This window comes from Ceratotherium simum, chromosome 3 (genome assembly GCF_057802395.1).
Source record: "Ceratotherium simum simum isolate JZ-2026a chromosome 3, ASM5780239v1, whole genome shotgun sequence".
Classification (NCBI taxonomy): Eukaryota; Metazoa; Chordata; class Mammalia; order Perissodactyla; family Rhinocerotidae; genus Ceratotherium; species Ceratotherium simum.
This window is the reverse complement of record NC_141902.1, coordinates 30,392,661-30,464,749: the sequence shown is the minus strand read 5'-3', so window position 1 is coordinate 30,464,749 and position 72,089 is coordinate 30,392,661. Positions and strand designations below refer to the sequence as shown.

The window sequence follows — 72,089 nt, the reverse complement described above, 5'->3', positions numbered from 1 at the left end:
TTCCATTAATGTAGTATATTACCTTTATTGATTTGCAAATCATCACATTGTACACCTTAAACTTACAAATATTATATATCAATAATATCTCAACAAAGCAGAAAAACATATATATATAATGAATTTTCTCAATTTTAAGATTCTCTGTCTTTACTGAGGGTTGTTGAAAAGAGGAAAGATTTATAAATGTAATCATTTAACCAGTTAAACTTGGAAACCTTATTTGCTACAGAGGATTGCAGTTGTTCACTTAAGTTATAATAAAATATGTTTGTTATTACAAGTACAATTTGTTCATTAAAGCTATAAAACTACTCCTTACTCCTGTGTTAAGTGACCCATCACTGTTAAGTTTGTTAGACTTTCTTGCTAGTCAAAAATCTTCAGCCCCTGAATCTTCTATTCTGTTTGCAGCCCCAAAACTACAAGTAAATTCAATTCAAACATCAAAAAGTTATTTTCTTTCAGAATGTGGTGTCTGCAAATCAAATAGAAACTTCCAACAGAGGGTAATCAAACATACTACTTAAGCACTGAATCACAGGTGTACCAAAAAGCTAAAACCCTTTCTTTGGGGTTTTCAAAGAGAGCTACCTGTCTCTGTAGCGAGTCTCTAATTTGGGATAGAGCCCAATTGTTTGTTTGTTGCTGAGGAAGATCGACCCTAGGCCAACATCTGTTGCCAATCTTCCTCATTTTTTGCTGGAGGAAGATTTGCCTTGAGCTAACATATGTGCCAGTCTTCCTCCACTTTGTATGTGGGTTTCTGCCACAGTGTGGCTGACGAGTGGCATAGGTCTGCTTCCAGGACCTGTGAACCCAGACAAGCTAAAGCAGAGCGTGCAGAACTTTAACCACTCAGCCATGGGGCTGGCCCCCGTTCTTTTTATTTTCTCCTGTAAATTTGCTGGAAAAATTAATGAGAAAATAAAAAGGAGATTCACGCAATTACTGGGTAAGGATCCAAGGTCATACGATGTTGTGAAAGCTGTACTTTCCACTCATGAACTTTTATCAGACGCTCAGTGTCTAAAAGTAGTTTTAGGAATTGAGACGAGGAAATAGAAGCAATAAGGCATAACAAATTCTGAGGAGCAAGACCAACTCACAAGCAATGACCACACTTAACCATAGCTGGCCAGTTATGAAACAAATCACAGGAATGTTGAAAATAGACAAGGTGTACCATCACCCCACTCTAAGTTAACAAAGATTCCCTAAGCTCTACCTCAATAAAAACCTCCACTGAAATTTGTTCAGGGAGTCACTACTATAGTAGTCATGAATAAAGCCTTTGCCTCTAACTAGTCTCAATTTCCCTTTTCTTGGTTTTGGCAAAATAAATAAATAAATAAACAAACAAACAAATAAATAAATGAATAAAAATTAAGAAACTGGAAAAAGTATTGAATGGAACCATTTTATTAAATCCCATCCAGCAACAGACTGAAAAATCAAAGATCGGTAATTTGGAGGAAAAGTGGAGAAAAGGAGTAAGTCTGTTAAAGCCAAAAGTCCATAATCTAACTCTGTCCCATTTGGGGAAAACAAAGTCTCTGAATTTTGCTGATTGGTTGGCAGTATCCAGGTCAATGGGTTAGGTAAGCACTAACCCATTGGCCTAGCTGTTGGTGGTCTACTTCAGGTGAGGTGTCAACGGCTAGGTTGTGTCACTCATTCAGGTCTACACAGGTGTCTGCAGGGATAGTTGGCCAAGATGATTTTCAAAAAATTAAAATCATGATGCTCATAAAAAGTCATTAATTAATGAGGGAATAGTAAGATGTTAAAACCAGTTCAAATGGGTATTTGACTTACAGAGGTTTATGTTGTCTATTGGAAAAAATGTATTTGCACTGCCATGAACATAAATCATTTCCATTGCTCTGAACAGTAAACATGTGCGTTATTATAAGTTTTCTACAAGTTAACTTCTATCTCTATAGGGTTGTAAAATAGCCCAGTTGAAGACAAAGGCCCACATTCTTAAAGAAACACATAATCCCAGAGGATCCCCTAGAAAATGCCAGTATTCCATTGAAACGGCACAGAATAATCTCTATTCTCATTTCCAAGTCATTTTCAATTTTTCCTCACAGAAACTATTTCCCTGTTACTGAGACCAAGATTGATTAGATTGAGGTAGAGTAGCTGATCTTTCCTCCAGTGCAGTCAAATGATGTTGAAAGGAGAGGAAAATTCTCCTCTGGGGCATCTATTGGCCAAATCTAACTGCCTCACTGCCAAGAAATTGGTCTTCAAGAATGTTGAAAGTGCTGTCCCAAGGTGATTTGATTTGAGTGCATTATGCATGAAATAAAGTTACACTCAGTTGAGTCCTGAGGATGACCCAATGTGAATCAAGTTTCTCTACTTGACCCTGATATCATAGAGACAAACAGACATGTTGTCAAAGTGTTTTGCAGTGCCTTCACCTCAAACATTCTTGCTGTACAAGCAGAAGTTGATTTTGAAGTGGGAAGGAGGAGGTGATCTAGAAAGAGCTATCCCATGGGCTGCCCAGTGGCATAGCCGTTAGGTGCGCGCACTTTGCTGTGGTGCCCCGGGGTTTGGATCCCGAGCATGCACCAACGTACCGCTTGTCAAGCCATGCTATGGTGGTGTCCCATTTAAAGTAGAGGAAGATGGGCACGGATGTTAGCCTAGGGCCAGTCTTCCTCAGCAAAAAGAGGAGGATTGGCAGATGTTAGCTCAGGGCTGATCTTCCTCACACACACACACACAAAAAGAAAGAGCTATTCCTATAAAGAATTGCCAAGTCACAAATTCTTGGAAGATGGAACTGTTTTGCTCCATACATGGATATAATTATTAAACAATGCTCTCACATAATATTGCCAGATTATCAAGAAAAAATAATCAAATTAAAAGTCATACACAAGCTGTGTGTATACAGAGAGTAAAAGAATCCTATCAGAAAAACTGTAGAACAAACTATAAAAATTTAATATGGGAAGAGAGAAGTTTCTTTATTTTTTTCTCTCTTGCTCTTTATCTTCCTAGAAAAAATAACTGAATTGTCTGTCTTTGGAGCTTGGTATAGCTATAAGAATAACTGTCTATAATTACAATTTTCTCCCCTCTTCCTTTCCCACTAGCCTAGCAAATCATAAGTAATGAATATCTTATTTGAGGGTTATCTCTTCCCATTAATAACTAGTGACCTATAGAAAGTTAAAACCCAGTAGTAGTGCAGCCGGTATGTATGGTTCATATAGATAAAATGCAGAAATAAGCTAAAAAGCCAGAGAATATAGAGACATCTAAATATATTGAAAATATAGACAGTAATAACAGACATGAGGGAAAACAGTAAGAGTAAAACTAAATTACCAAATAAGTCATCACTTGACCTCTAACCAGACAAGATTGACTTAACAACGTAAACTAACAGATAAAATCTTTCTCATTTTAGCTTTAAAATCAACAGAAATCTTCTTCTGGCAAAGGCAATTGGATAAATACCATGGCTATTGATGGAAGGTGGTAAGAATGGAGATGAAAAATGGTGTTTTGATTATATTTTTTTTCCTTTCTGGATGAGGAGTATACCTTAACAGAAAAACATTAACTTCTCTTTGAAAGATAATTATATGAATGTAATGTAGCTAGACAGAATGTTTATGTTCATTTGTAAAAAGGTTTGTTTTTAAAAAAGGCTGGATGCTTTTTGTCATTTTAGGATAATTGATGGATTTTTAGTATACTAGATTTTAAAGGTCTTAAAACTAACTGAATTGTGTTATCACAAATTGAGTTATTCCTTAAAAGCATTAGCTTGAGGGTTTCAGGTTTGTTGCATTAAAAAAAAAAAAACCTAAAAACTTATTGAGTGGTGACTAACTTCAATAACAGATAGAAGAACACTTTTATCTCAATGACAAGACTTGAGTTGATTCTTTAGGGAGAGAGATTAAATAAAAATAAGAGACAAAGACTAAACTGCAGACAAATGTTAGAAGAAAGTGTCTAGCCTCCTTTGAATTTTGATTTGAGGCTAGTGCCCCTATGGTTTCTGATTTGAGAAAGTAAAATAAATAGCCACCCACTCTCTTATTTTCTAAAGTAAAGATGAATTATAAAATTCACATGAAAAATGTTAAAAGTTTGCCCATTTGGGGACTTTTTATACTAAGTATTTTAGTTTATAACACTAGGAAAAATATGGTATAAATTTTTATATTCTCAGTTTGGGACTTTCCTAAATAAAATATTTTAAAGCAGTCATTAGTAAATTTAAGGATTTTTATGTGGGAATATCCTTCTCAAATAAAGAAATCTACTATAATATTAGTAAATAGTATTATTGACACTGCAACAAGGGAGAACACAAACAATTTCAAAATAGGACTTAATTAGGGGAAATGAGAACCTGGATTTTATGGCTTTATGGCTTTATGGCTCACAAGTTCGTAAAACAGGCTATCAGAAACAGGGAAAATTTTTGGATTGGTTGATGTCTTAAGGCAAGAGTTGATGCAGGCAAGGTGAGGTTTTGGGCAAAGAAGGAAGTGTTATGTGAATCACAAGAAGTTCCCTGGTTGTAGTTACACAACTGATGGTGATGGTTGGTTCTAATTCTCAGTGTTGCATAACTGATAACTATGTTCTGGCCAAACAGAGGGTCAGGAAAAAAGTAGCCTCACTCCTGATCCACATTATTGTCAGGATCTCTAGATGGCATTGTTTTCATAGAATTAACAGTTTGAAGTCCAATTAGGGACTAATCTCCATGTTCCTTTTGTCAAATGATGGGTTCTTGGATCATGTGATAGGACAGTAGCTGTATAACAGCATTTAAAACTTTGGAAATTACTTGCAGTTACAATGCACAGAAATTCAAGAGCAGAATAATAATTAAACATTGCAGAATGCTTCAGAGACATCATTTAAAATTACCAAACTCAGGATAAAATAACATGTCCTTGAATCAATTTACTTACCTTGGCAAAAGGGTAAAACATTTTTTTTTTTTTTTTTAGTTTAGGATCAATTGTTCCATCTGGCTCATATATTTATCTGAGTGCAACAAAACATCTTGGCAATAGCACAGGCATAACTTCTTGGTTAGCTAATAGAAAGTCTAAAGCTATTTGGTTGTCCATTACCACACAGGCTAAATGGCAGTTTAGACCTGCCCATTTAGCCTCAAGAGCTGTCAGAATAATTTATAACTTTGGCTAAGGTTAATACAAATTTCCGACCATGTTTTCCAATTAATAATCTCTCTATAGGAATCTCCACTTGGATGGTGCCATAAAAAGTAAATCAGAGAGGATTGCTGGGAAGATGGTGGTGAAGGAGGACTCTGAACTCACCTCCTCCCACAGACACAACAAATTTTGAACTACCCTTGGAACAATTACCTCTGAGAGAGAAGAGGAAACTGGATAAAAAGAACCCCCACAACAAGGGGCAGTGCTGACTGAGGTGGAAGGGGCAGAAATTCCTTTCTGGAGAGGAAAAATCCACATTCTAGGGGTAGCGCTTCACAGCCAGGAGCAATCTTAAGGTATGAAGCTTTCCCTGGAGTAGTGGGGGATCTGAGTGGGAGAGCTTTGCCACAATAAGCAGCCTTGGAACCCATCACAACTGAGATGAGTGTCATAATGGCTTTGCTGGCTATTAACAACAATGGGGAATACCTGCAGAAAAGACATCAAACATAAGAGAAAGAAAAAGTCTGTTCTTAAAGGACCCACAAACAAATTCACCCATTTTGGAAAGCAACCTAAAATCACCAGAAAGAAAGGTGCACAGTCCTTTGGTGAAAACAGACTCACGTGATAGACTCTGGGTGCCTCTCTCACCTCCTCAGGGACTGAGACATTGGCACAATTATTATTGTGACCTTGTACGGTCATGCTGACACAGATGCTGGCAGATGCCATTGGAGTTCTTCCCCTGGTCTGTTAGTTCTTGCCTTTAATCAGGGCAGGCAGCCCACCTTCAGGACCAGCTGCACTCAACAGCAAGCCATCAGGCAACTTGTGATCCTGCATAGGCTGAGTGTGTGGGACCTCTGCAGTGGGGCAAGTGGGTCTGCCTCTGGGGACAGGGCATGGCATGCACAAGGGGCAGGCCTGCATCGGTCAAGTTTGTGGGGCCTCTGCCGCACAGTGAGTGCGTCCACGTCAGTGGTTGGGGCGTGCACACATGGGGCAAGACTGTGTTGACGTGGTGTGTGGGCCTACAGGTGGTGGGGCTTGTGAGCTGCAGCAGACTTGTTCTTCTCAAACAGGCACATAGGGGATCAGACCCATCTTCCAAAGTGTGAAACAATTGTGTGCTGCCATGCCTGGTGCCACCACCTTCCAGCTAGATAACTGAGAGAACTGAAACAGCCTTGCAAGCCAGAGGCTTACAGCCATTGTAAGCCCCTGAGCCTAGCAATGAACAATGCTGGGGGCCTACTCACTTAACAGAAAAACTGTAGCAGGAAAGTTCTATTAGACCTTGCAGCCAATTGTGCTGGGGCTCCCCAAGCCTGAAAAAGTGACTGAAGGGACCATAGCATCTGCACACAGCTGAGCATTACAACCAGCTGGACAGCCTAGCCTCGCTGTGCACTTGCAGCAAGAGCAACCTTGTCACAACAGAAGGACACGCATAGCCCACACAACAGACACTCCTGGAACTTTGGAACTGGTGACAAGAGGGAAACCCACTGCTGTGCTTCATAAGGCATCTCTTACATAAGGTCACTTTTCCAAGATAAGGAGATGTAGCTGATCTACCTAATACACAGATATAATCACAGAGAAAGAGACAAAATGAGGAGACAAAGGAATATGTCCCAAGTGAACAGGACAAATCCTCAGTAAAAGAACTAAATGAAACAGAGGTAAAAAACTACCTGATAAAGAGTACAAAGTAATAGTCAAAAGGATGCTCACTGATCTTGGGAGAAAAATGGATGAATTCAGTGAGAACTTCAACAAAGAATTGGAAAATATAAAAAAGAACTACTCAGAACTGAATAACACAATACTGGAAATGAAAAGTTCACTAGAGGGTATCAATAGCAGAGTAGATTATACAGAAGAATGGAGCAGTGAGCTGGATGAAAGACTAGAGGAAATGACCCCAGCTGAACAGAAAAAAGAAAAAAGAATTAAAAAGAACAAGGACAGTCTAAGGGACATCTGGGACAACATAAAGTGCACTAACATCAATTTTATATGTGTCTCAGAAGGAGAAGAGAGAGACAAAGGGGCAGAGAATCTATTTGAAGAAATAATAGCTGAAAACTTTCCTAACCTGAGGAAGGAAACAGACATCCAGGTATAGGAAGTACAGACAGCACCAAACAAGAAAAGCCCAAAGAGGCTCACACCAAGACACATTGTAAATAAAATGTTAAGAATTAAAGATAAAGAGAGAATCCTAAAAGCTGCAAGAGAAAGGCAACAAGTTATACACTAAGGAAACTCCATAATGCTATCAGTTGACTTCTCAGCAGAAACATTATAGGCCAGAAGGGAGTGGCACGATATATTTAAAGTGCTCAAAGGAAAAAACCAACAGCCAAGAATACTCTATGTGGCAATATTATCATTCAGAATGGAAGGAGAGATAAAGAGTTTTCCAGAGAAGCAAAAGCTGAAGGAGTTTATCACCAATAAACCAGCCATACAAGAAACACTAAAGGGACTTATTTAAGTGGAAAAGAAAAGACTACGAATAGGAATAAGATAATTATGAAAACAAAACAAAACAATAAAATTACTGGTAAAGGCAAATATGCAATAAAGGTAGCAGATCAACCAACTATGAAGCTAACATGAAGGTCAAAAGACAAAAGTACTAAAATTATCTATTTCCGTGATAAGAGGGTAATGGATACCTGCACAAAAAAGAAGATAAATATGATATCAAAAACATAAAATGTGGGAGAAGGTGGGTAAAGTAGTAGAGATTTTAGCAAGAGGTCAAATTTAAGAGACTGTCAACTTAACATAGATTGTTATACATAGGTTATTATATATGAACCTCATGGTAATCACAAACCAGAAACCTATAATAAATTCACAAAAGAGCAAGGAGCCCAAACATGATACTAAGGAAAGCCATCAAACCACCAGGGAAGAGAGCATGAGAAGAAGAAAGGAACAGAGAAGAACTACTAAAACACTCGGAAAAAAATGTAACAAAATGGCAATAAGTGCATACTTATCAATAGTTACTTTAAATATCAATGGAGTAAAATCTCCAATCAAAAGACATAGGGTGGCTGATTGAATAAGAAAACAAGACATATATATGCTGCATACAAGAGCCACACTTCAGACCTAAAGACACTCACAAACTGAAATTGAAGTGATGGAAAAGATAATCCATGCAAATGGCAATGAAAAGAAAGCTGGGGCAGCGATAATTATATCTGACAAAATAGACTTTAAAACAAAAACTGTAACAAGAGAGAAAGAAGGGCACTACATAATGATAAAGGGAACAATCCAACCAGAGGATACAACACTTGTAAATATCTATGCAACCAACATAGGAGCACCTAATATATAAAGCAATTATTAACAGACATAAAAAGAGAAATAGACAGTAACAAGATAATAGTAGGGACTTTAACACTCAATTTACACTAATGGGTGGATCATCCAAACAGAAGACCAGTAAGGAAACATTGGCCTTAAGTGAACATTAGACCAGATGGACTTAGTAGACATATACAGAACATTCTATCCAAATATTGCAAAATACAAATTCTTTTCGAATACACATGGAACATTCTCCAGGATATATCACATATTAGGTCACAAAACAATTCTCAATAAATATAAGAAGATTGAAATAATACCAAGAGTCTTTTTTGACCACAATGGTATGAAACTGGAAATGAACTACAAGAAGAAAATCAGAAAAGCCACAAAGATGTGGAGATTAAACAAAATGCTATTGAACAATGATTGGGCCAATGAAGAAATCAAATAATAAATAAAAAAATACCTGGAGAAAAAAGAAAATGAAAATATGACATGCCAAAATTTATGGGATACAGCAAAAGTGATTCTAAGAGGGAAGTTTATATCAATACAGGCCTATCTCAACAAATAAGAAAAATCTCAAATAAACAATCTAACAGTGCACCTAAAGGAACTGCAAAAATAAGAACAAACAAAGCCCCAAATCAGTAGAAGGAAGAAAGCAATAAAAATCACACCAAAATTAAATGAAATAGAGACTAAAAAAAAATAGAAAAAATTCCATCAAACTAACAGTTGGTTCTTTGAAAAGATAAACAAAATTAATAAACCTTTAGCTACACCCAACAATAGAAAAAGAGAAGAACAAAGCTGGAGGTATCATACTCTCTGACTTCAAAATATACTACAAAGCTATATTAATCAAAATAGCATGGTACTGGCACAAAACCAGACACACAGATCAATGGAACAGAATCAAAAGCCCAGAGATAAACCCACACATCTATGGACAGCTAATTTTTGACAAGGGAGCCAAGAGCATACAATGGAGAAAAGAAAGTCTCTTCAATAAATGATGTTGGGAAAACTGGACAGCCACGTGCAAAAGAATGAAAGAAGACCATTATCTTACATTATGTACAAAAATTAACTCAAAATGGATGAAAAACTTTAATGTAAGATCCAAAACGATAAAACTTCTAGAAGAAAACATAGGCAGTATGCTCTTCAACATTGGTCTTAGCAGCATATTTTCAAATACTATAGCTGACCAGGCAAGGGAAACAACAGAAAAAATAAACACAGGGGCTACATCAAACTAAAAAGCTTCTGCACAGCAAAGGAAACCATCAACAAAACGAAAAGACAACCTAAAAATTGGGAGAAGATATTTGCAAAACATGTATTTGTAAGGGTTTAACATCCAAAATATAGAAAGAACTCATATATTTCAGCAACAAACAAGCTACCCAATTAAAACATGGGCCAATGATGATATACGGATGGCCAACAAGCACATGAAATGATGTTCAACATTACTAATTATTAGGGAAATGCAAATCAAAACTACTCTGAGATATCACTTCACGCCCCTCAAAATGGCTATAATTAGCAAGACAAGAAATAACAAGTGTTGGAGAGGACGTGGAGAAAAGGGAATTCTCATACACTGTTGGTGAGAATGCAAACTGTGCAGCGACCACAGAAAACAGTAAGGAGATTCCTCAAAAAATTAAGAATAGAACTACCAGATGATCCAGCTATTCCACTGCTGTGTATTTATCCAAAGAACACGAAAACACAAATATGTAAAGATGTATGCACCCCTATGTTCATTGTGGTGTTATTCACCACAGCCAAGACTTGGAAACTACGTAAGTGCCCTTCAAGGGATAAATGGATAAAGAAGATGTGGTATATATACACAATGGAATACTACTCAGCCATAAAAAGGGATGCAATCTGGCCATTTGTGACAATATGGATGGACCTTGAGGGTATTACGCTAAGCAAAATAAGTCAGAGGGAGAAAGTCAAATACCACATGATCTCACTAATAAGTAGAAGATAAAAACAACAATACACAATCACATAGAGACAGAGAGCGGATTGGTGGGTACTAGAGGGGAAGGGAGGGGGGGCAAAAGGGGTGATTAGGCACACATGTATGTTGATGAATTGTAATTAGTCTTTGGGTGGTGAACATGATGTAATCTACACAGAAATCAAAATATAATGATGTACACCTGAAATTTGTATAATGTTATAAACCAATGTTACCGCAATAAATAAAAAAGAATTACATAAATTTTAAAAAAGGTTAAAAAACACAAAACTTCTATTTACCAAGAAACCACTTGTGCCAAGTATAAGTACTTGAATAACAGCCGTTCCTGAAATCTGAAAATTCTCTTCATGACTTCTTTCATGATATGTTTCTTTAGCTGGCATCTAATTATATGAATTTACTCCAAAGGCCATTTTAAAGAATGGGAACTTTAAGAGAAGTATAATTCAAGATTTTTTTTCCCCAAAGTGTTTTCATGAGCAGTAAAATTGAAAATACATTATTCATGGTTTTAGCATTCTTTAACACCAAGTGGATCACAGAACTATTGCTGTTTATTTAAGAGAGAATAGAAGAACTTCAACTTCTGTGGGCTTCATCCCACAGAGATAAAGGACTCATATATACCCAAGAAATTTTGAAGAAGAAAAGAGAAGACAGGCATTAAACGTTTGGATTCATTACTGAAACAATTTGTGGAGATTTTATAGCTTAACCAACTATACAATCTTAGAAAAGTTAAGATATGTAAGAGATGATTATTAAAAACAATCTTTGAAGATTAAACATACCTTTTTAAGAGTAAAATTAGGAAATTTATTTTAGAGTTTAAATATCAAGTGCTATAATTTCACACATATTACCTTCTCATCCTAATATTCTTGTAGGAAAAACCTCACAAAGTAATAAAGACACTGGCAGTACTTCTCTTATGAAGCATCATATGTCATCAAATCTAAAAAACAATCAGTTGTATGACATAGCACTATTTTATACATGCCTAAGAAAGTAAAGTCTTTCTGCCAATGAAATATGACACATCATCAATTATAGATATTGGTCTAATTTTCAGAGATATTAAAAGGTGAAAAATGTGCTTTTTAGTCTCAAAGAAATAAGTTATTCCCGAGTTTCCAATAAGTCTGTAGGATCCTGTGTAGTGCTCTTTCACATCCGTGTTGTCTGATGACCCAAATGTTCACAAATGTATCGTCCATTTCTTCTCCTCTTATGCTTAACAAGCATAATTACACAGAAATCTATGCATTTATTCCAAAGGGATGTTTGATTTAAGTTTCTGGTAACTCTAACACTGATAACAAGTGACATTGTTTAAGCATTTAAATCCTAATTAAAAAATATGAGCTGCAGAATGTTAAAATAGCAGTGTGGATAGGTAAAGATGAACAAAGCCATTTTAATGTGGCAAAAGGGAAAGCTAAATAAAATGGAAGTTGAGAACACAAATACTGGTGTTCTGTAGTTGCACCATTCCTAAGTATAAGGAGAGACCCCTGACATCACTGAGGTGGGAATTCAGATCTCAAGTCATCTCTTTCTATGGTTCAGAGGAAGCATAGTCCTCTTGTGATGTCATCCTATATACTCTAAATGCTCGAAGGGAATTGTTTTACATTCAGTTCGTTCCAAAATCATCTTACGTTTCAACCTCCTAGACTTAATAGAAGCAATGTGGAAAAATACATCCTGTATAATTTCTTTCACAGCTGTAAGACTGTGACATTGAGACATCGTCCATCGGCAACCAGGACTTTTCACTGTGGAAGATGGAGCATGCATGCGGATTTTCCAAGTAAAGTAATAAGGGATTCATCTGATACATCACTGATTATTTCTCTTAATTGGTTACCAGCAACAGGTTTTTTATAAGTAGAGAAGAAGTTTTAGAAGATAATATACCTTCTGAGGACACAGCTTGTTGATACTCTCCACTAGGGAGCAGAATGCTGCTAACACTTTCTTAGAATCACAAAGATTGCTCTACTATTCACATTTTCTACTACTACTCAGTGGCAGAGATGTCTCAGGTATAAAGCCATTTTCTTGTAGAGAATGTGCAGGAGACACTACCTCATTCTGCAGCCTAGTTGATCTCTGGTGATCTTTCAAGTAGGTTTGTTACAGACTCTCTTCCTAGAATGTCTACATCACTGGTTAGTTCAAGACTATCAATAACTACAGAATGATACCACCTATTTTTCATATTCCCTTGTGGTATCAGGTTCCCTATCATCATTTTCTAGTTTAAATCTCATTATTGTTGGTTTGAGTACATCATCTTCCCTTGTCCTTTCCTCCATCCTTTTTTCTCCCTCCCTCCCTCTCTCCCTCTCCCTCTTTCTCTCTTTCTTCCCCTCTCTCTATTTTCTCTCTCTCCCTTTCCTCCCTCCTTACTTTCTTCCTTCTTCTCTTCCTTTTGTCCTTCTTCCCTTTTCCTCTACAGGCCACCTTCTTAGCCTTCTTAGAGGAGTTTCTTGTAGTTCTGGAAACATTCACATATTGAAACTTGCTGAGAATTTTCATCCTTAATCATTTGAGGCTGTGTTTACATTAAAATTTTATTATGAACATCCTCAGAACTTCCCATTGGCAAACTCAGTTTTTTTATTGAATTTTTCTCTGAGCCACTGAAAGGATTTGCTCTAAAATTGCCTTTTTTTTTAACTACTTTTTTCGAGGTATGATTCACATGCAAAAGCTGTATATATTAAAGGTATACAACTTGACAAATTTGGGGCAGCTGTACACCTGTGAAAACAATTTTTCTCCTCAAAGTACCTTATATAGGTTGAATCACATAAAATTTGGCCTTTTGTGACTGACATTATACTTAGCATAATGTCTTCAAGGTTCATCCATGTTGTAGCATGTGTCAGAATTTCCTTCCTTTTTTTTTTGGTGAGGAAGATTTGCCCTGAGCTAACATCTGTGCCAGTCTTCCTCTGTTTTGTATGTGGGTCGCCACCACAGCATGGCAGCTGACGAGTGGTATAGGTCCTCACCCAGGATCTGAACCTGCAAACCAGTGCCGCCAAAGTGGAGCATGCCGAACTTAACCCCTAGGTCACAGGTCTGACCCCTTTTCTTCTTTTTTAAGGATGAATACTATTCCATTGTTTGTGTATACAGCATTCCGTTTATTCATTCATCTGTTGAGGGACACTTGTGTCACTTCCACCTTTTATCTATCGTGGATAATGCTGCTATGAACACGGATGTACAAAATTCTGTTTGATTTCCTGCATTCAGTTCATTTGGGTATACACTCAGAAGTAGAATTGCTGGATCATATGGTAATTCTATGCTTAATGTTTTTGAGGAACTGCCATACCATTTTCCATAGTGGCTGTACCACTAACATATCTACTGGTAATGCGTAAGTGCTCCATTCTCTCCACATCCTCTCTACTTTTTACCGTCTGGTTTTTTTTTTTCTTTTTAATATCCAGTCTAATGGGTGTGAAATCATATCTCATTGTAGCTTTGATTTGCATTTCCCTAATAATTAGTGATGTTGAGCATCTTTTCTTGTGCTTATTGGCCATTTGTATATCTTTTTTGAAGAAGTCCTTTGCCTTATTCAAGTCCTTTGCCTATTTTTAAATTGTTTTTCTTGTTGTTGAGTTATAGGAGTTCTTTGTATATTCTGGATATTAATTCCTTTTCAGATACTTGATTTGCAAATATTTTCTCCAATTCCATGGGTTGCCACTTCATTCTGTTGATAGTATCCTTCGATGCACAGAAATTTTTAATTCTGAGGTGGTCCAATGTATCTATTTTTTCTTTGGTTGCCTGTGGTTTTTGTGTCATATTCAAGAAATCATTGCTGAATCTAATGGCATGAAGCTTGTGTTTATTCTAAGAGTTTTAGGTCTTACGTTTAAGTCTTTGATTCATTTTGAAATAATTTTTGAATGTGGTATAAGACAAGGGTCAAATCCCATTTTTTGCATGTGGATGTCTGGCTTTCTCAGCACCATTTGTTTTAAAGACTGTCCTTTTCCCACTGAATGGTGTTGGCACTCTTGTCAAAAATTATTTTACAATATATGTGAGAATTTATGTTTGGGTTCTCTATACTATTCCATTGGTCTACATGTCTGTCTGTATTCCAGTACCACATTGTTTTGGTTATTGCGGCTTTGTAGTGAGTTCTGAAATCAAAAAGTGTGAGATCTCCAACTTTGTTCTTCTTTTTCAAAATTGTTTTGGCTTTTGGGGTCCCTTCAGATTCCACATAAATTTTAGGATGGATTTTTCTATTTATGCAAAAAACATAATTGGGGTTTGATAGAGATTGCATTGAATCTGTAAATCACATTGGGTAGTATTGACATCTTAACAATATTAAATCTTGCAATCCATGAACATGGGATGTCTTTCCATTTATTTGTGTGTTTAATTTTTTTCAGCAACATTTTGTAGTTTTCGGTGTTCAAGTCTTTTGCCTCCTTTGTTAAGTTTATTACTAAGTATTTTCTTCTTTTGGATGCTATTATAAATGAAACTGCTTTCTTAATTCCGTTTTGGGTTGTTCATTGTAAGTGTATAAAAATACAATTAATTTTTGTTTGTTAATTTGTATCCTGTAACTTTGCTGAATTTGTTTATAAGTTCTAACAGTTTTGTGTGGGTGCGTGTGTAATCTTTAGGATTTTCTACATATAAGATCATGTCATCTGTGAACAGAGAATATTTTACTCCTTCCTTTCCAATTTGGATACCATTCTATGCCTTTCTTGACTAATTTCTCTAGCTAGGACTTCAATACTATGTTGAATAAAAGTGGTGAAACTGGGCGCCCTTGTCTTGTTCCTGATCTCAGAGGAAAAGCTTTCAGGTTTTTTTTTTTTTAACTATTGAGTACGATGTTCACTGTGGGTTTTTCATATAAGACCTTTATTATGTCAGGTAGTTTTCTTCTGTTCCTTGTTTGTTGAGTGTTTCTGTTATGAAATGGTGTTGAATTTTGTCAAATGCCTTTTAGGCATCATTTGAGATGATCATATGGTTTTTCTTGTATTCTGTCAACGTGGTATATTATATTGATTGTTTTTCATATAGTGAACCTTGCAGGTATAAATTTCACTTGGTCATAGTGTATAATCCTCTTAATATGTTGTCGAATTTGGTTTGCTGGTATGTTTTTGAGAATTTTTGCATCTATATTCCTAAGAAATTTTGGTCTGTAGTTTTCTTTTCTTATAGTTTCTTTGTCTGGCTTTGATGTCAGAGTAATGCTGGCCTCATAGAATGAGGTAGGAAATGTTCCCTCCTCTTCAATTGTTTTTGAAGAGTTTGATGATTGTGTTAATTATTTTTTAAAATGTTTGATAGAATCCACGATGAAGCCATTGGGACATGGGCTTTTCTTTGTTAGGAGTTTTTGATTATTTATTTAATCTCCTTACTGGTTATAGGTCTATTCAGATTTTGTATTTCTTCATGATTCATCTTGGTAGATTGTGTACTTCCAGGAATTTGTCCATTTAATCTAGGTTATCCAGTTTTTAATGGATAATTGTTCATTGTACACTTTTATATTCATTTTTATTTCTAAAAAATAAGCTGTAATGTCCCCACTTTCTGATTTTTAAATTTGAGTCTTCTCTCATTTTTTCTTAGTCAATCTACCTAAAGGCTTGTCAATTTGGTTGATTTTTTAAAAAAACCCAACTTTTGGTTTCATTTATTTTCTCTGTTGATTTTCTATCTCTATTGTATTTATCCCTGCTCTAATCCTTGTTATAGTCTTCCTTTTGCCAGTTTTGAGTTTAGTTTGTCTTCTTTTTCTAGGTTTTTAAGGTATAGGGTTAGGCTTTTGATTTGAGATCTTTCTTCTTTTTTAATGTACGGCTTTACAGTTCACAGTTTTCCTTTTAGCATTGCTTTCTCTGTATCCCATAAGTTTTGGTATGTTGTATTTTCATTTTCTTTTGTTTCAAGATCTTTTATAATTTCCCTTGTGATTTTTACTTTGAGCCATTGGTTGTATAAGTGTGTGTTATTTATTTCTACTTAGTTGTGGATTTCCCACTTTCCTTCTGCTGTTGATTTTTAGTTTCATTGCATTAGTAATTGGAATTTACATTACATTAGTAATTTAAATTCTTTGCCAGGTACCTGTTATTATTAGTTGTTTTAAACATAGAATAACTTTCTAGAGGAATTTTCTAATAATTAGATCTAGAAAATCAGTTTCCTCTCCCTCATTGTTCAACTATATATTTTTATTGTTGAGGCAGGAAATAAATTTGATACAAAAGTACGTAAAATCTATTTTCTTCCCTCATATGGCTCACAGTCTCATGGAGTTATAGGACATGGAGGTGAGAGTGCTGAATCAACCACCAGAACACGAGAGCTGGCTGTCCTATAACTAGCTGTGCTCTAATCCTTTCACATGACACAAATCCATGCTTACACACATGCTGCTTCTTATGACCTTCCATAGTATTTAGTCTTTCTCCTCTCATTGCACTTGTCTTGTACCATTTAAAAAGAAAACCCTTGCAATTTTATTGCATCTCTACCCTGAGACTGTGAGCCATATGAGGGAAGAAAATAGATTTTACGTACTTTTGTATCAAATTTATTTCCTGCCTCAATGTCTGGTGTTGTAGGTACTCAACAACGATAAAAATATATAGTTGAACAATGAGGGAGAGGATGTCTAATATAAATGTGATAAATTAGTTACAGTTTGCCACAGTATATTTGTTCAAGTCCTAAGAGGAGAAAGACATTTCTCATATTTTCTATGAGGTACCAAAAAAATCTGAATGAAATAACCTTAAGGGGTTCATAGGACCCTGCTTCAAATTTTCTATAAATGAATAGGCTCTAAGGAACCCCATAACTGTGGAGGAGAAAATGATTTTCTAGATCTAATTATTAGAAAATTCCTCTAGAAAGTTATTCTATGTTTAAAACAACTAATAATAACAGGTACCTGGCAAAGAATTTAAAAAGTTCAAAAGACAGTATGAAGAAAATAAATCTCCTTGCTTCCTTGTTCCTCAGGCACCAAATTCTCCTAGAAAATGTATATTTTGGAGATATTACATAACATTACATATAGACTATTTCATATTTAATAAAATTGAAGACAGAATTTCATTGTATGACTGAACCATTGCTTATTTAACTAGTCTTCTATTAATGGGAACTGACATTTTTCTTAACATTCTGCTATTACAACAATGCTACAATGAATATTCTTGTACTTTCATGATTTTCCACGTGTATGAGAATATCTATAGGCTAAGTACCTTAGAAGTTGAGTTGCTGGGTCACAGAGCATATGCCTTCTAAATTTTGATAGAAGTTGTCTAATTGTCCTATATAGAGTTTGTGAAACATATACTCCCACCAGCTAAGCGTGAGAGAACCCTCATGCTTTGACCATCCTCAGCCATACAGTGTGTTATGAAATTGTTTGATCTTTGTCACTCCAATGGGTTAAAAATTAAATACCATTGTTAACAAAAATTCAAGTAAGTAATTTAAAAGATCAAATTGACTTTATTGAGTGATTCATGAATCAGGCAGCATCCCATCTAGCAAAGAGAAAGGTGCTCCATTGAAGTACAGAAAAGGAAAGGGTTTTAAAGGCAGAAGGGAGCAGAAAAAAGGAAATTATTATCAAGGAATGCATTGTTTTGGGCAAGGTTGCCCTCCTAAGGGGAACAGAAGAGGTCTATGAGTAAATTTCCTAGTTGTTGCTGACCGGGATATTTCAGGACTGCTGATTAAAGGTCATATTTCTGAGGGAGGTTGAAACTATAACTAAGTTGGTTATTAAGTGTTGGTTTGCTGCTGCAGGGCCTAACAGGAATGACTCCATTTTGGGTCTGTGGTCTCCTTTGTAACACCATTATAGGCTTATTTGGTCTTTTTCTTTTCATGAGTGAATTAGCGTTCTTTTCTGTATGTTATTTGCTTATACTTTTTTTGCTTTTTTTCCTGTTGGGACGTTCTATTCTCTTACTGTTTTCGCAGCTTTATGTAATTCAGGAAACAAACATTGTTTAACTGGCAAATAATTGAAAAGCCCTAAATTTTTGAAGAGCAAATAATTGAGGAGTCCTAAAGATAGAAATATAGGATTAGTTAGTAAAGAAAAAGTAACTTGGGTTAGTGAAAATGGTGGTGGGAAGGAATTTTTTTTTTTTTTATCATTAAAGTTACTATCCTAAGGAAATCACTCCAATTCTCAATTTTCATTTTCTTCATCTGCAGAATCAGATGGTTGAATTGTTAAAGACACTTCAATAATAGAATGGCCTTTCATTCAGGGCCTAGGAAGAAGTTCAAGGAGATAGTACTAGCTTGAGTCACTAATACAAATCCCGAGTAAATATTTTTACTGATCTACAATTGCTGATTGCCTCCCCTTAAAAAAAAATATGGCCTAAATCTGTTCTCTGTGGTCCTGGTTTTACCTCTTATTTTACTGTAACCAACCACTCTCCCTGTACCTCCCCCCAAACCCCGCAATTATCTTGCAAGGGTGGAATCCTTGGTAATATAGCACACTTTGCAAGGAAAAGAAAAGCAGGTCTACACACCAGACTTGTTTTTATATCAGTCCCTATACCCACTTGCCTCTGATTGGTGGGTTTTTCCATGGTTATGCTACAAGATCATCTACTGAAAGTGAGGGAAGATGTGAGAGTATGGAATTTAGACATAATAGAAAAGAATTTCTGGTATAGTCATGACCAAGCAGCTTGCATTAAACTAACCCTTCCATCAAAAATAACTATAAAATCTGGACAAAATACCTAAAGCAACCATTTGAAGGCACTGGAGAACAATCAACACAGGCAAGACTTCAGGGGCTACAATTCCAACAAGGGAGGGTCAAGGAGATGAGGTCCACATTTCTTGGGTGTTTATGCCTGAGAACATTTGACAATTCACTGGTTGGGGGAGTATGCGGATATGGAGTCATGTGGGGAAGAAAGCGAATGGCAGAATAAAGTCTCAGCAGAAAGCAGTAGTTTCACTAAACTGAGGATATCAAGGATTCGGTGTTTGTTGCTGCCAAAGCAGCTGTGGTTTGAGAACAACATCTTGAAGAGAGGAGGAACACAGAGAAGTGAGGCTCAAAATATGATCAATATCCCTTCAAGGCATTTTTGGATTTCTAAGCCGTTCATGTGCAAGATGAGATTTTGAGAAATTCAGCAGAAAGCAGAAACTGGGGGTCTGAGGAGCTGAGCAGAGGTTTCAGGACTCACAGGGCTCAAGGAGTACAGAAATAGGCAGTCAGGCCCATTAAGTTAGAGGGGTCCTGAAACAGTCCAGGCTTGCAGTTGAGATCTCAGAAAGGCCATGTTCCTGGAGGAAGGGTCACATTCCAGAAATAAGAGCAAAACTGGTGTAGACTATTCTTACACACCTAAAAATAGTCTTTACATGAGATGAAAGTGATCTGCCTCTATTCTGTTTATTGCTAGAAGAAAACTTAACTTTTGTTAGGTTAGTACACCTATTATCTTTACAATTTTTTAAATATAGTGTTCAGCTTTCAATTAAAAAATAGAGTCATGGTAAAAAACAGGACAAATGATTAAGAACCAAGAGAACAAATAAAGAGCAGACACACCCTAACAGGTGACTGAGGTTTTGTCAATACTAGGATGAACAATTATCTGAATAAAACAATTTTTTAACCTGAAAATAAGTTAAATACAATTTTTGTAAATGTTTTTAAGTAAGTTAAATGCACTTTTGGGCTATAATTGCCCAAGAACCTTTTTGATGAATGTGTTTTATATTCTCAGAAATTTCCACAGGGCCTTTTTCATATCTTTGTTCCTAAGACTGTATATCACAGGGTTAAGGAGTGGGGTCATGACAGAATAAAACAGAGTCACCATCTTCTGTGTTCCAGCTTTATGCTCAGTTATTGAGCTCCCATACATGACCAGTACTGAGCCATAGAACAGCGAAACCACAGCCAGATGAGACCCACAGGTGGAGAAAGCCTTTCTTCTCCCAGCTGCTGCAGGGACTTTCAATACAGCTCTTAGGACTAGAGCATAGGACCCCATGATGTAGAGAAAGAGAATGATGATGGGAACAGCACTTAAAGTGGAGAAGACAAGCTGTACCACAGGAGCTTTTTTGCAAGTGAGTGCTAGAAGAGGACCTGGGTCACATAGGAAGTGGTCAATAATCCTGGATCCACAGAAGGACATCTGGGAGACGATGACAATGGGAATCAAGAGCCAGAGGAAACCAAGTACCCAGCAGCTGACCACAAGATTGGTGCAGAGACGTCCAGTCATAAGAGTGGGGTAATGGAGAGGCTGGCAGATGGCAAGGTATCGATCAAATGCCATAATAGCCAGGAAAAAGCATTCTGTACAGCCCAAGGAGAAGAAAAAGTAGAACTGGAGAAAGCATCCAGAGAAAGAGATAACCTTGGTGTCAGAGAGAAAGTTGGCCAACATGTTGGGGACAGTGGAGGTGACATAGCAGATCTCCAAGAAGGAGAAGTTGGTGAGCAGGATGTACATGGGAGTGTGGAGTCTCTGATCCCAGCGCACAGCACAGATGATGGAACCATTGCCCATGAGGGTCAGGAGGTAGACAGTGAAGAAGAGCACAAAGAGGAGGATCTGCCCCTCCCTGGGGCAAGGGAAGCCCAGGAGGATGAAGCCAGTGATGGTGTTAGAGTTGTTGGGGGTGTTGAAGATTTTCATGGGTCTGTGAGCTGTGAAAAGACAGCAAATATTAAATGAATGTGTCTAGACAGATGGGGACTCAGATTTACATTCAAACCATCTTGGGAAAGAAAATAAAGACATATATAAAAAGCTACTTTTTTTTCTTTAAAACTGAAATATTAACCTGAGTTGTTTCTTTCACATTTTCACTGTGGGCTCAAGAAAACTTTTGGTCCAAACTGATGAGATCTTGAAGAAGAGTGTTGTAGAGATGTATGATTTTATATTAGACTTTACACTTAATAGAGTGTCTATCTGTTTATCATCTATCTATGTACCTATCTATCCATTCTCACAAAAATGGAATTTTTTCCATTTTCAGAAGCAGTGACATCAAAGCAGTTGTGGCAGAAACTGGGTCAAACTATGTAGCTGTATAAGAAGAACTCATAGAACTTTTTGAATCCTTCTTTTATATGACTTTTGAAACTGGCCTTATTTCAAACTAAATGATTAACTTATCTGCTTAATAATATTGTATACCAATTTCCTGTGTAAAACAGTCAAATCAACTGAGGAAATTAGCCCTAGTTTCTGTTGTGTTAAAATAGCAATCCTAGCCATCCACAGTAGACCATGGTGAAAGAATCATTAATAGATCATGTTGAAACAGATCTGTGCTTACCTGGAAAAGAGATATGGATTTGCCTAGTCTACAGTTATAGATATAATTCTATTCCAACAATACCAACTATGGGCACTATTGGTAATGTAGAATTCTAAATAGCAGCGGATCTGTAGGGGATGGAGAGCTAAATCTTTGCTCCATCCCCCAATAACTACTTGGGAGCATCTCAAGGCAAGAGTGGCTTTTAAAGATTGAATAGCTGCATGATGCCTTTCTTTTGTTCTAAATGAGTTAGAATACCTTTGTTTAAACAAATATGCATTCAAGCCTTGGCATCAATTAGAACCCTCTCTAAAAAAATACAAAAAGAACAGCATAAAGAAAATCTGTGTTCTCCACCCCTTCTTCTCTGTTAAATCCATATTTTGCTTTTTTAAATTTGACACAGGGACCCAGGGAGTCTAAGAATTTCTTACCAGGAATATTCATGTTCTGAGAAACCTGTAGGACTGAGAGAAAAAGGTGGCAGCAGCAAGCTGACACCCCTTCTCAAGTATAGATGTGGGTGCTTAGAGTGTTGGGTTGGAGGAGGAATACAATTCTGGTGGTTGTGGGAAGGAGACTGGGGGACTAATTAGAACACAATACATGTTCTTCTAAATCCTTTTCTAAGGTCATTTTAAACTCAGGGTCCCCTGATTCTTATGGCATGAGGGATGCTGGGGGCCGATAAAATCTCCACAGATCTGCCAGACTCCATTTTAATGTACACATTAACTTGAACCTATTTAGTGGACTCCGCTGTTGGTGGGGGAAAAGTAGGCTAGGTTCTGGTACCTGCGTTAGGAATTTCCATTTCCTGTAAGTCTTTTTCTTTTCTGCTTTTAAAGTCATTTGTCTAAGGGCCCAGTAAATTTCTGAGACCACATATTTATTTTTCATAAAGGGGAGTTGAAAGCAGACAGCAGAAGAGTCCAACATTTTTTTAAAGTCCGTCCCAGTTTCACTCATGATCAAGGACATTAGGCATTTAGCTTTTTTTGCAGCATATCTTGGCCTTTGTAGTGTGTTTTCAAAGTTACGTTGGAGTCACATGAGCCCATTGATTGCTAGTGTATAAAAACAAGGACACAAAGACAAATTCTGCTTTGTGTAAAGGTCCTTGAGATTATAAAAAAGAATAAGTCCATAAATTTAGTACCAATTCAGAGGAAGGAAACTTTCTTATGGTCAATTAAAAATAATTGTTACTATTAATGATTAGGTATTTTTGACCAGGGTTGTTTTGCTGGTGTTCTTGAAATTTCATTTTAGGAGTAAGCATCTGCTCAACAATCTAACAACTGACTCCTTGGATTAAAGTTAAGATTTTTTTTTTGGTGGAACGTCTTTCAGTGTAATATTTCCTCTCTTTCCTCACATCTAATTCATAAGCAATTTCTGTTAGTTTGTCTCCAAAATAAGTCTCATGTCTGCTCACTTCTCTCTAGTTCATCCTGTCATCTTGTCTCCTCTGGACCACTGTCCTAACTGGTTCCTGTTTCTACTCTGGCCTCTTTACAACCTGTTATCCATGCCACAGCCAGAGTGACTCTTTAAAAAAGAAAATCAAGTCAGTTCTTTCCCTTCAACACAGACTTCAGTTAGCTTCCCAATACACTTAGAATAGAATAAAATCTCCAAACTGGGGTCTTTGATTTGACTCCTCTTAACATCTCCAATCTTATCTCATAATTCTATTAATAAAATACACACACTTTCTCGGTGTCACACACACGCACACACACAGAAACATACTTTCTGTTGTGCAAAGGAGGCACACACACTCCACTAACATAAGCTTTGCAAATCTAAAATAGAGTTTGACAAACAATGGCTAGCAGTGTGTACACCACTCCCTATGCTCTCCTGGTCTCACAGGGAGGTGTGTGCATTTGGACTATTTCCACACTAGCCAGCATTTCAGTAGAGAGGGACCCACTTCTGTAATGCTCTACACCAGGGGTCATCAAACTTTTTCTTAAATATTTTATGTTTGCAGCACATGTAGTCTCTGTCACAATGACTCACCTCTGCTGTTGTGTGACAGCAGCCATAGACAATAACTAACTGAATGCACATGGAGTAGTCCAATAAAACTTTATGTCCACTGAAATCTGAATTTCATATAACTTTATGTCACAGAATGTTATTCTTAAATTGATTTTTAAATTTAAATTAAAAATGCAAAAGTTCTCAGCTCACAGGCCACACAAAAACAGACAGCATACAAGGTTTGGCCCATTTGCTATAGTTTGCTGAACCTAGCTCTACACATTTATAGGGACAGGAGAGCAAGAACCATCCATTTGACCACTGAACGATGGAAGTTTCTTGGTCCAGCAAATGACCTTATTAGAAAGGGAGGGGACTTCTAGAAGTCAGCAGCTCGAATCAGCATGTTCTTCTGCTGAGCTAACTGATCTGTTAGGCCAACTTTCAGTTAAATTACGAAAATGAGTGTCCGAAGCCATCAGGATTTGCCTCTCTCTCTGTCTCAACACACACAAACTCACACAAACACCTCCACACGCACTCACTCATGCATGCTTCCCCCTCCCTTCTCCACACAACAGTTCAGTAACATAATATTGGCCTTCTTTTAGTTTCTAGAAACAGCCAAGTACGTTCCTGGCTCAGGGTCTTTGCTCTTGTTGCCTTTCATGTTCATTCTTTATCCCCAGTGCCCAGCACAGTCTGAGGCAGATAGTAGGTATTTTGTAAATATTTGTCCAAGAAATAACTGTCTACACTGTTACAAACAGTGGATATAGATTGATAATAGGTAGATATTTACCAGTCACTTCATTTGAACTTCAAAAAACCTGTGAGATGAAATGTTAGGAAATGAAATATACAAGAAAGTCTCCAAATGACCTGAGGCTACCAGAGTGTTGGCCAGACTTGAGAGGAATTCCATTCAAAGGAGGTAAGGGGAGACTTAACGTTCTGGGTGGTAGAACATGTCCCACCCCAGATGGTTTCCTCTCTGACTATTGAAGATAATTATGGTCCCACAGCTCTGAATGATGAAGTAGGACAGAGAGTGGGATGGAAATTCTAGATTCAACATTGCAACAAAGTTGCTTAGTGGCTCTAGTGGAGTCTTTTAACCTTTATAAGCTTGGTTTCTTTATATGAAAAGGGAGTAGGATTATATGATTTTTAACCACTTCTCATTGTAAAATGCTTACACCTATTCCAAGTATACCACACGTACACATGATATCAAGACTTTATAGAGTTAGCGGTGATATTTTAGTTACATTTACCCCTCAGATGAAAACGTGAGTTGGATAGTCTGTCACTTATACATGAAGACAAAAGATCCAGGCCAACTCCCTCTCAGGGCAATTCTTCAACTTTGAGATCTGACAAAGCTGCCCTAGAAAACAAGAAGGGCGTGAGAAATGACTCTTTGTGTGCCATCACCATTTCGTGCTTGACCATAATGAAATTGACAGTCGGTGAGAAAAAAGATGCTTCTAATAAGACTGTATTGTTTCTCACCTTTTATTCCTTGGCTCCTCTGTGCAGAGAACAGCAGCAATGTTCAGCTGGCGCAAGGCAAAGCTGGAGCTGTCCAAAGAAGCAAGAAGATTCTCCTGAATCAGCTGCAGAAAGCGCTGTGGCAGAGGGAGTGTGAATATGGATACAATGGTGTCAAAGCTGTGTTATGTTTACAGGATGCTTGGACTGAGTTAATTAACAAAGCCAAACAAAATAAACTACACCTTCACCTTCATGATGTCTTGGAAAGTTTGGGAGAGGCCCAACCTAGGTTATCCAGCCACAATATCTAAGATGAGAGAAAGATTTTTCTGATATTTTACTTTTTTCCCAAGGCTAGTCCAAGAAGGCACAATGGTGTGGAAGGATTATTGGCCTGCTCTCATAGCAGCACATCCATCTGCTTCATTTGATCTGGATAGGAGATTGTCATTTCTGTCCCATTTCTGAAAAGCCCTTGAGAATAAGAACAACTTTCCCATTTATGAGACGTGGTAGGCAGCTAAGGCATAGTAGAAAAGCAAGGGATTTGGAGTAAGGAGCCTGAGGTTTGAATTATAACTCATACCTTACCAATCATGGAAACTTTGTGAAGTCAATTATATAAACTATTTCCCAGTTCCTCCAACTGTAAAATGGGCACAGTAACACTTTCACCAAGGAGTTGAGGCCTCTGAATGAGACAACATATGTAGAAGTGCTTGTCTAGGGCCTGGCAGAAAGTAATGCTTAGGAATTGTTAGCCATATAATATATAGCTGAAGGGAAGAAAAGGGAGCCTTATTCAGAGGGTAGGAGTTTTTCTAGCTCTTTAATGTTTATTTTCTCCTCCAAGCATTACATCATCTCCTTTCATGGACAAGAAGGGAATCCAAACCTGAAGCTTCTCTGACAGTGTTTGATCTTCCTGGAGAGGAGAGGTGGTCCCCTCTACAATAACCATCAAGGAGTGGAGGACTAGATACAGGGTGAAGATTTCTCGGTCTTTGCTGGAGGATGGAGGGATTATAAGCAGAATCTCCAGGGAGTGAGCCCTTGTCCGTGAGGATCAATTTACCACTTCTAGAATGAGAAGAGTGTCAGGAGACTGTTCTGTGCTAGTCTTCCTCTTCCCAGGGGCCTGCTTTCTCTGGAGACCCTGATGCCTACTGCCTTTGTTTTAAGTAGAGTAGAAAAATATTACCTTCCCCAAATTTCTCAGGGACAGCATGGGATCTAATCAATCTTCAAGCCCACTCAGAGTGCCTACAATGTGTCCAGGGGAAAGTCTATTGAAGTAACACAGGGTTTGGGGCCTATGATGCAGGAAGCTATTCACTGGACCTTTCATGTGTGGTGTCAATTATAAATTTTGGGAACAGAGCCTTCTCTGATTTTCCAGAAGAAGAGATGGGCTGGAGGTGTAATGAGACCTCAGGTATGTACAGAGGGCTGTACAGTTACAGCAGGAATCAGCCTCCTTCCAGGACTACCCAGCTTTCTTATAAATCTTTTCCTTTCCTATTTGTGGAAGCTCTGTGAGTTGCAAGCAGATGCCTCTCAGGAAACACTTCCCAGGTCCTAGAGAGGCCAAAGCAGGGCGTTCCATAGCTCCACTCCAGCAGCTGCATCTGGGAGTTGGGCTTTAAGCTTTTCTTATCCCTGATGGAGGTGCAGGTCTTTAGCACAACTCATTCTCTGTCTGTCTATCCCCAAGTGTGGAGAGAGTTTCATCTCAAAGTCTTATCAGTTTATTTCATGTCCCTGTTTGAACAGCTTTGATGTTTCCCTCTGTCCACAACATAAAACTCAAAACTGGCGGGGCTGACCCACTGGTGTAGTGGTTAAGTTCACCGTCTCCGCTTTGGTGGCCTGGGGTTCACATGTTCGCATCCCGGGAGCAGACCTACCCACCACTCATCAAGCCATGCTGTTGCACGTGTCATACATAAAATAGAAGAAGATTGGCACAGATGTTAGCTCAGGGCTAATCTTCCTTAGCAAAAAAAGGAGGATTGGCAACAGATGTTAGTTAGGGCTAATCTTCCTCACCAAAAAAGAAAAAAAAATTCAAAACTGGCTAACAAGGACCCCTGAAATTCAGCTTGAACCTATTGTTATCATTACTATTGTTGTTGTTGTTGTTTTGCTTTTCCCCACCATTTCTTGCAAATGTCCTTGTGTCCCAGCCACATCATGTTACTTAGGCACACAATGGAAGATCACATTTTTTTTCTGAGTGAATAACTTTACCCTCTGAAAAGTAGACAAGAACACTGCCTCGATGACTGAGAGTGGGAGAGCTAAGCTCTGTTGAGTGTGGGACCTGGGAGATTGATTTACCCATGTGATGTAGAGAGTTAATTATGAAGTGTCCTCTTTGCCTTCCTTTTCTTTCTTAGCCTCTCTCCTCATTGTTGCCCACAGCACGGATATTTCTTCTCAGAAATCTTGGAGGTGGTGTTAGAACAGCGTAACAGACATCATTGGCTCCCTGTCCTTATCTCCTCCATATTCCTCCTTCTTTCCACTTCAGTGCAACTACCAGCATCTGCATTTATATCCCTCAGTTTTTTCTGACTGAGAAATCTGCTTTGCCTGCCTTTCCTTCATTCTTCCAGGCCAGAAGTGCTGGGAAATTAATGACCTCGACACTCCCCTGAAGCCATCATCTATCAATATCAATTGCAGCTCCCTTGCTCCTGTAGTGAGATACCTCTATAATGTCTACTTGACTACCTGGAGGTTCTCCAGAGGGATTAGCTCCAGTTCCCACAGTGGCAGCTGGCTTGACATGGTACTCTTTGTTGGAAGACTTCCTTTCCTCATTTCCCTTTCCTCTGTCAATTTTCCCTTCATTACTCAAACGAACTACTTACACTGGAATCCTAGTCTCAGGATTTACTTCTGGGGAGACCAATGAAGACAGAGGGGCAGGCACATTATGGCCTAACCACCATTTATAACTGTTTAGGTGAGCAAATTTGCTTCAAGTTTCATACAACCAGTTAAACTCTTTTTTTCCAATTAAACTTTTTGACAACAAATATTAATTTTGTCAGGGAGTGACGTCAGCATCATGGCGGAGTGAGCTTTCCTGTGAACTCTTCCCCCGACAAGATACAACAAAAGGAACAGTCACATACCAACAACGGATCCCAGACAGTGAAAAGCTAGAGCGGAAAGATCCACACTGCCACACATCTGAGAGCAGAACGTGCTGGGCCCCCGGAGGAAGTGGGGAGAGGTAAGGAGAACTCCTCTCCCTCCCCATCAGGTCAGCGATCCCGGTCCGCACGTTTCCCAGAGAGGGGGGAGGGGTGGCCCTCGGCGGGAAACCGTAGGTCTTTGGACTCTCTCAGCCAGTGGGAAACTCCCACACAGAGGACTCAGAAGAGCCACAGGGCTACCATCAACATCTGAGCCCCCAGAGAGCGGATAAAAAGGGGCAAACAAGAAGCCTCCCAAGCCAGGGACCCAGAGGGCAAAAGAGAGAGCTCCCCCCTCCCGGCAAACAGGATCCTGCAGCTCAAGCACCCAGATCAGACCTAGCGATCCGCGGCAGACCAGACCAAGACATCCGTGACAGACCAGACCAAGCGATCTGCGGCAGACCTGATCAAACGACCGGACCCGTGGATCGCAGCGGGCGGGGGGCGGGGGGAGGGAACTGCTGATCACAGCAGAAAAACTGGGGCAGAGTGCAAGGGGCTTAGACTACACAGCCCTTTACCACCAGACAGTGGCAGCAGGTGGAAATTGCGACCAAAGATTTCCAGGATGAGGAAAAACAAAACCAACACAGGAACCACAATGCAAAAATATATGAAATCACCAGACCAGAAACAAAATGACAAGCACCCAGAAATCAACCCCGAAGACACAGAAATCCATAATCTAAATGACAGAGATTTCAAAATAGCTATCATAAAAACACTCAATGAAATACGAGACAACACAGACAAACAATTCAATGAGATTAGGAGTTTCTTCACAAAAGAGATGGAAATCATAAAGAAAAACCAATCAGTGCTGATGGAGATGAAGAACACAATGGAGGAGATAAAGGAGAATCTGGAATCTTTAAAGAACAGAGCTGACAATATGGAGGAAAGAATTAGCACTTTAGAGGATAGGAATACAGATATACTCCAGATGGAAGAGGAGAGAGAACTAAGACTAAAAAGAAATGAAGAAAGACTCCGAGAAATATCTGACTCTATTAGAAAATGGAACATAAGAATTATAGGTATTCCTGAGGGAGAGGAGAGAGGAAGAGGAACAGAGAGCCTATTCAAGGAAATAATAGCTGAGAATTTCCCAAATCTGGAGAAGGAGCAGGAAATACCAGTAAGCGAAGCCAACAGGACACCTATATATATTAACAGACAAAGGCCTTCACCACGACACCTAGTGGTAAGGCTAGCCAGGGTCAATGACAAAGAAACAGTATTAAGGGCAGCTAGACAAAAACAAAAAATAACATACAAAGGAACTCCCATCAGGCTCTCAGCAGATTTCTCAACAGAAACTTTACAAGCTAGAAGAGACTGGAATAATATATTCAAAATACTGAAAGACAAAAACTTTCAGCCAAGAATACTCTATCCAGCAAAAATATCCTTCAAATATGATGGAGAAATAGTAACTCTCCCAGATAAACAAAAGCTAAGGGAGTTCATGGCCACGAGACCCCCACTCCAAGAAATACTCAAGAAGGCCCATAGGCCTGAAAAAAAGAAGAGAAAGGGAACACAAAGCTTGGAGCAAGGAGAAAAGTAGGTAGACAAACTCAGAAAAATAGTAGATCTTTACCAGAATAGGTTAGCAACCACTTAAATACTAAAATCAAAGATCAAAGGAAGAAACTCACCAAAAATAAATTTAACCTCATCACTGTAAACACACAGCCACAACACAAGATAGAATAAGGTATAACAAGAACAACTTAAAAGGGGAAGAGGAAAGTGATTGAATTGACTTAGTATAAAGAAATAGGAGGCCATCAGATAATGGACTATCTCATACACAAGATTTTTTGCCCAAACCTCAAGGTAACCACTAAACAAATAATCAAAACAAAATCACATATGATAAACAAAGAGAAAACTAGAAGAGTCATAAGACAGAACAACCAAACTGAATTGGCAGTCCAAAACAAATGGGACAAGAAACAAAGGAAATGCAAAAGAACCAGAAAATAAGTGACAAAACAGCAACATTAAGCCCTCATATATCAATAATTACTCTAAATGTAAATGGATTGAACTCTCCAATCAAAAGATACAGAGTGGCAGGATGGATTAAAAAGCAAGGCCCAGCAATATGCTGCCTTCAGGAAACACATCTTAGCACTAAAGACAAGCACAGGCTCAGAGTGAAAGGATGGAAGACAATACTCCAAGCTAATGGCAAACAAAAGAAAGCAGATGTTGCCATACTCGTATCAGACAAAGTAGACTTCAAGATAAAACAGGTTAAGAAAGACAAAGAAGGGAAATATATAATGATAAAAGGGACACTCCATCAAGAAGACATATCACTTATAAATATATATGCACCCAACATAGGAGCACCAATGTACATAAAGCAACTATTAACAAACCTAAAAGGAGACATCAACAACAACACAATAATAGTAGGGGATCTTAACTCCCCACTTACAACAATGGATAGATCATCCAGACAAAAAGTCAATAAAGAAATAGTAGACTTAAATGAAAAACTGGACGAGAGGAACCTAGTAGACATATACAGAGCACTCCATCCAAAAACAACTGACTACACATTCTTCTCAAGCACACATGGAACATTCTCTAGGATAGACCATATGTTGGGAAACAAAGCAAGCCTCAATAAATTTAAGAAGATTGAAATCATAACAAGCATCTTTTCAGACCATAAGGCTATGAAACTGGAAATGAACCATGAAAAAAAAACTGGGAAAGTGACAAAAATGTGGAGATTAAACAATATGCTACTGAACAACCAATGGATCATTGATGAAATTAAAGGAGAAATCAAAAACTATCTGGAAACACACGAAAATGATAATATGCCATATCAAACCATATGGGATGCAGCAAAAGAGGTCCTGAGAGGGAAACTCATAGCGATACAAGCCCACCTTAACAAACAAGAAAAAGCCCAAATAGGCAACCTTAAACTACACCTAACAGAACTAGAAAAAGAAGAACAAACAAAGCTCAAAGCCAGCAGAAGGAGAGAAATCATAAAAATCAGAGCAGAAATAAATGAAATTGAGACCAAAAAAACAGTAGAAAGAATAAATGAAACAAAGAGTTGGTTCTTCGAGAAGATAAACAAAATCGACAAACCCTTAGCCAGGCTTACTAAGAAAAAAAGAGAAAAGGCTCAAATAAATAAAATTAGAAATGAAAGAGGAGAAATTACAATGGATACCACAGAAATACAGAGGATTATAAGAGAATACTATGAGAAATTAACAAAAATTAACAAATTGGACAATCTAGAAGAAATGGATAAATTCTTAGACTTATACAACCTCCCAAAATTGAACCAAGAAGAAATGGAGAATCTGAATAGACCAATAACAAGTAAAGAGATTGAAATAGCAAACAAAAACCTCCCAAAAAATAAAAGTCCAGGACCAGATGGCTTCTCCAGTGAATTTTACCAAACATTCAAAGAAGATTTAATACCCATCCGTCTCAAACTGTTCCAAAAAATAGAGGAAGATGGAACACTTCCTAAATCATTCTACGAGGCCAACATCACCCTGATACCAAAACCAGACAAAGACAATACAAAGAAAAAAAATTACAGGCCAATATCGCTGATGAACATTGAGGCAAAAATCCTCAACAAAATATTGGCAAACCGAATACAACAATACATTAAAAAGATCATACACCATGATCAAGTGGGATTTATACCAGGGACGCAGGGTTGGTTCAACATCCGCAAATCAATCAACGTGATACATCACATCAACAAAACAAAGAATAAAAACCACATGATCATCTTAATTGATGCAGAGAAGGCATTTGACAAGATACAACATCCATTTATGATAAAAACTCTCAATAAAATGGGAATAGAAGGAAAGTACCTCAACATAATAAAGGCCATATATGACAAACTCACAGCCAACATCATACTCAACGGGGAAAGACTGAAAGCCATTCCTCTGAGAACAGGAATGAGGCAGGGCTGCCCACTCTCACCACTCCTGTTCAACATAGTGCTGGAGGTTTTGGCCAGAGCAATTAGGCAAGAAAAAGGAATAAAAGGAATCCAAATAGGTAACGAAGAAGTGACACTCTCACTATTTGCAGATGACATGATTGTATATATAGAAAACCCTAAAGAATCTGTTGGAAAACTATTAGAAACAATCAACAACTACAGCAAAGTTGCAAGGTACAAAATCAATCTACAAAAATCAGTTGCATTTCTGTATGCTAATAATGAACTAACAGAAAGAGAGCTCAAAAAGATAATACCATTTACAATTGCACCAAAAAGAATAAAATACCTAGGAATAAATCTTACCAAGGAGGTGAAGGACCTATACAATGAGATCTACAAGACATTATTGAAAGAAATCGAAGATGACATAAAGAAATGGAAAGATATCCCATGCACGTGGATTGGAAGAATAAACATAGTTAAAATGTCTATATTACCTGAAGAAATCTACAGATTCAATGCAATCCCAATCAGAATCCCAATGACATTCTTCACAGAAATAGAAAAAAGAATACTAAAATTTATATGGGGCAACAAAAGACCCCGAATAGCTAAAGAAATCCTAAGAAAAAAGAACAAAGCAGGAGGCATCACAATCTCTGACTTCAAAACATACTACAAAGCAATAGTAATCAAAACAGCATGGTACTGGTACAAAAACAGACACACAGATCAATGGAACAGAATTGAAAGCCCAGAAATAAAACCACACATATACGGACAGCTAATTTTCGACAAAGGTGCTAATAACATGCAATGGAGAAAGGAAAGTCTCTTCAATAAACGGTGTTGGGAAAACTGGACAGCCACATGCAAAAGAATGAAAATGGACCATCTGCTATCGCCATTCACAAAAATTAACTCAAAATGGATCAAAGACCTGAAGGTGAGACCTGAAACTATAAAACTCATAGAAGAAAATATAGGCAACACACTATTTGACCTTGGTTTTAAAGGAATCTTTTCGGATGACATGCCTACCCAGACTAGGGAAACTAAAGAAAAAATAAACAAGTGGGACTTTATCAGATTAAAGAGCTATTATAAGACAAATGAAACCAGAATCAAAATGAACAGACAACCAACCAGCTGGGAGAGAATATTTGCAAAACATACATCTGACAAGGGGTTCATCTCCATAATATATAAAGAACTCACACAACTGAACAACAAAAAAACAAACAACCTGATCAAAAAATGGGCAGAGGAAATGAAGAGACACTTCTCCAAGGAAGATATACAGACGGCCAATAGGCACATGAAAAGATGCTCAACATCACTAATCATCAGGGAAATGCAAATCAAAACAACACTAAGGTACCACCTCACGCCCGTTAGAATGGCTATAATCACCAAGACAAAAAACAACAAATGTTGGAGAGGATGTGGAGAAACAGGATCCCTCATACACAGCTGGTGGGAATGCAAACTGGTGCAGCCTCTATGGAAAACGGTATGGAGATTCCTCAAAGAATTAAAAATAGAGATGCCCTATGATCCAGCCATCCCACTACTGGGAATCTATCCAACGAACCTGAAATCAACAATCCAAAGAGGCTTATGCACCCCTATGTTCATTGCAGCATTATTCACCATAGCCAAGAAGTGGAAGCAACCTAAGTGTCCCTCGACTGACGATTGGATTAAGAAAATGTGGTGTATATATATATATATATATATACATACACAATGGAATACTACTCAGCCATAAAAAAAGACAAAATCGTCCCATTTGCAACAACATGGATGGACCTGGAGCATATTATGTTAAGTGAAATAAGCCAGAAAGAGAAAGACAAACACTGTATGATCTCACTCATATGTGGAATATAAACGAACACATGGACGGAGAAAACTGGATTGTGGTTACCAGGGGCAGTGGGGGTGGGGGGTGGGCACAAGGGGTGAAGGGAGTCATATATATGGTGATGGACAAACAAAAATGTACAACCCAAAATTTCACAATGTTAGAAACCATTAAAACATCAATAAAAAAATATATATACTATTAAAAACATTAATTTTGTCAGATTGGTGCTAATTGTTATAATGGTTTCTTTAAAAGTACTATTTGTTTTGTTTGGAAAAGTGAATTATGGAAGTTTGTGAAGCAGAAACATCAACCACCATTTAACTCAAAAAGTCTATAAATATCTCATTTATATGTGTTCTTCATATTTCCCACCTCACCACTTTTTAGGAAAAAGTACAAAGCATCTTTGCTTTACCTAATTCTGCTGTCTCCTTTTCATTGATCGTAATAGCTGGAAAAGATTAGATTGTGGGCAGGTTTTCTGTTTTTCTTTATACTAATTATGAAACTAAACTAGTACAGCTGCTGAGATTAGTGTTCACCAATAAGCTCTGGTCAATACCTAAAAATAGTTTGTTATTTTTTCCTCATAAAAAAAACAAGTAAGCAGAAGTTTGAGTAGACTGATGAGTACTCGACAGTTTGGGTTCAGAGTTTCGTCCTCTGCTCTGCAACTCATTCGTGCTCCACGGAAGTGAGTTTTATTTTCAAATGTCAAAGTTATTTTTAAATCAGAAGTTTACCTTTTTATAGAATTCTGATGATTTTACATGTTCTTGAAGGAGTGATTTGTCTTTTAGAAATCTTTAGCACATTGCATTTGTGAATTTACTATCACATAAAAGCCTATTTGACCTAAAAAATCATCAGAATACTTATGTTTATGAAGAGATTATAAATGCTTTCATTTTTAGTGCCTCAAGATTTCTTTTAGAATCTGCTCCTATTTTATTGTTTTCTTTTTTTAATCATTAATCTTTCATTTTGAAATAATTTCAACTTAGAAAATCATTGAAATATCAGTACAAAGAATCCTCACGTACTCTCCAGAGAGGATAAATAACTTGTCCAGCTGACACTCTGGCTGTATGGCTTTGGGATCGAAGATCTTAATCATTCATCTTGTTATGTTGCTGCTACTTAAAGTTATCTGTATTTTAAGGAAAGTCAACATGTATGAACATAGACACAAAAACAAATACATTATATAGCACTGATATATATCACAAAATTTCTTTGCTTTATCAAATCATTCTCCACAGTATGTATTTAAACTCTCCCACTGAACTGCAATTCATAAAATTTCTATTTACTAACAAATCACTTGTGCAAAGCATAAGTACTTGAATAATAGCCCTTCTTGAAATCTGAAATGTTTCTTCATGCCTTCTTTCATGATATCTTTCTTTAGCTGGCATCTATTTCTATGAATTTACTCTAAAGGCTGTTTTAAAGAATGGGAACTTTAAAAAAAGTCCCGTTCAGGACTTTTTCCCCAAATTATTTTCATGAGCAGTATAATTGAAAATACATTATTCATGGTTTTAGCATCCCTTAACACCAAGCGGACCTCAGAATTATTGCTGTTCATTTAACAGAGAATGGAAGAACTTCAACTTCTGTGGGTTTCCTCCTGCAGATATAAAGGACATATATATATCCAAGAAATTTTGAAGAAGAAAAGAGAAGATAGGCATTAAAAGTTTGGATTCATTAATGAAACAATTTGTGGAGGTTTTGTAGCTTAACCAACTATACAATCTTAGAAGAATTATTATACGTAAGAGATGCTTATTAAAAACAATCCTCGAAGTTTAAATATACATTTTCAATAGTAGAATTAGGAAATGCATTTTAGAGTTTAAATTTCAAGGGCTATTATTTCACACATATTACCTTCTCATCCTAATATTCTTGTAGGAAAAATCTCACAGAGTAATAAAGACCCTGGCAGTACTTCTCTTATGAAGCATCATATGTCATCAAATCTAAAACACAATCAATAGTACAACATGGCACTATTTTACACACACATAAGAAAGAAAAATCTTTCTGCCAATGAAACTATGACACATTGTCAATTATAAGATGCATCTAACTTTCAGAGATATTAAAAGGTGAAAAACGTGCTTTTTAGCCTCAGTGAAATAAGTTATTCTAGAGAGTTTCCAATAAGTCTGCAGGATCCTGTGTAGTGCTCCTTCACATCTGTGATGTCTGATGAGCCAAATCATCACAATTGTTATCTTCTATTTCTTCTCTTCTTATATTTAACAAGCATAATTACACAGAAATCTAGGCATTTATTCAAAAGGTTTGATTTAAGTTTCTGATAACTCGAACACTGATAACAAGTAACAATGTTTAATCATTTAAATCCTAATTAAAAAACATAAGCTGCAGACTATTAAAATAGTAGTGTGTATAGGTAAAGCTGAACAGTACAATTCTAATGTGGCAAAAGGGAAAGCTAAGCAAAATGAAGTTGAGAACACAACCAGTGATATTCTGTAGTTGCAGCATTCCTAAGTATAAGGAGAGACCCCTGATATCACTGAGGTGGGCATTTAGATCTCATGTTGTCTCCTTCTATGGTTCAGAGGAAGCATAGTCCTCTTGTGATGTCATCATATATACTCGATATATTTGAAGGGAATTGTTTTGTATTCAGTTATTTCCAAAAGTCATCTTTCATATCAACCACCTAGACTTCATAGAAGCAATGTGGAAAAATATATCTTATATGATTTCTTTCATGATGATGACGTCGAGACCTCATCCACCTACAACCTGGACTATTCTGTGTGGAAGATGGAGCATGCATGAAGATTTTCCAGGTAAAGGAATAATGGATGCATGTGATAATAACTGATTCTGTCTCTTAATTGGTCATCAGCAATAAGCTTTGTTATAAGTAGAGAAGAAGTTTCAGAAGGTACTATTCCTTCTGAGGATGCAGCTTGTTTATACTCTCCAGCAGGGAGCAGAATGCTGCTACCACTTCTCTTAGAAAGAGAATCACAAAGATTGCTCTTCTATTCACGTTTTCTGCTACTACTCAGTGGCAGAGATGTCTTAGATATTAAACCATTTTCTTGTAGAGAATTTGCAGAAGACACTATCTCATTCTGCAGCCAAGATGATCTCTGGTGAGACTTCAAGTCAGTTTGTTACAGACACTTTTCCTAGAATGTCTGCATCACTGGTTAGTTCATGACTATCAATAACTACATAACGATACCACTTGTTTTACATTTTCACTTGTGGTATCAGGTTCCCCATCATCATTTTCTGGTTTTAAGTCTCATTATTGTTGGTTTGACTAAATCTTCCCTTCTTCCTTTCTTCCACCCTTTTTTCTTCCTCCCTCTCTCCCTCTCTCTTCTTCCCTTCCCTTCCTTCCTTTCTCTCTTCCTCCCTCTATTTTCTCTCTCCCTCCTTTCCTTCCTTCCTTCTTTCCCCTTCCTCTCCAGGTCACCTTTGTAGCCTTGTTAGAGGAGTTTCTTATACTTCCGGAAACATTCATTATCGAAACTTGCTGGGCATTTTCATCATTAATCATTTTAGACTGAGTTTACACCAAAATTTTATTATGAACATCATAATAAATTGAATTTTCCTCTGAGCCACTGAGATTTGCCCTAAATATGTCTTTTTTAAAAATTGATTTTTTGAGGTATGATTGACATGTGAAAGCTGTCCATATTAAATGTATACAACTTGATGAATTTGGGAATAAATGTATACCCATGAAACCATCAAGTTCATAGACATATTCAAGACCTTGCAAAGTTTCCACCCTTTTTATTATTATTATTTTTTTGTGGTAAGAGTATTTAGCATAAGGTCTACTCTTTACAAAATTTTACGTATTTAAGTCTACAATACAGCATTCTTAGCTCTAGGCACTATACTGTATACCATATAGTAGATATCTAGAACTTTTTATCTTGCATAACTGAAACTTTGTACCCTTTTACCATCACCTCCTCACTTCCACCTGCCCTTGGCCCCTCGCAGTCACTATTCTACTCTCCACTTCTATGATTTTGGCTATTTTAGAATCCACATATAAGTGAGATCACATAGTATTCGTTTTTCTCTGTCTGGCTTATTTCACTGAGTGTAATGTCTTCCAGGTTTGTCCATGTTGTTGCAAATGGCAGGATTTCTTTCTTTTTAAAGGCTGAATGGAGTGCATGTGTGTATCTATCTATCTATCTATGCCTATTACTACATATGCACACGTATACATATATATATAGAGCGAGAGATAGATACATATCACATTTTCTTTATCCATTCGTCTATTGAGGGGCATTTAGCCTGTTTCCATATCTTGGCTATTGTGAATAATGTTGCAATGAACACAGGAGTGCAGATATCTCTTCAATATCTGGATTTCAATTCCTTTAGATAATATGCAGAAGAGGGATTGCTGGATCATAAGGTAGTTCTGGTTTTAATTCTTTGAGGAAACTCCATACTGTTTTCCGTAATGGCTGTACCAATTTCCGTTTCCACAAACAGTGCACCAAAAGATTTTCTTTTCTCCGCATCCTCCCCAATACTTATTATCTTTCGTTTTTTTTAATAATAGCCAACCTAATAAATGTGAAGTGATATATCGCTGTGATTTTGATTTGCATTTCTCTGATGATTACTGATGTTGAGGATATTTTCAAATGCCTTTTGGCCATTTGTATGTCTTCTTTGGAGAAATGTCTATTTAGGTCCTTTGCCCATTTTTTAATCAAGTTATTTGGTTTTTTTTGCTTTTGAGTTATAGAAGTCCTTTATGTATTTGAGGTATTAATCCCTTGTGAAATATGTGGTTTCCAAATATTTTCCCACATTCCATAGGTTGCTTTTTATTTTTTTAATTTTAATTTTTTATTGAATAAATTGAACACGTAACATTGTGTAAGTTTAAGGTGTACAGTGTGTTACTTTGTTACATTTATGTATTGTAGTGTGATTGCTATTGTGGCGATATTTATCACACTACATAAGTATAGCACAATATTATTGCCTGTATTCAATATACTGTGCACTAGATCTCTATGGTTTATTTACTACCTGTTACAAGTTTGTACCGTTAAACACTATCAATCTTATCCTCCTTATCTCCTGGTAACAACCATTTTACTCTCTTTTTTTTTTAACTTGTTTAGATCCACATATAAATGATATCATATAGTACTTGTCTTTTCTATCTGATTTATCTTGCTTAATATAATGTGCTCAAGGTCCATCCATATTGTCACGAATGGGAGGATTCTGCCTTTCTAATGGCTAAATAATATTCCATTGTGTATACGTACCACATCTTTTTTATCCATTCATTCATTGATGGGCATTTGGGTTGTTTCCATATCTTGCTTGTAATAAACATGAGAGCTAATATATCTTGTCAAAATCCTGTTTTCATTTCCTTTCAGTATATACACAGAAGTGGAGCTGCTGAATCATATAGTAGATCTATTTTTAATTTTTTGAGGAACCTCCAAACTGTTTTCCATAGTCGTTGGACCAATTTACTTTCCTACCACCAATATATACTTAACCGCTAAGCCCCGGGGCTGGCCCCTGTCTCTTGTCTTCTTGATGATGGATGTTCTAACAGGTGTGAGGTAATATCTCATTATGTTTTTTTTTTTTTTGGTGTGTGTGTGTGTGAGGAAGATCAGCCTTGCGCTAACATCCGATGCCAATCCTCTTCTGTTTGTCGAGGAAGATGGGCCCTGGGCTAACATCCATGCCCATCTTCCTCTAGTTTATATGGGACTCCGCCACAGCATGGCTTGACAAATGGTGCATTGGTGTGTGCCTGGGATCCGAACCTGTGAACCTCAGGCCACCGAAGCGGAGTGCGCGCACTTAACCGCTGCGCTACCAGGCAAGCCCTCATTGTGGTTTTGATTTGCACATCCCTAATGATTAGTGATGTTGAGCATCTTTTCATGTGTCTGTTGGCCATTTTGATGTCCTCTTTGGAAAACTGTGTATTTAGTTCTTCTGTCCAATTTTTAAATCAGATGGTTTGGGTTTTTTGGTTATTAAGTTGTATGAGTTCTTTATATATTTTGGATATTAACTGCTTATCTGATACATAGTTTGCAAAAATTCTCTCTAATTCTGTAGAAATGGGAGAACGTTTTTGGTTGTCTTTTTGTTTTGTTGATGGTTTCCTTTGCTGGGCAGAAGCTTTTTAGTTTGATGTAGTCCCATTTATTTATTTTCTCTATTGTCTCCCTTGCCCAGCAGACATGGTACTTGAAAATATATTGTTAAGACTTATGTTGAAGAGTGTACCGCCTATGTTTTCTTCTAGAAGTTTCATGGTCTGCTGCCTTACATTCAAGTCCTTAATCCATTTTGAGTTAATTTTTTGTATGGTCTACTCTCATTCTTTTGCATGTGGCTGTTTAGTCTTCCCAACAGCATTTATTGAAGAGACTTTCCTTTGTTGTAAAAGACAACTTGATGCATCTGTTTCTCTCACTTTCTCCTACATCTCTCTAGTTCAAGCTACTATTATTATTTCTGTGGATTACTACAAAGGCCTCCAGAATGATCTCTCTGCTCCCTGCCTTTGCTTCTCTACACAGCCGCCATACTGATCATTTAATAACATAAACAAAATCATGTTATTTCTTTGTGTAAAAACGTTCAGTAACTTCCCCAACTTAGAATAAAATCCAAGCTCCATTTTATGGCACATGTGCCCTTGAATGATCTGGCCTCCACTTCCTTTGCCAATTTCTTCCCTTACCCTTCCTGCTTTCCTGGTCTGCTTTACCCTCTTGCTGCTTCATCAGTTACATGAGTCTTCTTTCTATCTTAGAATAAGTATGTCCTTCTCTGATCAGGTTCTTTGCTCTAGGTGTTCTCTTTGCCTGGAAATCTCACCTTAGCCCATTCTTCAGTTTCCAGCCTAAATATTCTCTTCTTCTGAATACCCTATGTAAATTCCCCTGCTGTTTTTTTGTTCATAGATTTCTATTTATTTTCTCCCTAGTATTTATCACAATCTTAAATTATTTTATTTCTTTACTTATTTGTCTGTCTTTGCCCATTAAATGAGGGCAGGGACCCATTGCTTTATAGTTGTGGCACATAGTAGATGTTTAATAAATTGTTATATAACTGCTCTTTGTTCCCCAACAATATTATTCTAATTATAAAATATGTTTAAAATATAAGTTTGGAAAATCCATGAATTGTAATGAAGATAATCAAAGCTTCTTTTAAAAATATCTATAAATAGAAGACATTTTAAGAGAAATATGTTCCAAGCCTTAAAACAATATTATTTATATGAAAATAATTTTTACACCATGTCAACCTAAAAAATGATATGAGTAAAATTTGCAGGAATGCATTATTTAAGAATTTCTCTGTATTACTTGCAGTTACTGGAGTATTGATATAGATTTCAGGGAATTCATTTGAAAGGGAGTTTTGAGAGATTGACTGTTCTTAGTAACAGAAGCAATTTGATTTTAACTGATTATGTCTTCAATGGCTAACAGATGGGCAGCAGGGTGGAAAGACAATGGCCTAAATTCTGTGATTATTTTTAAAAAAACTAACTTGCTTTTTGGATCTAGCATAGTTATTTAGCATCTCTAACTTATTGGTTTTTAAATGTAAAACAGGAATTGCACTACATAATTCTTAATCCTGTTCATCTCTGAGATGTTTATTGTTATTCTAGGAATGCCCAGACTACACAGGGCAGCTAGACTTGCAAATCTAGAAATGATATATAACACTGGAAGGAAAACCTGTGCTGGATATTGTGTTAATTATATACGAAGGTACAGGATTCAGGACAGTTCCCTTTTAGGATAGTTTTCCAAGTACAAGCCTGACAAAACTGTCCTGGAAAATAGGAAATGTACAAAAACATTTTACGCTAAACTTAAAAAAATTAAGTGTGAGTAAATGGAGAGATATTTCCGTTAAGCTGTTTTGTTACTCACCGTTTGTCAGTTAGCTCCTAAGCATAGCAAGCAGCTGCTGTGTTAACTGGTCAGTCTAAGTTGGCCCTGTCCCCCAGCATTGGCTGCAGAGGACGCTGTGCCCAAGGTAGTGGGAAGATGAGCACAGGGTCCTCAAGGCTGTGGCTGTGCACTCAGGCTGCTTGGACAGAGGATTAACAAAACAAAGCAAACAAACTTTGCTTTTTAACTTGTGAAATTAGTCTCCAGAAGTCTGGATGTTATATGTACATCTGAAATTCTGACCTCTGGATGCTAATTTGGATATTTTTCACTGATACTTTCTCTCTCCCTAAAGCTGGTCCCAGAAACCACAGTGGAGTGGAAGTCTTGGTATGCTCACTCATTAAGTCTCTCAGCAGCCAGTCCAGATAATTCCCCTGTGAGCACAGTCCTCTGCCTCCCTGGCCTGGGGAGGCTGTTTCATGGAGGAGCACAGCTTCCAGAGCTTGTCCCTCTGGGTTTGAATCCTGCCTCCACCGCTTTCTAGCTGTGGATGCTAGACCAGTTATTAACCTCTCCATGCTTTGGTTTCCTTTTCTGTAAGGTGGAGAGACCAAGAATACTGACTATGAAAGTGTTTTGAGCATTAAATAAAGAATATTTGTAAAATGCCTGGCAACCAGTTAGTGCTATATAGCCCTCTATCTCCTTGTATAAACTTTATTGAAAGCCCTTGAAAATAAGTATACTTATCCATTGCTGGTAAGTGATAGGCAACTGCGATATACTAGAGGTAGTACTGGATTTGAATATGGGAGCACAGGATTTGAATTCCAGAATTTATGTTGCATTATTATGGGAAATTCTACAAGGCAATTATTTCTTGTCTCTTAGTGTCCTCAAATGAGATCATATTGCCTTCTGCGAAGTGTTGTTATAAAGACTGTTGAATGAGATAATGAATTGACAAGGTGGAATCACCGTGTCAATATCTGACATAATAAATATTAGATGTTTTGTGTAAAACTGCAGCAGAGTTAGCGGGAGACTTTTTTTTCAGAGATGTAGATTCTCAAGCTATATTTGAATATTTTTTCTCCTCTAGGCACTACATCACCTTCTTTCCTGAAGTGGTAAAGGGCATCCCAACTGCAGCTTCTCAATCAGTTTCTTGTAGGCTTTTCTGAGAGTAGTTGTCTTTGTAGTAACCAGCTGGGAGAGAAGGTGTGAAAACAGGTTGAGATGAAGACCAGTGGATGTATGTGGTGTAGGATCCAAGGATTATAAGCAGAGCATGTCTTTTGCTCCTTGAGGCTTCGTTTACTGACTCTGGAAGGAGAAAAGTGCCAGGAGACAGGTCTCTGCTAGTTGTTCCCTTGCTTACTCCCTGTCTTCTCTGGAGCCCCTGTGCCTTCATTTCTGCCCTTATTTTCTCCAGTGGTGAAGGAAATAATATCTTTCACTGGGTCTATATCTCTTAGAGATAGCCAGAGATGCAATAAATAGATTCATTGATCACTCACCAGACTGTTCTGAAAATCTATCATATGCTCAAAGGAAACTCTGTCAAACAAAACCCAAGATAAGGTATTTGTATTGCAGGAGTTTATTTTTTTGTCTTCTGATACGTTGATGTCAATGGTGGGTTCTGGGGACAGATCCCCCTCTCCCTATCAAAAAGAGATTGTTTGGGGGAGTAATTGGCCTCAGCCAAGGGGGCTCTGGAATCACTCTCTTCCCAAGACCAAGATGACTGGCCTCCTCAGTCATCTTCCCCTCTTTTCTTTCAGCTGGAGCTTCTGATTCACAACAGTTCTACTGAAGAACCCTGCCTCCAATGGGACACTTACCAGGCCTGAGGATACTCTTGGCCAAGGGGTCACAAAGCAGAGTCATTCTGCAGCAGCAACATGCAGAGAAACAGCAGTTGGGGTTTGGGCTTCAAGTTTTCTTCACCCCCAACAAAGGAGCAGGATGTTTAGCACAACTCATCAGCTGACCCTTCACACTCCTTGAAGGAGGTTTTGTCTTAACATCTCACATCTTGTTTAAGCACCTTTGATGTTTCCCCTACTCACAGTATAAAACTCAAAGTCTCTAGCCTGGTCAATAAGGCCCCTGTAACACAGCTCTGCCCTATCTGTCAAGTCTTTCTTCTCAGAGTTTCTTGTGCTTTTTTTTCCCTGTGCTCCAACATACTTACCTATGCACACACACAACTCCAGCTGCGTATTTTCTGAGTGAGTCATTCTACCTTCTGAAAGGCATGAAAGAATACTCTGACTCTGAAAGTAGGAGACCCCACCTCTGTGGAGTGATGTACCTGAAGACCTGGATTCACATGTTCAGGTGTAGTGTGTTTAAAAGTTAATTGCATGCAAGAATATCCATTTGTTGCTATGTTATTTTTTTACTTTTTATTTGCCTTTCCCTCTCCTCCTGGTACCTGTGACTAGATCTTAGAATACATTGATATTGTGAGCAGATATATTATGGGTTGAGGAGGATATCACATGCTGACTTAGGCACCAATCACCATTTATAATGTTTAGATGGGGAAAAAAAAAAACCTGTTGCAAATTTAATCAATTTTGGCTTGAATTTATATTTCCAGCAATGATTACTTAAAAAGTACACACTTCATATGGGAAACCTGTCACAAAAGAGAGTACAAAACAAAAACATCAATGATAATTAACTCCTCAGAAGTGATGATGACGTTTTGTTTACACCGTATTCTTCCTTTTCCTTCACATTTCCAGTCAACTACCTTTAAGGATAAAGTTCAAGGCATTTGTGCATTAGAACATATTGTTAGCAATAGTAGGCGAAGATCAGGCTGTAGCTAAATTCTCCATTTCTCTTTTTGCTAATTATGAGTTTATACAAGTTCCTGTAAAAAAAATTACTTAAAAATCTTGTGTAGAATCTGATAAGCTTATATTATTTAGGATTCCACTGTTCTTTTTCCATTCTATTTATTTGTGCTACTAAGCAGTTATTTTAATTTTCAAACATGAATGTTTAATTTTGAACGAAAAAGTCCTTTCCACAGAATTCTGTAGAAAGTATGACTTTGCTTTTATTTCTATTTTTTTTTTTTTTGTGAGGAAGATCAGGAGCTAACATCCATGCTAATCCTCCTCTTTTTGCTGAGGAAGACTGGCTCTGAGCTAACATCTATTGTCAATCCTCCTCCTTTTTCACCCCAAATCCCCCGTAGATAGTTGTATGTCACAGTTGCACATCCTTCTAGTTGCTGCATGTGGGACACAGCCTCAGCATGGCCGGGGAAGCGATACGTCGGTGTGCGCCTGGGGTTCCGAACCCGGCCGCCAGTAGTGGAGCGTGGGCACTTAACCGCTAAGTCACGGGGCTGGCCCTGACTTTGCTTTTAGAAATCTCTTTTAGGTACTTGAAGTTTTCACCAATTTACTAACATGTGAGGACTCAATTTTTAAAAATAGTCAATTTTCAAGCTTCATTGGATCATTGGCTGGAATTAAAAGTCTCTTCCCATCTCCTACTATAAAAGATACCAATAGGATATTTGGAGAAATTACAAAATAAAGTCTGCACATTAGATAATAGTATTATATCAATGTAAATTATACTATGGTTAGGTGAGCAATTGTTCCTTATTTCTAGAAATTACACACTGAAAAATTTAAGTGTAAAGGGGAAAGATGTTTGCAACTTACCCTTGAAAGGTATACACCTTATGTAGAGACAGACAGAGGACAGAGAGAGAGAGAGATAACAGGACACAGAGAGAATAATAAAGTAATTGTGGTAAAATTTTTTACAATTTGGAATCTGGATGAAGGGCATGTATATGTTCTATATTTTAGTAGTCTTGCAGCTTTTCTGTAAAGCTGAAACTAAAAATAAAAAATTACAAAAAAATCACCAGATCACTTATATTTATCAAATACGTCTTCTTTTTAGTTCTCAAAGTCATATTTGGAAGCACATAATCTTTTTAAACATTGGCAAATAAAATTAAATTTTCCTTATGATTTTACTGGATCCTAAACAAGAAAACAAGAAGGAGAAAAAAATGCAAAGATATGGGGAAAATCTTTAGGGAATTATTTCATCTGTAGCAACATAAAATAGGTAGAGGAAATTCTGCTCTCTGCTGCAGATCCTTTGTGGTTTATGCCTGACTGAGCATGCAACTTCCAGAAATCCATAAACAGCTAGTTAATTAATATTTATTATGTATCTACCACTCTTCTGGGTTGTGAATTTCTATGAGAATTGGAAAAGTAGAGAAATACAAAGAACTGTAAAATACTGTCCTCATCTACAAGGCATTTATCATGGGGAAATTCACATGAATATTCTAGAAGAAAAAATATGAAAAAGATGCCATGGATAAGATATTTTATAAAATTATTAATGAGTGAGAATTTTGGAGCTCTAAAGGACATTTACCTTGGGATAGGAAAAGAGTTATAGTCTAAATATAAACGTCCATTCATGACCAAAAACATATTTCATGTGGATCTATCAATGAAGTAAAATGTAAAAACTTCTTCAGTAATATATTTATACTTTGCGATATTTCTTTAGAATTATTTTTCATATGTTCTCAAATATATATATATACACATATATCCATATATGCTTATATATGTATATGTCTATATTTAAATAAATAAACTGGGTTCTAAATTGTGATTTGTATTGTATTTTGCAGACCTACTTACTTTATTTTAGGAGTTCACTTAGAGTTGCAAGATAAATTAATTTAAATGTTAATGAAATATAAACAGTCTGCCAACATTTTAGGGATGCATTAACTCAGGAATATGAGGCACAACAAACTGTACAATGTGGAGAGTTGTGTCAGCATCATGGCGGAATGAGTTGTTCCCTTTGTCTCTCTCCTGTAAGTTACAACTAAAGGGACATTCATTAACCAACAGAGGATTTCCTACACAACAGAACAGGACACCTAGAGATCAATGCAGCTATACATCTGAAGGTGGGTGGACTGGACCCTCGGGAGGCAGTGGAACAAGGGGAGCACCACCTGCCACTCCCCAAGGCCCTGGCCTGTGCCGAGGCTCTGCAGCAGAGTGGCTGTGGCCTAGCCCACTCCAACGCAGAGCAGCTGACTGGCACAAATAGGAGCAGAACAGTCGGGAACAGAATAAACAGCCCCTGTCCCCCCAACAGTGGCAGGTGGAATCTGCGACAGAAGCAACAGGAACCACAACACAACCTGTGACCCAGCCCCCAAGGGCGGCAACCCCAACACCATCTCCACCAGCAGCAGGGACTATATAAAAGTCCCCAGGTTCCCAGGCCCCTGCCAGTGACAGTGACAGAGGAGAACCCAGGACTCCTGGCAGCAGTGCAACCAGCACCCCAAGACAAGTATCAGTGCAATCAGACAAAGAAAATAAATAAATGGCATCTAGACTGAGAGAAAGAAGTAAGATTGTCTTTCATTAAATATGAAATGATCATATATGCAGAAAATTCAATAAGATATACAAAAAAGGCTACTAAAATAAGTGAGTTTTGCAAGATTTCAAGATACAAGAACCATATGAAAATGTCTCTTTTATTTCTATACACTTGTGCTAGTAACAACCAGAAATTTATATAAAATATAATGCCATTTACAATAGCTTCAAAAATATTAGAGATAAGTCTGATAAAAGATGTGGAAGACCTATACGATGAAAACTATAAAACATAGCTGAGAGAAAGCAAAAATGTAAATAAAGGTAAAGATATAACTTGTTCATGGGTTGGAAAATTCAATATTAAGATATCAAGTCTTCCCAAACGATCTACAGATTCAATGCAATCCAAGTCAAACACCCAGGAGGCCTTTTTTGGTAAAAATTGGCAAGGCAATTTTCAAAATCATATGGAAACACGAAGAAGTTAGATTAGACAAAACAAAGTTGGAGGAGTAACACTACTCATTTTAAGACTTATTATAAAGCATCAATAAACAAAACAATGTGGCATTGGCATTAAGTTAAACAAATTGATCAATAGAACAAAATAGTTCAGAAATAGATCCATAAATAGTGAAAACTGATTTTCAACAAAGCTGCAAAAGTAATTCAGTGTAGAAAGGAGACTTTGATAAATGGTTCTGGAATAATTGGATATCTATACCCAAAAAATTTAACATTAGTATTTCAGCACCTCACAAAAATTAACTCAAAATGAGTCACGGTTCTAAGTATAAAGCCTAAGAGTATAAATCATCTAAGAGAATATATAGAATAAAATCCTTGTGACCTTGGCTTAGGCAAAGATTTCTTAAATACAACACCAAAAGTACAATCCATAAAAGAACCATTTAATAAATTTGACTCCATGAAAATTAAAAATATTTGCTCTTATGAAGACACTATTAAGAGAATGAATAGACAAGCCACAGAGTGGAAGAAAATGTTGACAAATCACATATCTGTTGAACTTGTATCAGAATATATAAAGAACACCCAAAAATCAATAGTAAGAAAACAGGTGACCCAATAAAAAATGGAAAATAATATTTGAATAGATATTGTACAGAACATATACAGATGGCAGATAAGCAAGTGAAAAAATATTCAACATTGTTAGTCATTAGGGAAATATAAATTAAAACCACAATTAGCTATCACTATATACTTATGAGAATGACTAAAATTAAAAGACTGACTGTACAAGTGCTGGTGCTGACATAAAGGACCAGAGTTCTCATACACTGCTAGTGCCAGTGCAAAATGGTACAGGCACTTTGGAAAACAGTTTGGCAGTTTTTTATAAAGTTAAGCATGCGTCTACCATTTGGTAAAGCCATTTCACCCCCAGCTATTTACCTAAGAAAAAAAAATTCCAAAAAAGGACTTGTACACAAATGTTCCTAGCAGGTTTATTTATAATAACACAAATTGAAAACAATCAAAATGTCCATCAACAGGTAAATGGATAAATTCCTCTCTGAGTTTAATCTGTTTGGGGGCCTTCTGGGTTCATGTACCTGGATCACCATATCTCTCCCAGATTTAGTAATTTTTCAGCCGTAATTTCTTTAAATTAGGTTTCTGTTCCTTTCTCTCTCTACTCCTCTGGGACTCCGATAATGGGTATGTTGTTTTGCTTGATGGTGTCCCATAATTCACGTAGGCTTACTTCATTCTTTTTCTTTGTCCTCCTCTGACTGGATAATTTCAAATGACATGTCTTTAGGTTCACAGTTTCTTTCTTCTGCTTGATCAAGTTTGTTGTTGCTGCTTTCTATTGCATTTTTATTTATTTATTTATATATTTTTCTTGGTGAGAAAGATTGGCCCTGAGCTCCTGTTGCCAATCTTCCTCTTTTTGCTTGAGGAAGAGTGGCCCTGAGCTAACATCAGTGCCCTTCTTCCTCCATTATGTTTGTGGGATGCCACCACAGCATGGCTTGATGAGTGGCGTAGGTCCGTGCCCAGGATCTGAACTTGTGAACCCTGGGCCTCCGATGTGGAGCATGCTGAACTTAAGCACTGTGTCACCAGGCCTGCACCTGCGTTTTTAATTTTATTCAATGTATTCTTCAGATTCAGAATTTGTTTGGTTCCTTTTTATGATTTCTATCTCTCTGTTGTACCTATTTTGTTCATTATTATTTCTGCTTTCATTGATTAGTCCATCTATGTTCTCTTGCAGCTTGCTGAGCTTCCTTAAGATAATTATTTTGAATTTTTTTCTTTTTTTTCTTTTTGTGAGGAGATCAGCCCTGTGCTAACATCTGCCAATCCTTCTCTCTTTTTTTTTTTTTGCTGAGGAAGACTGGCCCTGGGCTAACATCCATGCCCATCTTCCTCCACTTTATATGGGATGCCGCCACAGCATGTCTTGCCAAGCAGTGCGTCGGTGCACGCCCCAGATCCAAACCGGCAAACCCTGGGCTGCCGTGGTGGAGCACGCACACTTAACTGCTTGCGCCACCGGGCCAAGCCCCATTATTTTGAATTTTTTATGATGTAATTCATAAATCTCCATTTCTCTGGGGTCAGTTACCAGAAAATTATTATGTTCCTTTAGTGTTGTCATGTTTCCTTGATTTTCATTTTCTTTGAAGACTTGCATTGCTATCTTCACATTTAAAGGAGCAGTCACTTCCTCCACTCTTTACTGACTGGTTTCAGTAGAGAAATACCTCCACTAATCAGTCTGGCTAGGTATTCTGAGTCTGCATAGGGATCCATTTTCAATGGGTACACCTGCTCCACACTTCCTATTATTTCTTGTGGGGGAATTCTTAAGCTTGTATGCCTTTTCCCTATCCTGCAAAGCCAGCCAGCTGCTGATGGCCCCTCCCATTTGTTTTCTCTAGGATAGTGAACTGAAATGCTCAAGTTTGTGAGCCTTCTCCCAATCCCACAGAGTTGGGCTGGCTGTCTACATGTGCTCTCTAGCTGTCTTTAAATGCTCACCACTGTCTGCAGGAGTGCACGCCAGGAGCTGGACTTGGGGCTGGGAATGGGGAAGGGTGAAGTATGTGGAGCTTTGGGGGTCCTCATGGGCTAGATGGCGTGTGTCTGTAAGCAAGGTATTCTTAGAGGCTTGTGGATGGGCTTCTTGATAGAGTCCTTGAAGCAATTAGTAGGGTGAATCACAAAGGGGTTAGTAGCGTCCCATTGGTGAGTTCCAAGCCCTGGTTGCTGTGCTTCCATCCTTTCCATAAGTCCTCAGTTGTGAAGATCCCCTCAGTATTCTGGGTGGGATGAGAAAGAAGTGGGACTCCTAGGCAGTGTCCCACACAGTTTGGGAAGCTGGGCTCTCACTTTCTCCTGTGGGAGAAATTTCAGGCTGAGGGGCTTTCTCTTGACACTAAGCTTTGCAGCCTTGGCTGATAAGGGTAAAGTGAAGCTGTTTTTCTTACCCTCTTCAATGGTCTGTTCTTGGGTTTTTTACTTCAATGGTGTTTTGGAAATTTTCTGCTGGACTCTTGGACTCCAATATACTCTTGTTCATGGGTGACTGTCAAAATTGATTTTCTGTGAGATTATGATGGTGAAAACTCCTATTTTGCCATCCTGCTGACATCACTTCCAATTTATCTATTTTTTATTTATTGCTTGAGTTTTGGTGTCATTGCCTAATCCAAAGCCATTGCCTAATCCAAGGTCACAAAGATTTACGTTTGTTTTCTTCTAAGATTTTTATAGTTTTAGGTCTTATGTTTAGGTCTTTGATCCATTTTGAGTTAATTTTTTTATTTGGGGTCAGATAAGGGTCAATTTATATTATTTGCATGTGATATTCAGCTGTCCCAGCACCACTTTTTGAAGAGACTATTCGTTCTCCATTGAGTTGTCATGGCATATTATTAAGAATTGATTGATCTTAGATATGTAGGTTTATTTCTGGATTTTCAATTCTAGTCCATTGATCTGTATGTCTATACTATGCCTCTAACATCTTGATTACCATAGTATTGTAGTAAGTTCTGAAATTGGAAAGTATGAGTTCTTTAACTTTGTTCTTCTTTTTTCAAGATTGTTTTGCCTTTTTTGGGTCTTTTCAGATTCCCTCTGAATTTTAAAATCAGCTTTTCCATTTCTGTAAAAAAGACCACTGGAATTTTGATAGAGATTTCACTGAATCTGTAGATCATTTAAAGGAATATTGTCTTTTTACAATATTAATATTTCCAATCTATGAGCATATCTTTCCATTTATTTAGATCTTAAATATCTTTCACAACGTTTTATAGTTATCAGTGCATAAGTCTTTCACTACCTTGATTAACTTCAATCCTAAGTATTTAATTCTTTTTGATGCTGTTGTAAATGGATTTGGCTTCTTAATTTTTCTCTTCTGATTATTCATTGCTAGTGTATATAAATACAACTGGTTTTTATATATTGACCTCATAGCCTGAAACTTTGCTAAATTCATTTATTAGTTCTAGTGTTTTGGGATTTTTTTGGTGTGAATTCTTTGTGATTTTCTATATATAGTTTCATATAGTTATCTGTGAATAGAGATAACTTTACTTTCTTGCTGGTTTGGATGACTTTTATTTATTTTTTTATTGCCAAATGGTACTGGCTAGAACTTCTAAAGCAATGTTGAATAGTCACTACTCAGTATTGTTGATGGAATTCTTTAAGCAATTAGGGTGAATCATGAAGTGGATACTAGTGTTCCTTTAATGAGTTCCAAGCCCTGGTTGCTGCGCTCCCAGCCTCTCCATAGTCCGTCAGTCATGCAGATCACCTCAGTTTCTGGGTGGGGTGAGAAAGAAGTAGGCCTCTTGGGCAGCACCCAAACAGCTGGGGAAGCTGGGAAGCTTTCACATTGTTGCTAAAGCAAGCATCCTTATCTTGTCCCTGATTTTAGGAGAAAAGCTTTCAGTCTTTCACCAGTGAATATGATGTTAGCTGTGGATTGTTTATAAATGTCCTTTATCATGTTGAGGAAGTTTTCTACTAATCTTAATTTGTTGAGTGTTTTTATCATGGAAGGGCATTGGATTTGTCTATTGACTTTTCTCCATCAATTGAGATGAGCATGTGTTTTTTTCCCCCTTCATTCTTTTAATGTAGTGCATTACATTGATTGATTTTCTTACGTTAAACCACTCTTGCATCCCATTTGGTGATGGTGTATAATCCTTTTAATATAGTGCTATATTCAATTTGGTAGTGTTTTGTTGAGGATTTTTGTATATATATTCATTAGAGATATTGATCTGTAGTTTATTTTCCTTTGATGTCTTCGTCTGGTTTGGTATCAGGGTAATGGCAGCCTAAATAAGTTAGGAAGTGTTCTCTTTTTTTTTTTATTTTTTGGGAGAATTTGAGAAAGATTGGTGTTAATCTTCTTAAATGTTTTGTAAAGTACATCACTGAAGTGATGTTGCCCTAGGTGTTTCTTTTTGGGCAGATTTTGATTACTGATTTGATCTCTTTACTTATTATAGGTATATTCAGATTTTCTATTTCTTTTCTACTGAATTTTCGTAGTTTATGTGTTTCTAGGAATTTGTGCATTTTGTCTAGGTTACCTAATTCATTGGCAAATTGTTCATAGTATTCTCTTATAATCATTTTTATTTCTGTAAGTTCAATAGCAATGTCGCCACTGTCATTTCTTTTTTTATTTTTTTCAGTAATTTGAGTATTCTTTCCTTTTTTCTTTGTTCTGCTAAAGGTTTGTCAATTTTGTTGATTTTTTTCAAGGCACCAACTTTTGATTTCATTGATTTTTCTCTATTATTTTTCTCTTCTCTATTTTGTTTATCATTGCTTTAACCTTTATTATTTTCTTCCTTCTATTAGATTTCAGTTTACTTTGCTTTTTTTCCCCCTAGTTATTTGAGTGTAAAGTTAGGTTATTGATATCTGATCTTTCCTTTTTTTTTTAATATAGATGTTTGCTGGTATAAATTTTCCTCCCAGAACTGCTCTCACTACATTATTTTCCCATTAATATAGATTTAAAATTATTGTTTTATGCATTTGATTTTTACATCACATAGAATAAAATAAGAGATACAAACCAAAAATACAATACTAGCTTTTATATTTATCTATGTAGTTACCTTTGCCAGTGTTTTTATATCTTCATATGGCTTCAAATTAGTGTCTATTGTCCTTTCATTTCAGCTTTTAGGACTCCTGTTAGCATTTTTTGGTAGGGCCGGTTTGCCAGAATTCTTAGTTGAGTTTTTTCCTTTAGCACTCTAAATATGTCATCCCACTGCCTTCTGGCCTCTCTGGTTTCTGATGAGAAATTGGCTGTTAATCTTACTTAGTATCCTTTGTTTATAATGACTCACTTCTCTTTTGCTGCTTTCAGGGTTCATTTGCTGTCTTTGTATTTGACAGTTTAATTATAACACGCCTCAGTGTGGATCTCTTTGGGTTTATTCTACTTGGAATTCATTGAGCTTCTTGGATATGTAGATTAATGTCTCTCATCACTGGGCAGTTTTTGATCGTTATTTCTTCAAATATTAATTCTGTCCCTTTCTTTCTCTCTCCTCTTCTTCTGGACTCCCATTATGTGTATATTGATATATTGATGGTGTGAAAAATGTTTCATTGGTGGGCTACTTATGAATTCTTTCATTGTTGGTTTCCGGTGACACACTCCATCTACACTAACTTTTGGGGTTGCCTTACCTCTACAAATAGTACTTTTGGGTGGAATACCTTTGGAGATGGTCCAAGTTGGTTACCTTCCATGAGCTCTAATGAAGCTAAATGTGGATGTTCTAAATTTGCTCTATTATTTGTGGAATTCAATTTGCTCCTGTTATAGCACATTTCTTTTTGCTTTTCTCTCAGAGCCAGCTTTTCAATACCATTTACATTTTTTTCCAAGTATGAATCAGGGAAAATACAACTCAAACTCCAGGGGACAAGGTCAAGTTTTATGAGTGGTTCTCTTGATGTCATCATCACTTTTATTATGGAGATTTCATGCTAACAACTCACCAAAGATATTCCTACTCACGGCTTCAATCAAACTTCCAGCCTCCACTTGTGCACTGCTGATGAGGATGATGAGCTAAGAATTGTTAAACTGGCTTTACTATCTCTTAGTGTATCCAACATTGATATGTGGAGTTTCTGCCAAAAATTCAGGACAACAGGCATTTTACATGGTATGTGTCTTTAAAGAATGGGTTAGACAGCCATGTAAGCAAATAACCAATTTGATTCATATCTCTTAGAGTTGTGTGGACACAGATTGCACATTGAAAAAGGTAAAACCTCCCTGGGAATAAAATTTAAGCATTTTTTTCTTTTGCAGGTGTAGATTCACTCTAAGCCAACATCTATTGCCAATCTTCCTTCTTTTTTTCTGTCTCCCCCAAAGCCCCAGTACACAGTTGTGTATAGTTGTATGTTCTTCTGGTCCTTCTATGTGAGCCACTGCCACAGCATGGCTACTGACAGATGAGTGGGGTGGTTCCATGCCAGGGAACTGAACCTGGGCTGCCAAAGTGGAGCATGCCGAACTTTAACTACTAGGCCACCAGGGCTGGCTCATATTAATATTTTTAAAAAAGAGTTATTTTTACCCTGTGCCAGGTGGCAATCTCTTCCTGTGGAAGCACATTTATGAAACTAAACGCACATCAAAATATGATCAAATACATGATGAATTTTGCTTTGCACAAAAAGTCCATGATGGTTATGAATAAACCCAAGTCAGTTCGAGTTGGAAGAAGATTACTCTTCCACTTGCAGAAAGAGAGTCATTGGGTTTCACAAAACCTGTTCATGAGGTTTGGATAATTCTCATTCTACAAAAGACATGACAGAGGGAAAATTTCATGTCCCTGTTGCATATGCTATAGATGGGGGGGGTTTAAGACTAGTGTCACTACAGAGTATATCAGTGTGATGATTTATGCATAGAAACTGAGTTGTCAGGTGTGGGACTCACATACATCACCACTATGGTTCCATAGCATAGGGAAGCCACACCTAAGTGGGATCCACAGGTAGAGAAGGCCTTTTGCCACCCAGCTGAAGAAGGAACCTGAAGCACAGCTCTGATCACCAGGGTTTACGACCTAAGGATGTACAAAATGGTGAGAATGATGATAAGAGAGCTCACAGAATGGAATACATGTTCTATGATGGGTGTAGGGGCACAAGACAATGCCATCAGTGGGTCCACATCACACAGAAAGTCATTAATGATGTTGGGACCACAAAAGAGTAGTTGATAAATGAAGAAAATAGGACTTGAATGTCTGAGAAAACCAATCAACCAGCAAAGAGACACCAGAATGGCACAGAGCTGGCCAGTCATTACAGAGGGATAGTGCAGTGGATGGCAGGTGGCCAGGTACTGATCATAAACAGTGACACAGAGGAAAGCATTCAGTTGTGCCCAGGGAAAAGAAGAAGGAGAATTAAGTGAAGCAACCAGAGAAAGATATGATCTCGGTTTTGGAAAGAAAATTGACCAGCATGTTGGGGACTGTGCAGGTCACATACCAAATCTCTAGGAAGGAGAACTTGGCCAGGAGCATGTGCATAGGGGTGTGGAGTCAGTGGTCCCACCTCATTGCACAAATTATGGCCATATTCCCAGTCAGAGTCAAGAGGTAGACAAAAAACGTCATTTAGAAAAGGATGATCTGCATTTTCCAGGGACCAGGAAAGCCCAACAAGACAAATTGTGTCACAGTAGATATCCCTGACTTATTCATGGTCTCCAGACTGTGCAGAGAAGATAGATAGATAATGATAAGTCACTTTGCTGCTGAGACATTTGAACCTTTCCTTGGGATAGGGAGTTTGATTGATGCAGGCAAATGTATTGAATATTTTAAAAGAAAACTTGAATAAATTCTGCCCTATTCTGAATGAGCACTTTGGTCCTGATTCTTTGTAAATGTACAATTCCAGGCAGCTTGAACTTTGTCAGTGGACAAAATCAGTTAAATTTTATCTTCATTTGATATAAAGAAATCTTGAAATAGAGACAAAAATGGTTTGTCTTACATCTGATTTTTTTTCGGTGAAAGCTGTTCATATATAGCAATTAGTGCTATTCACTTCAAAATGTGAGGACACACATGCTATCATCTTAAAATAGATTTGAGTCTGACACTTTTTACCAATTTGAATGGTTTGAGCTTTGACATTATATCAGATTCTCTCCCTTTCTCTCTCTTTCTCGAGGTATTTCCATTAGGAAAATTTATTTTCTATAATTTTTTTTTCAGGATACCAGAAGAAAATCAGAAAAAGTATTCAGGTAATAAATTCTTCATATAGTTTGCTATTTACTATTTAACAATATTTATAAATTGGTATTTAATCCTTTGTTTTTAGCAATGAAAAGTCACTATTATTCATTCTCTGATGACTAATTTCACATGGTAATTTATCATGCTGCATATACATTTAAACTATATATCATTAAAGATGAATATAACATATGAAATGTATTGGAGAAGGAAATTAAAATCACCAAGAAATTTTCTTTTAAAGCTCTTCTTACTGCTGCCACAAGTTTCTCTTAAAATTCACTATTTGGAAGATATGACTTTAATCTATTTAAGAAATAGCCCCCAATTTTCAAAATAACAAAAAACAAGGGAATCAAAGATGTTTCAAAATAATTATTTACCTATTCCAAAATTTGCCCTTATACCATTTAGAACACCATCACCAAAGAAGATGTCTTTTTAAGAATCAAATACAATTCAGATAAAAGAGCACAATGATAGCTTCAACACATTGGCATCTCCAGAAATATTTTAACAAGATACTTTTACCTTTTTTGACTGATGAGGAGAATTTTCCTTAAAAATAATTTTGACATAAATGGTGTATATAGAATATTTATAGTATTCACTGAACATAATCAAATAGAAACAATCACATATTCATTGAGGTCATATTAAGTAAGACAAACATGTTTATAATAACGCAGCTATTGCAGGGTCACTAAATTAGTAATGCATAAAGTGAACTATGAACTACTCATCTAATCTAGAACCTACTCATCTAGAAGCAAACATAGTCTTCCTATTGAGCTGATTGTGTTAAAGCAGGTTGGAGTCTTGTGGACAAAAAAACAAGAAGACAAGAAAACTGAAAAAGGAGGATAAATTCTTCCTAATTTTTAAAACTAGGATGATTATGAAGAACTAAACTAACTTCATTGATGATCATTTTGTTGAGACACCATGAAAAAATGGTTCCCCACTATGGGAACTCTGTGCTTTCCTACAATATGTTTAGGGCATTGTTACTCCATATTGCAAGTGATATTGGGGCTGTCACAATTGATACGGGGAGGAAGCACTATGAGTAAAGATGCCCAATTGGGAGAAAATGTATTTTAGGTAAAATAAGAAGATTAGTCATTGTGAAATGCTGGGCTTAGATAGTGGATCAGTAGGAAAGAAGGCCGAATGGAGCAGTCTACTGAATGAGGGCTTTGAATGGCAGGAAGACGAGTTTGTACTTTATCTCTAAGTGACAGAAGTATGAATGTATACTCCGTTTTTGGTGTGAAAGCCCCAAACAATGAAAATGTCCATTACTAGGTGTTTTTTTTTTGGTTTCCCTTTGACCCATTGTCTTTTAGAATACTTATTTTCTGAATTTAGAAGATTGCACTCTCCCTTGAAAGGCTCTACATACATATGCATTTGATTCCTTCCTCTAGCTAAGAGTAAACCAGCAAAGATACGCAACGTTAAAAGAACATGTATATCATAACATCATATAAATACTCAGTGAGTCATGCATGTTTAAAATGTTTTATTGAGCATTTATCATCGATGAACTGAACTTTAATTGCTAAGGAAATGTGAAGAATGTGTCTCTCCCTCTACTTAAGTATGAGCCAGACATGACTTACTAAGGCCATTCTTCATTGTTTTTATAAAAAAGTAAGTTGAGAAGTGACAAATTCTACTTCTTTTTCAAAGAAGTCTCAGTTTTGGTTAATTCTTAATCCAGGACTTTCTTTAGGGCATCTTTCATGTTTTTGTTTCAGAGGCTATAGATAATGGGATTTAAAAGCGGAGTCACTGCTGAGTATACCAATGTGACAATCTTCTGCATTCCTGTTGGTCTCCCAGCTGTTGGGCTCACCTACATCACCATAAGGGTTCTATAGAATAGAGACACCACCATGAGGTGGGACTCGCATGTGGAGAAAGCTTTAGTTCGACCAGCACCGGAGGCAACACAAAGCACAGCTCTGAGTACCAGAGTATAAGATACTAAGATGGAGATGCAGGGCCCAAAGATAATCACTGAGCTGAAAGTGTAACAGATAAGCTCAGTGGAAGGAGCAGGGATGCAGGCTAGTGCAAACAATGGGCCTGGGTCACACACGAAGTGGTCAATGATGTTGGGTCCACAGAAGGCAAGTTGGGAGATACGAATAATGGGGATTGGATAGTAGAGAAATCCACTCACCCAGCAAACACACACCAGGATCACACTGAATTTCCCAGTCATGATGGAGGGGTAATGTAGTGGGTGACAGATGGCCAGGTAGCGATCATAAGCCATAACTGATAAGAAGAAACACTCTGTTATACCCAGTGAAAAAAAGAAATAGAATTGGAGGAAGCAGCCAGTGAAGGAGACAGTCTTGCTGTCAGAGAGGATGTTGACCAGCATGTTTGGGACAGTGGAGGAAATGTACCAGATCTCTAAGAAGGCAAAGTTTCCCAAGAAGATGTACGTGGGCTTGTGAAGTTGCCTGTCCCATTTCACTGCACAGACAATAGCCCCATTTCCCAGCAGGATCAGGAGATAGACCACCAGGATTAATGAGAAGAAGAAGTTCTGTATCTCTCTTTGACTAGGGAAACCCAGGAGGACAAACTTAGTCACAAAATGCATTGTGTTCTGGGATCCCAAAGCTGTTAGAGAAACAGAAGTAACCAAGCAGTGAATAATAATGAACATTTGTAGTTTTTGCTGACAGATTACTTGAAAATATATGAAATATTTTTACGTACATTATCTCATTTGGTCTTCCATATGACCATTTGAGCTGTAGGGAGGTGTGCTTTATCCTTCTCTTTTACAGATAAGCAAACTGAAGTTCAGAGAGATTTAAAGGGTTTACTTAAATGTGCAAAGGCAGTAGCCCCTAGATACACTGGTCCATATGGAGATTGTTTTGGAACAAACTCTACTTCATTTCAAATATTTCCGTATTCAAATATGATTTCTTTGGGAGGCCATCATTTTCCCTGGCTTGTTTCCCGCTAAGCTGCATTTGGAGGGGCTTTACATCATGACGAGGCTCTTGAGCTACCTTGTAGCTGGATATGTCAAATTCCCTCATATATAAAACCACGTGCCTTTGTTTTTGCTAAGAATTAAGCCCAAAACACCATAACTTGTCCATCCATCATCTTGCTTTTATCCAAATTAAATAATGAATAGAGAGGTCACCTTAGGATGTGCTGAGACCACAAAGATCTTTCTCATGTTGGCTGAATTAAGAGTTGAGAGTTGAGGCAGGACTAAATACTTGGATATTCTGCTAACAACCATCCTAAAACTATTGGTCCAGGCTTATTTCTATGTCCTAAAGTTTCCTGGTTAAAGTTCAAAATATTTGGCTTGGTAAGCCAACCATTAATATTTTAAATTTAGTAAGATATTGACTACAAATTTAGGATAATTGACCATATTATTTATTAATGTCAATGGTAAGATACTCACAAAATTGCATCCTTATGCCGTTGATATGATCTTCAGAGAGAGAAAGTCCTGCTTCTCAGTATTTGTCCAGACCTGGAGCAAACTCAGAGGATAAATGTTTGATTGCCAAGGTAACATTGGATATTTGTATCAATTAACAATATTTTTAGAATGATGAAAAATATTCTTTCTAATAAACATGATTTCAATGAAAATCTAAAGTTTGTCCAAGTGATTTATTTCAATGGAATATAATTATAATGACCATATGTGTCAATTTCTAGGAGAGTTGTAATTTCAAATATACTTCCCATAACTATACCTATATTTGCCAAACCACATGCTGTCATTTTTGTTTGGAAAATATAGTTACTGGGCTTGAGATAAGAAAAAAGTTGAATGCTGAATTTAAATTGTAGCACATTATCCATTTACTTATTCATTTAGGCATTTAACAAATGTTTATTCACCATTTATTATATTTCTAGCAGTGTGCTAAGCTCTGGGGTACAATCGTAAACATGAAAAATAAAATTCCTTCCATTTTGGAACTTCTGGTTTATAAAAGCAATCAGGACTGCCACCTACATCTGTACAGTCATGTCCCTGTGTGACAGTGGCTTCCTTGAACTGTGTGTTTCACAGCAGGCCCACCTATACGCTGTGGGCCTGAAAAAAGATATTTATTCCAGTCAGGAATAACATAGATAAATCTATGTAGTGACAGTAGTAGCATGATGGCCAACTTTATTTCACATAAATGTGATATTTTGGGCTTTTCAAGATGGTAGGCAGAGACAAGAGACATGAATCGACTTAGTCTATCCCTAGGCAAGAAAGTTATGGCACAGAGAAGAGAAATATAATTCCAAGTCATGGTTTTTGACCTGGATCCAGATCTCATAAGTCTTAACTCCTATTTGGTCTATTGACTTCAAAATGTCTAAGACCTTTTGACATCTATGTTGCAGTGAAATTTTAGTTATCTGTGGAATACAGGATCACAGTAAGATGGCTAAATGAACTTTACAGGTAACTTGAAATCTCACTGCATACCTTTCTATTGCCTCTACCTCCAAAGTAAATCTATTGGTAGCTCAAATGGAAAATTTAAATCCACCTCTTTCATCTCTCTATTCACCTCAAGTGATACAGGAAATGAACAGATGGAGAAAAGATGGGCAACCCACTCTGTATGAAGTGACAAGGAAGTCAGATCCTCCTCCATAACCCCAACGACTTGCTTGAGATTTAACCACTTGCCCAGGGAAGAGCACTTTTAAGATTATAAGTGCAGCGATCCTTCTTCCTTTAAACATTTATATATATTTTTTTGTATGAGAAAGATCAGCCCTATGCTAACATCTGCCAATCCTCCTCTTTTTTTGCTGATGAAGACTGGCCCTGGGCTAATATCCGTGCCCATCTTCCTCCACTTTATATGGGATGCCGCCACAGCGCGGCTTACCAAGTGGTGCATCGGTGCGCGCCCGGGATGTGAACTGGTGAACCCCGGGCCGCCGCAGCGGAGCGTGTGTGCCAAACCGCTTGTGCCACGGGGCTGGCCCCTAAACATTTATATTTTTAAGGTTAACCTCTAGATAAATCCAAAGGGTAAGAGAGTCTGCTGGCCTGCTTCTTTCTCAGTTGCCACTTGCCAACAACTCTGAAAAAATAAGAACAGCCTGCTTTAATAGCTCTTGCTGAAGGATATTTGTCAATCAAAACTTAGATATTAGAAACAAAGTGGTACAAGACTCAGGCTATATTCTAACTGAAGGAAATTTAATGGCCCCCCGCCCTGCAAATATCCAAGACATTTGAGCACTATTTTCCCTAAGTGAGTTGTATAGTGGGAGCTCTGTACCAGAGTGAGCCCTTATTGTGACTGTATCACCTGAGCAGTCCTCAGAGTGTGTTGGGATAAGAGAACTGCAGGGCCTAACACGTTGTTCCTACAAAGAACAAAGGCCACAGAATTAACAGATTTACAGAAAAGCCAGCATGCTCTTTGTATCTGACAGCAGTGGGTGTGCAGGAACAGTGATGCGCCGATTCAGGCAGACTTTTCTTACATACCTGTTGGTGTTTCTGGATCCAAGGGGAAGATGTGAGAGAAACTCTAGCTACAAGGTTGTCCTCATTACACAATCTAAAAGCTCGTTCATGGATGGGGAGCAGTATTTGTGGCTCCAGAGACTTGCTTCCTTTAGTATTCGGAACCAAGTGAAATGTATTTTTCATGTCAGTGATTATTCATGTTTACAAGTCTCTCCTGAATAGGATTCACAGTTCCCCAGTGTGCTCGCTGGGAGGCACCTAGTTCCCTGTGCATGTATCTCTGTGTTTGCACCTAATCCCACCTATATTAGTGTATATTTCCTCCAGTGGTCTGACTAGTGGACATAGAGGTCAGGATAAATATCCAAGAGAGGCCAGGGAAAGTTTCCTGTTTGTGGAGATGTCCTTCCTCGAAGGAAATGATCTGCTTAGGGAGTGGGGTGGGGGAGAGGAGCGAGAGGGACAGGCTAATGGGAGAGAAGAGAAAGAGAAAGAACATATGTGCGTGTGTGTGTATGTGTGTGTGAGCTTCTCTCCAAACTAGACTTGCTTTATTATTCGTGCCAAACCTATAAACACTTAAATTTAAAAAATTCTTTGTCTATACATAGTTTACTTAATTTTGTTATGTTCAACACGAGATAAAGAATCTCCTTTTTCAATTTGAAGTATAGCTTGAACACGTTTGAAGAAATTTAGTTTTCTGTAAAAGCAGATTTGTAATGTAATTGATTTACATGATGAAATATTAGTGAAAATGAAAGTTTAGCCCTGTAAATGGCTCAGAGGTGGGAAGTATGAAGTTTTTCATTGCTATCAGGGGAAGGAGAACAAACAAGATAAGGTAGAGAATCTGAGGGGGAAATAAATTCGACGACAGCAAGAGTTCAAGTACAGAACACTACTGAGGTTAGGAGTGAGGCTGTGTAAGGACAGAGCAGGTTCTCAACAATGTAGTCCCTGTACTGACACTTTTAACGTCACTTGAGAACTTGTTAAAATGCAAATTCTCAGGCTCCACCCTGACCTACTGGGTGAGATACTCTTGAGTGTGGGGCCCAGCCATCTGTTTTAACAAACTTTCCATGTGTTTCTCGCGCATGCTGAAGTTTGAGAACGACTACGTAAATGATAGAGCATAAGGATGGGTATGTTTGAAACAGCTTGGAAGTTCGGAAGGGATTTCAGTAGGATCAGGAATTAAGTGGTTTGGAGGCAGGGTTAAGGATATTTGTAGGGAACATTGGCACTTGAGTCTGAGTTATAGGTGATGTTGTATCTGGAAAAGCAGGATTGGATTTAAGCATGTGGAAGGGTTTGTAAAGAGGCCTGGGATAGTCAGGGAAATGGTGGAGAAGATTATTCAGGCATCATATGACAGGGTGTGACCTGGGATAAGAAGAGGGCACTGGGTGGTAGCAGAGTTCAACCTAAAGAGAAAGTGTTGGGTATTAGATAGAAAACCAGGACAAAGAAAATATAGATCCTAGCATGATTGTTTTCACTTATTAGCCACAAGATCTTGGTGAGCTCATTTTTTTAAATTTTAGCTACATACTCACGTGTCTTGTGTACCCTACAGGGCTGATATGAGAATGAAATGAGATTATAGATATGAAAATATTTTGTAAATGTCTATATAAACATAATATGATTAAATGTGGTTCAAGAGCCTCAGGAGTGGATTCCTAACTTTACATTATCTCTTAAGATTGTCATGAAAACATCTTTCCAGAATTACAATTTCTTTTCTTAGGATCTAAGAGGACTTTCCGTTCCTCCTGGGCAAATGAGCTCCCTGGCTTGTTCCCCTCCCCAAATGTATATCCACAATAACAGGTTAAAATACAAATTCCTTTAAAAAGAAACAATTTTTTTTGACAGCTAGAAATAAGAGTTTTAAAATGCCCATGCCTCTATCTAGTCTATTGTCAACAAAATGGTCATGGGGATGACCCTTTTATATAGTAAATAGGACCATGTTATTCCTCTGCTAAAAACTTTCCAGGGTTTTCCATCTCATGCAGAATTAAATATCCTTACTATGGCTTATAAGGTCCTGCACAATCTGTCCCTCTGTTCATTCTCTTTGACTTCATCTCCCATATTCTTCCCCTTAATTTCTCTACTCCAGCGAGACCAATCTTGCTGTGCCTTGAACACAATCCTGCCTTAGGATGTTAGAGAGAACCTACTTTCCTCCATCTGGAATGCTCTTTCCTCAGCTGTCTACGTAGCTCATTCTCTCATCTTCTAGCTTTTGCTTAAATGGTGCCTTCTCAGTGTTTCCTTCCTTGATCATCCTATTTAAAATTTCTTCCCTTTCTCCCACACTTCCTGCCCTTGTTCCCCTTTCTCCATAATGATTATCACTCTCTGACGTGCTATATATTTTATTTTTTTTTTATTGTCTATCCCCCACTAGAAAGTAAACTTCATATGGATAATGGTTTTTGACCATTTTGGTCACAGTGTATCTTTAGTACCTAGAAGAGTGCCTAGAACATAGTAAATGCTCAATCAATCTTTGTTGAAAGAATTACTATGTTTTTATCTGATGTTAAAAACATGTATCACTTTTATCTGATATTAAAGCATGAAATTTTCAGTCTATCCCTAATTTGGAAGATTCTCAACCATGAAGAGCCAAGGAGATAAGAAAGTTGTTGTTATTAAAACCTTTAGGTATGTATCCATTAGGCATTTAAATTAGATTCTTTATTCACTTTAAAAAATATTGGACTGTCTTAAGACATGCCTTCAGTACACCAATGATGATCCACCTGGGATAACTGCTCTTTTTCTATCTTCCACCCCCATCCCCAGTAATGAAAACTAAAACAATATGCAATAGCACAGATATAACGTCCTCATATCACTATCTACTGCAGTTATCCATGTTGAAAATATTGTTGTTACCTTTGGAATGTAGTATGAAACAACTGTGGCTTAGCTCTGCCCAGGTTAGTTCAAGAATAAAACTTTGAGGGATCCTATTGAAAAATATCTTCTTTACAGTGTTCATTGGAGAATTAGCAGCAGTTAATGAAGATTTTCTTAATTAATGTTTTATGTCTGGACAGTAGTTTACTTGGTCTCATGTAGATTCACTTATATTCATTTTATCCTTAGGACTTGCTTCAGTGCAGCCTTCATTTCCTTGTTTCGTAAGCTGTAAATCAGAGGGTTTAAGAAGGGAGTCACCACGGAGTAGAACAGAGTCATAATCTTCTGCATTTCAGCTGGGTTATCAGCTGTGGGGCTCCCATACATTGCCAAAAGGGCCCCAAAGAATAAGCACACCACCGTCAGATGTGATCCGCAGGTGGAAAAGGCCTTCTGCCGGCCAGCTGCTGAAGGGACTTTTAACACAGCTGTCAGTAAAAGGGAATAGGAGCTAAGGATGTACAGAAGAGTGAGGATGATAATGAGGGAGCTCAGGATATAGAAGACGATCTCAATGACAGGGGCTGGGGCACAGGACAGAGCCATCAGTGGGTCCATGTCACACACGAAGTGATCGATGGTGTTGGGTCCACAGAAAGGCAATTGAGAGAGCTGCACAGTGGAGACAGAGTAACTAAGGAACCCAAACACCCAGCAAAGAGACATCAAGATACAGCAGAATCGTTGGGTCATGACTGTTGGGTAGTGCAATGGGCGGCAGATAGCAAGGTACCGATCGTATGCCATGATGCAAAGGAAATATGCCTCAGTTGTACCAAGGGAAGTAAAAAAATATAACTGGAGGAAACAGCCAACAAAAGAGATGGATTTTGTCTCTGAGAGCAAATTGGCTAGCATACTGGGCACAGTGGAGGTAATGTACCAAATTTCAAGGAAAACAAAGTTCCCTAGGAGAATATACATAGGGGTATGGAGCCGTTGGTCCAACCTCACAGCACAGACAATGATTCCATTTCCCATTATGGTAAATATATAGATCCCAAAGAACAGTGCAAAGAGGAACCTTTGCAACTCCTGACAACCAGGGAAGCCTAGGAGGACAAATTCAGTCACAGTGCTTGTCGCTGAGTTGTTCGTGAATCCCAGGGCTGCAGAGAAGACAGAAAACATTATTATGCAAGCTGTTTGTTTCCTGAAAAAGTTGTAGGAAACCTGTGCAAGGTACATATGGTGGCTATTTGGCAATTAGTTTGGAATAACCCATCCATTAACTCCTGGCTCTTATTTAAAAGCCACCAATCAACAATCCCAGTGATCCCAAATTTCAATAAACTTGGGTTTATAACAATGGAATATGTAGATTTTTTGGATTTTCCTTATCAACGGATTAGGTTAAAAAAACTTCTCTTTCCTTTGAAATTTTGGAAACTCAGAAGCACTACAGTCTATGAAAGGCAGCAAAGTGGTTATCGGTTTGTATTTCTTTTTTCCACCCTTAGTTGAATTATTTCTAACAGAACAGGTTTTAGTCTGAGAACTTTTTAGCCAAGCTTTAGGAGTCGAATAACTATTTTTTTGACATCTCTCCCCAAGTAGAAAGTACTTGACATAGTTTTCAGATACTCTAAAGCTGTGTATGTTCATTATGTACTCTGAATTATTCTGTTTACATCAGAATAATTTTCTCTCCTAACATATTAATGAATTATAAGACTAAGCATAGAAACCAAAAGGAGAGGTCATAGTAATATTTTTTGGGAGAGTAGATAGTTAATACTTAACTCAGAATATTCCTTGAATTGACTTGATGCTTTTATTTTAAACTCCCCTAATTTGTCAATTGAATCTCCACAATCCTAAACAAATGAAGTGTTTTAAATAATTATACCATAAATATCTCATTCAAATAAACAATTTGTTTCAAAATATATGGTTCAGCTACTTAAAAGGATTCACTCTTATGTTCTTATGTTGTCCACATATCGCAGATGATGGGTTTCAGCATTTCTGACTGAAATCTCACCTGCCCACTTGCAGGCAAGTCAGAATCTTAATAAGCTGTGAAAGTTCAGTTATCAAAAGTCAGATAGAAAAACAAAAAAGCAAACACTACATAGGTCTAAACACTATGTAGGTTGCAAAGGTCAATTCGAGCTGGACACAAATGTTATTTTCTTTTTTTTTCATTTTGGTTATACACAAACCATATGTAAAAAATATTCAATAAGCCTTCTCCAAATGCAAGGATATATTTTAACATTAAGCGATGAGTACAACATTTCAAATAATTTAAAACGCTTATGTGTTGTTATTTCATTTTTTTAAATGCTGCAAATTCTATAAATGCTACATTTACCTTACCAAAATAAAATTTACTTCCAAAATAAAAATACTTTTTTTTTTTTTTTTGTAATTAGGGACATGAAAAATTTAGAAGCAGAAAAAACAAACCCACTTACCAGAATAAATAAATTTTAACTCTTTAGGGAATTACATTCCTCTCTTCTTTAAAAGTTAAAATGGGATTTTTCTCAATACATTGTTTTATAACTTGTTTTTAACCTAATATATTTTACTCTTTTTTGCCATGTCAAAAATATAGCTCTACACTATCAGTTCAATGACTGCATTATCTTCCACAGATTTAATCAACTCCCTAGTGAGAGATTTAGACTGTTATCCATGTTTTTAATATAATAAGCACTCTCTTAATATTCTTAAGCGTGTATCTGCATATACTTGACATAAAGTGAGCCTATAATGATTAAAAAATTAATAAATAGATGAATCAATGTACTCTGTCCTAGTTTTTGATGAAGACTTTAGATATCCTTTTGATACCTATCGTTTACTAAAGTCATCAAGCCAAACTCTATTACATATAAGATGAATTCCTGATTAATATTTCCATAGCATTTTATATGTGTATCTACTACAGCATGTGCCATGATGACTAAATCATGTGTTTCCCTGGAGACTGAAAACTTCCATTCATGAATGACGTTAAATTTACCTTTATATTCTCATTGACTGAATTTCTGGTGCATAGTAGGCACTGGTTGAATGAATTAATGGTTGAATGAATTTCACACTTGCCAATGCTGACACCAAAAAGGTAATATGCTGAGTTTGTGAAAATCACCATCACCAAGCACCGAAACTGAATATCACTGGGCAGAACCTTATGTGACTCTTACGTGACCAAACTTGTAGCAAGGTCAAGGTCACATTTAAACCTGTGCCCCAGTAATCTCTCCTTGCCTCATATCCCTGCCATGTTTGTGTCCAGTCTAAATATAAGCCTCTCTATTAATTCACCTTCTTCTTTTATTTTCAAACCTATAATCACCATTCTGCTCAGTACTCTTATTCTGTCTTTTTCTTCATAAGAGCTCTCTCTCCCTTTTGTACTTTGCCTCATTCAAGTACTTGCTTCTTGGTGAATGGCTCCACTCTCCATTCACTAATCCACTTAGCATTTGCTAAAGCCAAAAACTTGAGAGTCATTGAAGACAATTCCTAATTCTGTCACCTCGTGTACGCAGTCAATCACCAAATCCTGTTGATTTTACCACACAAATGTTTTTCAAATCTGTCTTGGGCCCATAGGAGATCAATGTAAATACTTTCTTTGTTTGAAGGGTCTAGTAGTGGAGTGGAGGAGGTACACATATAACCTAGAAAGAAAAATGAGCCTCTTTAGGAAGGACTGAAGACGTAGTTTTAGGAGGAAAGCACATGGTCTGTTGAGGAAGGAATAAATCACCCACCCTGGCCATCTATGTGGTGACATACCACAGCTGGATCAGGTTCACAAATGTTTGACTCAATCCAGTAATACTTAACTCAGTAGTTCTGTTATATCTCTGTATTTAAAGGAAAAGAAATGATAATGTCACATTGATTTGGGTTCAAATACTGTATAATATACTATGTGCTCTTGGGTAGGTTAACACCTATATTTCAGAGCTCTTGTGAAAATACTGTTGAATACATATGCCTCATACAGTTCCTGAAATATACTAGGACCTGAAAAATTTATAGCTGTTGTTGTTAATGATACTACTACAAACAAATATGATTACCAAGTAACTAGGATACATATTTTTAGCATAATCATTTAAAAACTTAAATGAAAAAAAATAAACTTAAGTGAACCTAAAAGACTAGATTAAAAAGTCACTGAGTTCCAATGTATCACACAGCAAAGCTATGGACAGTACTCTTTGGTTGCTCAGATTTATTTTACTGACCTTCTTGTATATTCTGGCACGTAAAAAGATACAGCTTGGTCTGATGTAAAGGAAGAAGACATTAAATCATAGTAGTGTTAATAATTTAAGATACAAAAAATAAATGATTAAAGGAAGGACACTACATTACCTTTGATGTGCATACGAGTAAGTGGGAATAAGTTATATTTAATGAGGGGCATTGTAAAAAATGCGTTATTGAGTGCAAGATTAAACAGTTTTCTAATACTAAATTATATAATTTATCAAATTTCTGAATAATAAGGCTTTCCTTTGTGAATCATTAGGCAAGAAATTTTCAGGGGTTGTTAATTTGAGGGAGATCTGAGGAGCTGGGGAGTGGAGTCAACAGTTCATATAACAAAACTTATTATTATGTTACTGGAGATACAGTGGATGAAATCTCATCTCCAGAAACGTAAAACCCAAAACAGTGTGCAAAACTATATTAATATTAAAATGGGATTCCACCGGAGCTAGCATCCATTTGTCGATGTCTTAGAAAAAATACAGTGACGCCTAGACAGGGAGAAAATTTACTTACCCTTCATCATAGGGCTAAGTTTAGACAAAGCTGGGAATAAACACTGAATCTATCTTCTCATTGATGCCTCTCTTTTCTTTACTTAGAATCAAAACCCAGGGGCCTGACCCTGAGAATTCTGGGATATATAAAGTTAGCTGCTGACACTCCCTTTCCTGCCTTCCTGAAGTGCTCATAATAAACAGTCACAGCGATAGGGTACTTCTGTTGGGCAATAGGATAGCCAGCGAAAAGAAGTGCAGCCCTATAAACAGTCCTCGATGTGTGGGCCTCAGATGGCATATAGATATTCTCATCAAGGACAATATAAGAGACCTCAATCACCCCCTGGCACCCAGATCTCTCACTTGCCTTGCTCAGCAGAGGAAATTCAACAGGTGAATTTTATACATTTTTTACTTTTGCTGTAGAGCAGCTGAAAGAAGTGAGGCAGGAACCTCATGAGGAAATTCCAAAAAGGGGGTACAGGTGAATGACCGGGAAGGGAGTATTGTTGAGACTCCCAAGGGTGCAATTAAAGTTGTGTCTAAGAGAGTATTGTGAAGTCTTCAGTCTCCCCTTGGGCTAGATTATAACTCCCTCAAGACTCCTTGGTGTTACGTCCTTTCCTTATCCACAGTTTTCATATAGTTTAGGTTAAATTGGCTCCCAAGGCCAAGGCAGGAATAATGTCTTAAACGCAATGTGGAGATATGTGTTGATTTCCAGAGAATTTCTTTTTGTTTTCTGGAAAAGTCTTTTTCACTGTGAAATATAGAGAATGTTCACAATGTACATTGTTTATACTCCCTGGGACTGTGTTTTCTTCACAAAATTGACATCTGTAAATTTTTGCTTCCAGTCCTCAATTACTGATAGACTCTTTGTTTTCTAGTTGTCCTATCTGTTCTTTGTTTCTTTATTTCTCCTTTCTTGTTTTCTTTTGGGTTATTCAAGTATTTTTATTATTTTGCTTCCCTATTATCTTTTTTGGATGGATTTAAAATATTTTTTATTGTGGTAAAATATATATAACATAAAAATTATCATTTTAATCATTTTTAAGTGTACAGTTCTGTGGCATTAAGTGCATCTACATTGTTGTGCAGTCATCACCTCCATCTGTCCCCAGAAATTTTTCATTGTCCAAATTGGATCTCTTTACTCATTAAACAATAACTTCCATTCCAGTCTCCCCCAGCCCCTGGAAACTACCATTCTACCTTCTATCTCTATGAATTTTACTACTCTAGGTAACTTATGTAAGTGGAATCACACAAAATGTGGCCTTTTGTGACTGGTTTATTTTCCCTAGCATAATGTCTCCAAGGTTCATCCATGTCACAGCACACGTCAGAATTTCCTTCTTTTTTAATGCTGAATAATTTTCCATTGTTATGGTATACAGCGTTCTATTTATCTATTCATCTGTTGAAGGACACTTAGGTTACTTCCATCTTTTGACTATTGTGAATAATGCTTCTATGAACATAGTTGTACAAATATCTGTTTGATTTCCTGCATTCAATTCTTTTGGGTGTCTACCCAGAAACGGAATTGCTGGATCATATGGTAATTCTATGTTTAATTTTTCTGAGGAACTGGAATACCGTTTTCCACAGCAGCTGCACCATTTACCGTTTCCACCAGCAATGCACAAGTACTCCAATTTCTCCACATCCTCCCCATTTCTTACTTTCTTTCTTTTATAATAATAGCCATTCTAATGGGTGTGAAATAGTATCTCATTATAGTTTGGAATTGCATTTCCCTAATAATTAGTGATTTTAAGCA

The 72,089-nt window shown here is 37.3% G+C and overlaps 2 protein-coding genes and 2 pseudogenes across 2 annotated transcripts; all 4 read right to left on the bottom strand.

Annotated features, from left to right (window-relative positions):
• Window positions 1-20,333: 20,333 nt before the first annotated feature.
• LOC101396416 (olfactory receptor 11G2-like) lies at window positions 20,334-21,284 on the bottom strand. The gene has a single exon (XM_014781026.2). The coding sequence runs from the start codon at window positions 21,267-21,269 to the stop codon at window positions 20,334-20,336; it is 936 nt and encodes a 311-aa protein (XP_014636512.1). The 5' UTR covers window positions 21,270-21,284.
• A 34,345-nt stretch (window positions 21,285-55,629) lies between these two features.
• Window positions 55,630-56,572, bottom strand: LOC147917513 (olfactory receptor 11H7-like; annotated as a pseudogene).
• Window positions 56,573-58,815: 2,243 nt separating this feature from the next.
• LOC101397134 (olfactory receptor 11H6-like) lies at window positions 58,816-59,804 on the bottom strand (annotated as a pseudogene).
• Window positions 59,805-65,729: 5,925 nt separating this feature from the next.
• On the bottom strand, window positions 65,730-71,866 carry LOC101396869 (olfactory receptor 11H6-like). Its single transcript, XM_004421982.2, has 2 exons — window positions 71,841-71,866; window positions 65,730-66,636 (listed from the first exon to the last, which is right to left on the bottom strand). The coding sequence occupies exon 2, from the start codon at window positions 66,537-66,539 to the stop codon at window positions 65,730-65,732; it is 810 nt and encodes a 269-aa protein (XP_004422039.2). The 5' UTR covers window positions 66,540-66,636; window positions 71,841-71,866.
• Window positions 71,867-72,089: the final 223 nt, after the last annotated feature.

Coding starts and splice junctions, on each gene's coding strand:
- LOC101396416 (XM_014781026.2), bottom strand. CDS start 21,269: ATGAAAATCTTCAACACCCCCAACAACTCTAACACCATCACTGGCTTC.
- LOC101396869 (XM_004421982.2), bottom strand. CDS start 66,539: ATGGGAAATGGAATCATTGTCTGTGCTGTGAGGTTGGACCAACGGCTC.